Source organism: Biomphalaria glabrata, chromosome 1 (assembly GCF_947242115.1).
Source record: "Biomphalaria glabrata chromosome 1, xgBioGlab47.1, whole genome shotgun sequence".
Taxonomy (NCBI): domain Eukaryota; kingdom Metazoa; phylum Mollusca; class Gastropoda; family Planorbidae; genus Biomphalaria; species Biomphalaria glabrata.
The window spans coordinates 83,841,407-83,902,821 of NC_074711.1; the positions used below are offsets into that span (position 1 = coordinate 83,841,407).

The 61,415-nt window shown below is 37.6% G+C and overlaps 2 protein-coding genes across 2 annotated transcripts; both read right to left on the bottom strand.

Annotated features, from left to right (window-relative positions):
- Positions 1-16,793: 16,793 nt before the first annotated feature.
- On the bottom strand, positions 16,794-21,127 carry LOC106062984 (uncharacterized). Its single transcript, XM_013221295.2, has 2 exons — positions 20,801-21,127; positions 16,794-18,075 (listed from the first exon to the last, which is right to left on the bottom strand). Exons 1-2 carry the CDS (start codon positions 20,954-20,956, stop codon positions 17,563-17,565), a joined length of 669 nt encoding a protein of 222 aa, XP_013076749.1. The 5' UTR covers positions 20,957-21,127; the 3' UTR covers positions 16,794-17,562.
- A 15,702-nt stretch (positions 21,128-36,829) lies between these two features.
- On the bottom strand, positions 36,830-59,853 carry LOC106060430 (uncharacterized). Its single transcript, XM_013218308.2, has 2 exons — positions 59,469-59,853; positions 36,830-39,212 (listed from the first exon to the last, which is right to left on the bottom strand). The coding sequence occupies exons 1-2, from the start codon at positions 59,628-59,630 to the stop codon at positions 38,691-38,693; spliced, it is 684 nt and encodes a 227-aa protein (XP_013073762.2). The 5' UTR covers positions 59,631-59,853; the 3' UTR covers positions 36,830-38,690.
- Between the last annotated feature and the right edge of the window lie 1,562 nt (positions 59,854-61,415).

A 61,415-nucleotide genomic window follows, 5' to 3' on the forward strand; every position in this document is an offset into this window, starting at 1 on the left:
AAAATAATTTACTGTTGGGGGTGGGGGGGTGTCGCGGCGTAGTGAGGAATTGTAAAAAAAAGGGTCGCTGAGCAAAAAAAGGTTGAGAACCTCTGGCTTAGAGTATCGCGTTAAATTTAGCGGGTACATTTACAAGTAGTAAAACGAAACCTAATGAAATACTCAGAAAGACACAACTATACTATAGAATAATGCAATTAGAGCATGGAATGGGTTGTCTGTATCAGCCAGGAAAAACCAACGACTTAGCAGAGTTTAAGTCATTGATTCACATGCATGACTAAATTGAAACATAAAATGCGTAGGATGTAATTATCTTCTTCTTTGAAGTAAAGTCTTTAATCTATAAGATTGTATTAAACATGTAGAAAGGGCCCTTGAAAAGGGGTCACGTCTTGAGATACCAAATTCTTGGGCGAAGAACATGTAGTTGAAATGTACCCGAATGGCGGATGAAATACTGGAAAAGTTCGGGTTCAATAGCTTGTGAAAGAGATCGCATTTTTTTTTAATGTATGGAAAAACACATAACAGAATGAATGCTGAATCATTCATTTCTTTACATTGAAATACTTTTGAGTTATTCGATACAAGTTTGTTGAAATTTAATGGAGTTTATTGACACCAAGTGAAGTTTTTTTTTTAAAAAGAAACTTTGAAAAATAAGCGAAATAGATTAGATTCAATTCATTGAATGATAAACACATGCTAAAATGATTTCCGTTATATGTTTGGAGTGATTGGATTTGCGTTAACTAATTGCTTGTGTCATAATGGAATTGCCCATAAAGATTGGTTGGCACTAGATACTAGGCAGTAGGAGAGAGTCAGTGTTTGCTGGAAGTAATTTTTTTTTGAGTGCAAGTATTTTTATGTGGGGGGGGGGGGGCGGTGGTTTAGTGGGTAAGCGCTTGGCTTCCGAACCTGGGGTCCTGGTTTTGAATCTTAGTGAAGACTGGGATTTTGAATTTTTAGGGTGCCCCTGAGTCCACCCAGATCTAACGGGTACCTGACTTTAGTTCGGGAAAGTATAGGCGGTTGGTCGTTATGCTGGTCAAATGACACCCTGCTCGTTAACCGTTGTCCAAAGAAACATGATCTTTTTTTGTGGCGAGAGGATTTTCTACATTTTGTGTCAACGTTTAGGCGGGCCGGATAGGACAACATCACGGGTCTGATGTTGTCGGCGGGCTTTATTGTGGGCACCACTGGATTACAGCGATTGCGAAATTCGGTTTGAATATGCATATTTTATTTTGTGTTTGTTTAAAGTACGCGAGGGGAGGTAAGTTTTGTTTAGAGGAAGTAAAAAAACTGGTTTCCATCTTGCTCCCCTCCATCAATCTTGAAACGTCTGCTCGCACCAAACTGAATATCTCCCAGCACTTACACAACACCGGGTAAAGGGAGGGAAGCCATTATTTCGCAATTCACTGCTCATTTGATTACCGAGGAAGTTTCCTTGACACTATCTTAACTCTGACTCACAATCTGACGCAGTCGGATTTAAAAAAAAAAAACTATAAAAAAATAATATAAACTCACACACGCACGCACACGCACACAGACACACACACACATTCCTCCTCTATACTTATATTCTTTAAGCTCAACACATTGTCTTAGAGACCCACCGTGTTTCTCCCCATCCCGCTGCAACTTAAGTTTCTCAGGTTCGTGGTGACTTCTGCTTGACGAGCTCTCGCCATTATTCTCGTCAGAAGATTAAAGTACTATTTTTAGAACATCGTGTGCACATGGGTAGATAACCTTTTTAAAAAAAAAATAGTCGAAAGAAAAGTTGGAGTTACTGACTCTTCGTGACGGTAACAACAGGTGCTGGGAAGGGGTTCCTTTCACACTGGGCACTTGAAGTGAATTTTGCAATCCAAGAGAGAGAGAGAGAGAGAGAGAGAGAGAGGAGTAAAGAATATATATAGAAGCAACGCAAATGATTGAAAGATATGACAAATTTGTAGATTTATTTGTGAGAGAGAAACATATTAATAAATGCCATGATTCTATCCCGAATGTCTTTATACAGAAAATGGAAGACGAGATTAAAAATAACACTAACATTAAGAGACAAGTATTAATACCAACTAAACACCATGCTGATAAATTGTTACACCGGCGTATAAATACCAATCTTAAATTTGGCACGTTTACTAAATTCCAGAAACAGAAACTCAACACTGGAACAAAAATGAGTTTATAAAATGTGAGTTGATCTCTGTCGGAAACTATATCTGTGAAACATTTAAAATAAATAAAAAGAAGTCAAAACGCCTGTCAATTTATCAATGAGAGAATGAACAAACGGTGATTATGAACAAGCGGTGAGGATGATCAAGCGGTGAGGGTGAACACACAGTGAGAATGAACAAACGGTATTCCAAACAAACTGAAGATCCAACGATAACCACATGGGGAAGAGAGTACGGTCTTACACTTCAACCTGTCTCACAGTTGCAATGACTCATCACAATACTGAAATAATGAACGTCAATAAGTTGTTCTCTTTTAATATGAAATTTCCAGTCCCAAATTGCTAGCTAGCTAAGATATAGGTCATAACACAGAGCTTAGGCTGACACATGTCTTGCTTCTGGCCACAGTCTTCTATACCAGTTAGGATTCGAATGGTTCTAAATCTTTTATTCCTCAAAAATGACAACATATCAAATGCACAAGAACACAACATGGATAAAATGATCTAAGGAGCCTCTGGACCTTTATGAAAGTCGTTATCTCGGCTGTTACAACTATATTTAAGGACTTTAAAAAAAAATGGAATTATAACAGACTGTAGTGTTTGGGGGCTTATAATCAATGAATCATAGGGTAACTTCAACAGTGAAACTTGTAGTTGCCAAACGGTTTTTAAGATAAGACTATAAATGAGATTTGACGAAGACGCCATCATGTGGTAAAATAAATGGCTAATAGAGAATGTTCGATTCCTACCGAAGAGAAAGTCGCTAAAACTTCATAGAAATCTAAAATAAATCAAGTAGAAATTAATATAATGACGCTTTCACTGATTCACTCATCACTGATTCACTCATCACTGATTCACTCATCACTGATTCACTCATCACTGATTCACTCGTCACTGATTCACTCATAACTGATTCACTCGTCACTGATTCACTCATCACTGATTCACTCATCACTGATTCACTCATAACTGATTCACCTGCCTAACTTTAAAAAAAAGGATACTTCGTTATGTGTTCCTTCCAAGTCATAGGGAATAAATAAATATTTTTGGATACCTCATCGAAATGCAAACTCTCTCAAAGTTCAAGTTTTGCCGATTCCTTGTTCATTCACTACTTGAACAAAATCTCTTGTTCAACTTTTGAACAGTTTCTATTTTCTTCAATGATCGTAATTGCGGCCACAGGTAGGTCTGAAAGAAAGAAGAAGAAGGTAAAACAGGCCTAAACCCCTCGTGGTCTACTGAGCTACAGGGATCATCCTTCTTCATCATTGTCCTAAAAGTTGAGTCTAAGATTCTTGGAACTTTTGGCCTGTGGAAACGTGACTCCATCTGCCTGTCTGAACAAACTTCTGTCAATGGAGGATACCAGCAGATGTACATTTTTACATTATTATTACCGATGGCTCATATCCCAAAACGCTCGGATTAGAAGCGAGGCCAACGACCGAGAACACCAGGGAAACTCTCCCATATTCATTCTCTAGACCACATAGGCCATAAAGACGGCCCTTGAGGGACGGTGTGTGGATATTGCTGTATTGCTGTAGCTCTAGTTAGCCATGACAAGGGCTGAACATGGAAGTCAATGTGAAAATGTAAATGCTTGGTACGATTCAGTCATAGTTCGTTGACCCGATCACGTCTTCTATCTGCCAATGACTTAAAACAAAGGTATCTTATTCTTAAAAAGTAATTCAAGGGGGATAAACAGTTGAAAAGGGTAGGGTTGTCCTTCTTGAACTGTTCCATTCCAAGATTCAAAAGATAAAATAACTAGCACATTTTTTAAAAAATTTTAGTTCTCACTAATAAAGTCGAATTTAAAGTATTATGACTTATATATGAATTGATCGATGAAATTAGATATATCCATGAAAAACTTTGTGTCCATTACCAATGCATGAGAAAAGTTGGGGACAACATATTTACGCACATCTTCTATATAGCTTCCGAGACTTACTGTGACATGTAATGTTCAATCTGTATCTACACTGTAAATTATATGATCGACATGATCCTTAAGCTTAAGATAAGATAAGATAACTTTATTGATCCAAACAAATGGAAATTCATTTTGACTACAATTGACAACCTCAGCGTAACTACTGTACAATAATAATATAGATGCACGATATACATGCACATACGAACGACATTCACACACGAAAAAAAAAACCCAGAACCAGCGCTTTATAAATAGACTTCTATGTACTTCTCGATGATGACAGAATGTTAATTTTTAATGTTGGTAATCCAGGGTCTATTATTACTGAATGTTTTTAATTTTCTTCTTTGATATAATTATGTTTTCACAGAACTGGATGTACGAATTAACAGTTGTGGTAAGTTCATCTGTCTGGGCAGTTGTTTACAAACATGTCCCAATCTGCTCCAGACAACTTTGTAGCTGTAAAACAGCGTCATCAGACCGTGGCTGGATGGACTGTACTTCGGGTTTTGTTGTTTTTAAAACCGGTTTGTACATGGGTGTAAGATGGATCATTGTGTGGTCCGACTCTCCGAGGGGAAATGACGATCGAGATGTGTAGGCCATTTGTGTGTTGCTTTAACACATGTCCAAGGTTTTATCGTGCCTTGTGGGACAATTAAGACTATAAGTTGGCAAGTGTTGAGCTAACGAAAGATGATTTCAATCTCCCATAACTAGTCGGACAGCATCAGAACGTATAGTGTTAGTATATCTACAATTTCTAGTAAATGTTTTGCTGCTTTCTCTGTGTTGGCTGTGGGTGGTATATATATATAATTTATACACAAGTATGGCGTAAAATTGTGATCGCATGTATCTGAAGAATTTCTCTCAATTTAATTTTTGTAAAAGTTTTAACAAGAAAGAGTACTTAAAAAAAAACTTATATTAAGCGTAGTTGTATCAATGAGTTTGGATCAGTCCTATAATTAAATATGTAATAGATCTAGACTAACAATAATAAATCTGTGCGATTAGAAATATTTTTGACTGTTGTTTTAGGTTTAGCGCAGTCCCATGCTTTTAGCTTTCTCAATACGCTATGATCCTATCACTGGACCAGTAAGGAAAGGAGAGGGGGGATGGGAGGAAGTAGAAAGGTTTCTGGGTAACTGTTACCGTGATCGCTTTTTAAATGCATGTATTACAAAATATATTTAAAAAATAAAAAGTATAACGACCCGAATTCGAAACTGTTAGTTTCAAACTTTAAAACAGCATTTTATTTCTCTATAAAGGGGACTAATTCGGCTTGTACCACCACATCAGTCAGATACAATATCTTTCCCATGTTCGATACAAAACAAAATAATTAGTTACCAACAGTTAACTAATTGGTTATTTAAAAAAAAATGATTCTTGTGTTGTCAGGGTAAAGAAATAATTGTGCCAAATTTAAGTTTGATCCCAGATTGGGTGTGGGGGAAATAAAAAGTACAAACATTTTCTTGGACAGACAGAAGTACAGACAGACAGAATAATTAGATATAAGCTTGGTAGAATTATTGCACACGTTACAAATACATTGTTACAGTAATCTTTCCCAACATTCAATAGAAATAAGTTAAAAAACAACAACACATATCTACATCGTATAAAATACCCAGCCTCATTAAGAGTTCCAGACAGCATAAGATGAAAATAACTCTGTGCGTTGGCCGGGAGGAGATGTAATAGATATTAGCTCGTGAGTATTCTCGGAGAAGATTCCTATCTGCATCCTTTCGTTTTACCTTCAATTCTGTTCCATTCTGTTCCGTTCTGTTCCATTCTGTTCCCTTTCTCCCAGGTTTGGGGATTCATCAAGGTACTCTTACCTGTATCAGGGGGGAGAGAACAAAAGAGAAAATTAGTTTGAGGTATGCAACCTTTGTCTAAGGTAATTACCACACCACCTCCTAGTCTAACAAACACGACTTATGTAATTAGGTATGAGAGACTTTAGGTATTGGCAGATTAAAACGTGTGTGTGTGTAAAGGGTGGGTGGGTTGGGGGGGGGGCTATAGGCAGGGCCGGTCTTAGGCCACTGCAACCTATGCGGTCGCACTTTCATAGGCCCCGCGCTAATTCTATGTGTAAATTATTAAATTAAAACACTATAACTTTAAACATAACAGGGGTTCCGCGGCCTCTTGATTTATTAAAATTATTAAAATCTCCTGAAAACTCATAAAAATCTAATGAAAAATAGACGAAATAAATTGTCTATCCCGTATGGGTGGGGGGGGGGGGAGGGGGACTAGCGTTTGCCAAAGGCAGTCTTTTTTGTGTGTGAGCTGAATGGTGGTAGACGTATAAGAGATGTCCCACAGAAACGCTCTAAAGACCAGCCTAGGCACCAACTTGCTTTAGCTGACATAGAAGAGGTCATCTGACTGCAGGCGGCTTCAGAACGAGATAGCTGGAGAACTTTATAAAGGCCGAGAGATACACTAATGAAAATCCACTGCCAAGGACAGACAAAGACGGCGGAAAGAGAATCTAAAATCGAGCACCGGCATATAGTGGTTATGTTTGCGTTGGATGTGGCAAACTATGTGGGTCGAAGCTGGTGCTGCGTAGCCACGTAAAATACTGTACTCGTCCTTAATCATTGGACTCAAAGACAAGGCTTGAATAAGGGCATCAAGGAACCCTGCTAACAGATACCTCTACCCCCCCCCCCCTTCCCATATAGATTGGACCGTTACGCTCTGTTAATGCTTTAAGCATGCAAGTTGCACTATTAAAAAAGTTATTCAATTATTACAATGCCATTCATAAGCTGTCTCCACAAGGATCTGTCACTGGCAATGTCAGAAGCCTCATCCCACCTAATGTCCACTGCTCTGAGGTCTTCCATGAAAGTGTGGCACCAAGTGATACGAGGACTTCCCTTTGTGCGTTTTCCTCGTATTGGCCTCCATGTCATCGCAGCTCTTGGTATGCGCAATTCATTTCATAATAATTCCGCAACGAAAACCTATTTGTATCAACATAAGGAAAACCTGTTTGTTACTATAGTATTGTGTTACATTTGTGTATTAGAAAATGTATTAACTCAGCAGAAATAAAGTTTACAAAAAAAACAACAACAAAAAAAAAACTAATTTGGCTCAAAACGACAAAGTTATCTACCCCCTGCCGTTACCAGGTCGTTGAACAATATACCTGGCGTTGAGAAACAAAGGGGACACCACTGTGTAGTATTAAGATGGTTGTTTGTTACGTCTGGTGGCAGTTATTGGAAAACTGTCTGAAAAAACCCAGACCTTGGTTTGTATTCTCTTTAAAGTCCAGGTTACAGTGTATGGTTGTTATAAAGGCTTGACTTTGGACCCTCCTCATCGACAGTAAGTAAATACCAGATCAGCACGTCTTTCAGTGCTTGAGTCTTGTGTTTGAGTTACAGAAAAAATCTATTTGGAAGCATCTGAAAGAGAATCCATTTGGGCAGAAGTAAAGTCTTCCAGGCTTTGAATCTACGTTCACAAAATTATTTTCATTTTTCAGTATTTTTTAAAATAGTGTCTGCTTATATTATACAATACAGACGTTACTTTTAAAATAGTGTCTGCTTATATTATACAATACAGACGTTACTTTAAAAAGAAAGAAGAGGATTAGGTCCTACGTTTTTCCTAGGTCAATCTAGTCATGTATGCTAATTATTAACCAATGACCTAAATTCTGCCAATTCATTGGTTTTCCCGGCTGACTTTGGCAACCCATTCCATACTCTAATAGCACTAGGGAAGAAGGAGAATGTGTACAAATGTGTAGAGCATAACTATGTTTAATTTAATAAAACAGCTCAAGATCTTTATATGGCTCACTATTTTCAAGTGGCTCTCTATTTTCAAGTGGCTCACTATTTTCAAGTGGCTCACTATTTTCAAGTGGCTCACTATCTCAAGTGGCTCACTATTTTCAAGTGGCTCACTATTTTCAAGTGGCTCACTATTTTCAAGTGGCTCACTATTTTCAAGTGGCTCACTATTTTCAAGTGGCTCACTATTTTCAACTGGCTCACTATTTTCAAGTGGCTCACTATCTCAAGTGGCTCACTATTTTCAACTGGCTCACTATTTTCAAGTGGCTCACTATTTTCAAGTGGCTCGCTATTTTAATGGCAATTTTCACTTGATCCTTAATCTTCTAATTATAGCACTGATGAATACGACTGAGACTTGGTCCTGGGTTGTTCACCCCTCTCATCATTTTAAAATAAATCTTTTAGAAAAGAAAACTTCTGATTGGACGATTGGTTTATGAAACTTGCGCCTTAGTTACATCACTAATTGAATATATGTCGTAATACCGCAAATATTTTAAAATGTGTTGTCGTTAACCCTTTAAACGCGTGTGGTAAATTAGCCTCTAAACATTAGCATTGTAATTCCACATTGTAAAATAGCTCAGCACTTTAAGGGTTAACAAAGTTTAATTACAATGTATTAATATCTAATTATATCTAGTCCCTAGATTTCCCTTATTAGAAGAAGCATACCAACCATAATATGAAATATCAATGTCGATTAGAGATTGTTCTGCAGTGGATTGTCGTGTCAAGGTAACCCAATCCATTCGTACTCTTGCACCATGTTGGTAAACTTAAGTGCTATTTTGGGATAAAAGATGTTTATCAAATTAGCAAGTCAAAATCTCTCTCTCTCTCTCTCACTCTCTCTCTCTCTCTCGCTCTCTTTCTTTCACAGTCACACACACACACCAACCTCTAATGGACGATTCTTTCAGTTTGGTTCAATGTCTGAGTCTGTTGAGTCGTGTTGGCACGAAACAAGTTCTGTCGACCGTCTTTATAGATTTCTCTTCGTCTTTTGCCAGGATTAGAGCCTCTTTCACTAACCTGCCTTTTGATGCCTTGACCTGCCTTTTGATTCCTTGACATGCCTTTTGATTCATTGACATGCCTTTTGATTCATTGACATGCCTTTTGATTCCTTGACCTGCCTTTTGATTCATTGATCTGCATTTTGATTCATTGAACTGCCTTTTGGTTCATTGACCTGCATTTTGATTCATTGACCTGCCTTTTGATCCATTGACCTACCTTTTGATCCATTGACCTGCCTTTGATCCATTGACCTGCCTTTTGATTCATTGACCTGCCTTTTGATTCATTGACCTGCCTTTTGATCCATTGACCTGCTTTTTGATCCATTGACCTGCCTTTTGATCCATTGACCTGCCTTTTGATTCAATGACATCTTCCCGTCGTTTCCTTTATCTTTTCCCCCATTCTTAATACACATTAGGAAATTAACCAATTAAAACCAAGTCTGTAATATATTCGTGTTTCATTATGAATTATAGATATTTTGAGACCAAAGTACACCTACTTAATACAATAGGCATCCCAAACAGCACGTATGCATGCGAGACATGGAAGTCATCTGCCAAAATTGAGAAAAGACTAAATGTGGTTCAACAAAAAAATGGCTAAGACGGATTTTAGGAGTCGGTTATAGAGATCAGACCTCAAATAAAGAAATCCTATGTCAAACTGGGAGTCGACCACTTAATAAGGTTGGGAAACAGCGTTACATGAGGTTTTCGGGAAGTGTTCTCCGAAAAAATGAATTACGCATACCAAGAGTTGCGATGACATGGGGGCCTATACGAGGAAAACGCAAACAGTGATGTACACGTAAAATCTTGGCGCCACACCTTCATGGAGGACCTCGGAGCAGTGGACATCAGGACACCAGGTGGGAAGAGGCTTCAGACATTGTCAAAGACAGATCGCTGCCCAAATCGCCGAACGGCGCGGTAGGATCTAAGTCTAACTAAAGTATAGATATCTTATGAGTTTTACCACAGAGCTGTGCCCCTTTAAATAGTTCTTCATTCTGCAATACGATTCGAACGCTTCCATGACCGCTTTGTTAAGAAGTTTATCTAGGGTGCAAATTAAATTCAGTACAATTCACTATGTGTCATCTCGGCCAAGTGATGTCATCCATGATGTCAAAATGGATGATTCACCAAATAAAATGTCTTCAAAGGAGAATTTCCAGCTAGACCTGCACATGTTGCTGACAGTTGCTTGCCTCACGGGGTTAGACTTTGTTTCTCTCAGGGCCAATAACTTAAACCTGCGGGTGAGCTAGTTCTCTCCCCTTAAAGCAGTACTAAAAACAAACATGAAACCCAGGATCAGGCAGGGGTTACGTAAAGCATAGTGGTATGAGGAAACTAAGATGAGGCTTAAAAAATTGGTGCACGAAATCAGCGGAAAATACGATCGTATTGGTATCTTATAGGACGGGTCGGGGAATAGATGGCTTGCCAAAAATGTATCGTGTCGGCCAGGTAGTCAAGTGCGAGTTGAAAGGTTGGTGGACGAGCTCAGCTTCTACGGTAAGATATGGGGGTTGATATACTTTGGGGCTAGCCAGGAGAGATAATATCTACATTTATCTTCTTTTCAGAGGCGTAGCTAGGAATTTTCCATCGTTTAGGGTCGGGGTGGGGGGCTTAGCCTCTTTGGGGGGGCCCCTGCATTTTGCGTAATATTTAATGTAAAAAACACTAATTTGGGGGCTCCCCTCAAGTAGGGGCCCGGGGGGATTTTCAAATTCTTTCCCCAACCTAGCTACGCCCCTGCTTATCTTCTAATCTTATCTTATCTTATCTTATATAATACAGATTTAGATTTACATTAAAAAAAAACAATAACTATGAAAACGGGGGAGAAATACACGTTATGGTCGCTAGGAGTTATGGGTGAAGTTAACGACTTATAAACAAACTGAAAATGAATAAAGTAAAAGTTTGTAATCTTAAAAAAACAACATTTCATATAGTGTTCTCATTGTTATGTGTTAAGCAGAGCAAAATAAATTAGAACACGAATTATTGTCATTTAATAAGAGAGAAAACCGAACATTTGATTTTACCAGACAATTTAAAATCATTCCTGACTTTCTTTCCCCCTTTCCATTACATTGCGGTTACGTTGTGCAGAAAATGTGGATGATACGTGTGATTATTAAACAGGACAAGAATAATAAATAAATAAAAAACGAACAAATGAATCAAACTTTGAATTCACTACCATCTATGTACTATCTAACTTTCTAAAACTTTAGCGGCCACAAATTCAATCTAGAATTTCATGAGCTATTTTTAGCCGTACTAGAACGGGTTGCTAAACAGAAACAATGGGTGAAGAGTACATTCATGCTAGGACACTGGACCAGTGTTTCGGTGCCTGAGCTTCTTTACATCTAGACTAGTGGCAGAACAGCTGGCAAAGGGCGAGAGAGTGAGGTTGATGCAGCGTAAATCTCCCTCAATTAAATAGATTTTCATTGCCCAATCCACATTCTCATCTCTCCATCCCGACTAGTAGGTTATTATCATCATTTTCTTTATAATTGTTTCGAACCTATATTATAAACCTATACCAAATTTTTAATTAATTAATGAGCGAAAATGGTGAATTACATATAGCGAAATAATGGTGCAGCTCTGACCAGAGCACAAACCATGGGTACTCAGATTCAACAACTTCGCCTAGCAGCACAGTACCAGGTGACCAAGCCGTTTGAAAGTCCATTTTCCCACCAAAAAGAATCTTTTTGATCTTTAACGTTTCGTTAGTCCGCACGTACTACCAGTGGCGTAACTAAGGGGGGGGATGGGGGGGGGGAGAATTTTAAAATCCCCCCGGGCCCCCACCTAGGGGGGGCCCCCAAATGGGTGTCCGAAATTTATTTGTAAATACATAAATTAATATATTTGATTGACAAATAGTATCAACGGGTGTCTTTTTTTTATCAACAGTTATGGATTAAATTTATCACAAAGACTAAACCTAGATCTAGGTCTATCAGTACGTTGACTTTGTTGACATTTTAAAAATATTTTTGCCGCAGAGATCAATTGCAAAAAAAATTGGTCTTACATTTTAAACTTTGTTGCCACGAATAAAACTGCATGATATACAGCGAATTCCAGGTATCTTGTTACCTTTACTAATAATAGATTTAAACAGCGAGTATTATATGGCTACACTAATTAACCTTGAAGCAAAATTTACAGAATCGAGTATTATCGATCTAAAAGTTATTCTTAACAATGCTAAAATTGTCCGTTATTCGGGTTTGGCGTCTATAATTTCAGAATCAAAATTCACACTCGAGTTATTACCCCTTTATTCATCTTTCCTCAATTCAATGGAAACTCTCTTTCTCTTTTTATTTACATCTAATGATCTAATCCTTTTGCTTTCGCACAAAACATAAACAAAAAATAATGACGTAATATCATATAATATTAATACATCCTTCCTAATGAAGTTATTATCACACCCTTCCTTTTAAAGTTCTTAATACTGATATCTACTAGCAGGGCCGGCTTTAGCATTTGCGGGGCCCTATGCGAAACGGATCGTGCGGGCCCTAGTCTGGGTAGGGATAAGCATAATGTCAAAAATATTTTTTTTGAATTAGAAAATAGTCCTACTTTCGTCTTTGCAATAATTTTTTATCAAATGAAAGCTCGCAATGCCACTTTTTATTTATTGGCACCCCAAAATGTCAATTTCGTCTATTCTTCAGGAGATTTGAATAAATTCAAAAAAAGTTCATGACTTTATCGTATATTTTGCCTTTTCATGAGATTTCCTGGAGGCCCTGAAAAATCAGGAGGTCGCGAAAACCCTGTTTTTTTTATATACGTTATAATTGTTTAATTTAATAATGTACACTTGGAATTAGCGCGGGGCCTATGAAAGCGCGGCGCCCACTGCGACCGGCACTGTCTACTAGGAACTTTAACAATTTGTCCACTTCTGGTTGTCTTGACTGGAACAACAAGTTCTCTAGACGTTGGTCTATAACTGTCTGTTTCGTTTGTTCCAACAGTTTGCAGTTCATTGTCTTCATCGGTATCATAGTACCCAGAGATGTCTTCATCGAAACTCTTATTTAAAAAGCGTTGATCTCTTCTGTATGTTTTTCCATTGTTTGTTTTTATGATGTAAGATCTGGGTGCTGAATTTTTTTTTATGACAACTGCTTTCTGCCATGTTTGACCTAGATGAACTCTCCGACAGAATAATCTTTAGGTAGTCTTGCTTTTGCATCGTATTTCATTTAGCTTTTCATCTGTCGTTCGTTTTCAGCTACCGATGGTTTCAATAGTTTGTGATAAGTTGGAATGATTCCCTGAGTCTTCTACTCGTCAGTAGTTGTGATGGTGAATACGGCAGTCCTCTTATCGGAGTATTTCTATACTCGAGCATAACAAGATATGGATCTTTCCCACTTTTGTATGCTCAGAATCCTTTTGCTTTCGCACAAAACATAAACAACTAACAATGATGTAATATCATATAATATTAGAACAGAATCTTCTTCATGCAGTGGAAAATTAAGAATTTTTTGCCTATCTGGAATTCTGGTCAAAGCTCCTGTGCCCAATTAATATAGTTCGGAAGAAACTACAAAAGTCTGGACTGCATATACGGGAATCTGCTAAAGAAATTAGTACCCTTTAATGCTTTCTGCAAAATGATGAGAAACTGACAAAAACCCAATCCATCGAAAAAGCAAAAGAAGGTAGTGAATACTATGGATTCCCTGTAATCAAAACAACCATATGAAAGAAAAGACTTGATGGGAAGTTGAGTTCTAATGTAGGACTGTCAATACAACTGCAATTCAAACGTGTTGCGACAGAAGTGCTGGACAGATTTCATATGGAGATGAAGGGCAGATTGCAAAGGCTGGAAAGAAAATGGATACCTTTGGGTTTCTTTTTGAATCAAGACACCTGTTAGAAGACACGCTTATGACAAACTGTGCTACTTTTCCTGTTTTTATGATGAAATAAATGGAAAATCGCTTTTTCAATTACCGGGTATGTCATTGATGCACGAGCACTTTTCATCAACAAACAGTAATACAATCACCAATAGACATATTGAGGAAACAGGCTTCATATGGGAATTACGTGTGCTCAGACTTTGCAACCTCCTCCGAATACCGCTAACTCAGGCCACTTCCATTACGTCATGTAAGAGATCATTCTCAAAGCTCAAGCTCATCAAAAAGTATCTCAGGAGCACAATGACGCAAGAAAGGCTTATCATGGTTTTAATGCCAGTGAAGTCACAAATACTAGAAAGTATCGATGTAGTTGATGTTATAGATGTCTTTGCTGCACAGAATGCACGACGTGAAGCGATATCAATTTAGATTTGTCACTTGTGCATTATTTAACTAATAAACAACGGTATTATTCATTAGAAGAGTCTTGATGATTACTTTTTGTTAAGTTTATTGATATACTGAACCAATTTGATTTGGGGCTTATATATTTTTGCGTACATTATCTCATGTCATATGTCGAATGTCAAAATGCAAGGGGCCCCCAAAGAGGTCAATCCCCCCCGGGCCCCCAAATCCCTAGTTACGCCCCTGCGTACTACCCAGAGGTCAACAGTCACATAAGCCTAAAATAACATGAAGTCTAGACATGTACACAATTTTTTTTTAAATTAAGCTAAAAAAAAAGCTTATACAAAGTGTAATTGTATCAATTAGTTTCGATCAGTCATGTCATTTGAAAAAAGTATATCTGGTTAAATTTTATCGTAATCGCTTTTGACATTATTTTTATTTAAAAGGGGAACGACCTGAATTGAAACTCATGGCTCAAGCCTCCTCGAGCCGACATACTAACCATATTGCTAGTGAGGTGATTGAAAATAAAAGATTGTATCTATTATTTAATTCAAACTAACTGTAAAACGGGCGACATATAAAGGGGACTAATTCAGCTCATACCACGACTTCAGTTAAGTACATTTTTTTCCGTTGTTCGAGATACCAAACAAAATAATTAAAAAATAATTAACTACCAATATTTAATTAACTAACTGGCTAATTTTTCAAATTGATTCTTGTGTTGTCAGGTAATAGAAATAATTGTGCAAAATTTCAGCTTGATCCGAGATTGAGTGTCTGAGAAATAACGTGTACAAACTTTTTACCAGACAGACAGAGTGAGTTGACTTAAACTTTGTAATATGGTAACTAGAGAATAATGGCACTAAAACTAACACGTGGTGTTCAAATCCGCAATCACCCAAGAACGCAGACGTTATACAGTATGTATTTATGTGTACCTTGTACTATACCTCAGAAGATAATGGAAAATATAGGAAAATATTTGTTTTAAAACAGGTAAAAGCATTAAGACATAAATGACTGGATTTTGGATGTAGATTTGCAAACGTGAGCTACTTTTAAAAAAATAGGATTCCAGGAATGAAATAGATGGAGGCAGACAGAGTTGTGTGTGTTTCTATGTTGAAGTGTGTGTGTGGGGTGTGTGTGTGTGTGAGTAAACGAAAGAGGATCTCATACCTGTGAGTGGGGGGGCAGGTAGATGACCTGAACTAGGGAGGAAAGGCTGGGCAGGCTTACCTGCGTGAGGCATCCTTAAAATATTGATGTGACGAAGAGGAATTTCTTGGCATGTGTATGTGTGTTAAACCGTGAAGGGTTGAGATTAAGTGTGTGTGTGTGCGTGTGCGGCTGTGACTAAACATTAATTAAAGTGTTTTTTTCAGTCAGTGTGTGTGTATGTCTATAAGTAGAATATGTGGTTAAAGTGTGTGATTGATGATGTGTGGTGCTACAAACATAATGTTGTCTAGTCATTGGACCAAAAACTGTAATTACTTTTGAGTTTTCAGGTCTGTGAACAGAGAGGCTTTGAACAACTATGACAGGGGAGGTAAACAAAGAACGTGCTAACTCAAGTCATGCAACATTTGATTGTTAGAGTTCATTCCTCCTGGTTTGTGTTTATCTATCTATCTATCTATCTATCTTCCTCTTTGAATGCCCCTTCCTAACCCACCTTAGGCAGACCCTACTTCCACTACAACCCAAAATAACCAGCACCCTGTACGGCAGTGCCGAACAACTGAAGAAAACAGGAAACTATTTTTCCTTGCCACAGTCTGCAAAAGAGCTCACAGCTCAGCATCAATAAAGCTGGCTAGAAGAAGAAGAATCTATCTATCTATCTATCTACTTTAAAAAGTCATTTTAGATCTATGGGGCAGATGATATAATGGTCACCTGTTTCTGTGTCAACGGTTAACGAGGGTGTCACGTGGCCAGCACAACAACCAACCGTCTTTCCTTTAACACAACTATTCATTAGAGCTGAGTGCCCTTGGGATCCAGAAATTAAAAATCACAGTCTTCACCAGGATTCGAACCTGGGACCATCCGTTTCGGAAGCCAAGCGCTTTACCGCTCAGCCTCCATGTACTAATAAATAAATCAACATCTATCTATCTATCTATCTATCTATCGAAACATCTTATTCTTTATTTCAAGTTCATATTTATTCAAATTCTATAAACTAAATCTGTGCTTCTATTAGGCTTCTATATGAAGTAATATATCGTTCTATAAATGTAGGCACATTGTACCCTACAAAACAAAAATGAAATTGTTATCAAAAGGCACAAAGAACGAAAAAAAGAAACAAGCAAAAGAAATTATAAGAAAAATATATGTAATAAATTGAATAAGTCTATCGCAGTCCATGAGCAAAGCACATTTATTTATTTTTTTGCCTTTTTTTAAAACAAAGTAAGAAAAGTACAAAACACATTGATCAGTGTAAATAGAGAATAAAATACCAATGTATTCATACACCCGAGCAGACATTTCTTTGTAGTTGAAGAACGCACAGCGTCTCAATCAGTCTCCAGTCACTTTCAAGAAATATAGTTCTCTATCGCTGAAAATCAATTCTACTGTCATTTATCTAAATTACTTTAAAAGTCAAATTCAGTCAGCTAAGTCATTCTTTCTCTAGCTCAGCCAAACAAGCGCATTCTTACAAGATAACTGCATACAATTTAACAAAAAAAAATACAGTCTGGACATGTAAAATAATGTAGAACGAAAGAACACAAGAAGCAGATCCTCTGTTTGAACAGAAATTTAAACGGTCCAATGTAAACAAATATCGAAACTGGCCAGGTTTTTGGCTGAAATAATTTGAACAGGCCAAAACTTTCAAGTTCAAACAGATTTCAAACAGAACATGTGCAAAATGCAATAAAATAACTTTGGCTTGTAATATATTCCCTGGTGATCTTCGAAGGGAACATAGAGAGAGAGAGAAAAATAATATAAATAAATAAATAAATAAAAAATTGAGATAGAAGAGAGGTGCATAAAAGTATGTTCGCCTTTATGATCAATGCTGAACAATGCCCTGATGTGAGACAAACAGAACTATTGCAATGGTGACCTTTTTTAAATTTAAATATTTAAATTTTCTAGGTGATCGATGGGCCGCTTAAATGATGTACTCTAGAAGTGTGGCGTACTTGGATTCGTCTGCGCCGTAGTTGGCGTTTAAGGTCACTTTGACATCCTTTCCTCGGTGCTTGCTCAGGGCGGCAGTACCTTCCCAGTTGTCCCCTTTCTTGGTCAGGTGGAACCACTCCCCGGCGGCCACGACGGCCACAGCTTTAGCGTTGGGGATGAAGACTTTGAAATCCACTTTGGCCAGGCTGGTCTTGGCGTTGAGAACCAAAGGAGAGTAGAGGTAGCAGCCGTCTTTCCATTGGGCGTACTGCTTGGGGAAAGGGTAGGCCGCCTTCAATGCGTCCTTGACATTGATCAGGTAATTGTAGACGTTGGGCAGGGATTTGCTCTCGTCCGAGGCGTCCAGGGCGAAGATTTGAAACTTGAAGTAGCCTGCCTCGGGGAAAACTAACACAAAGTGGAGCTCCTTATCTTTGGTTTGTGTGAAGACGAATTCGGTGACTTCCTGGTCTGTCTTGCAGTTGATCAAGTTAGTTGTAACCTGGAAGAATAGACATCAAAGCATGTGGTTAGTTAAAAACACGGCAGGCTTCAATTAATGAGGTTAGTTTTTAACCAATAGGATGAACATCAAAGCATCTGGTTAGATGAAACATCACAAAGAACAATAAGGGAGGTAAATTTGTGAATTATTTAAAAAAAATAATACATTAATTATTTAAAAAAATAGTCTGGGCGTAACATGATAGAAAGGATATAGGTTAAGGTTAGTTAGTTGAAAGCTAAGACAATAATTAAATTTCGTTTTTTTAAGGGGAGGAAGGGGTGGTGGTGGTTGGCGGGGCCGTAATGGCTGAGTAAAGGGCTCGGCGTAAGAACCTGGGGTTCTTGGTTTAGAATCTCAACAAAAACTGGTTTTTTTTTTATTTCGACATTCTCGGGACGTCCATGAGTCCGCCAATCTCTAATGGATAACTGACATTAGATAGGAAACATAAAGACGGTTGGTCATTGAGCTAGCCACATGACACCCTTACTTACCGTTGGCCATAGAAACAGACGAGCTTTACATTAACTGCCCTATCGGTCCATTCTGAAAGGTCTACTTTATCTGTCTTTAATAGTCATTTCCAATCTTTAAATTTGAAATCATTAAATCTTATCTTTTAAATACAGGCTATATGTTAAAAAAGAAGATGATTACATCTTACACGTGTTCCTAGGTCAATCTAGTTATGCATGTTAACCAATGACGTAAATTCTGCCAAGTCACTGGTTTTCCTGGCAGACTCAGGCAACCCATTCCATGCGTTAATAGCACTAGGGGAGAAGAAGCATTTGTACAAATTTGTCCTAGCCTATGGAACGAGGAGTGTGCCTTTATCTTTGTGTCAATTTACATTTCACAGCTGTCAAGTTTTGAGTTGAAATCCTATCATCGAGACGAGGACTTTACATTAGTGAAACACAATAGATACCTGTAGTCATCGTGATGACTACACAACACCCGAGTTAACTGTTCCCAACTGGAAAGAGTATTTTTTTTATATCATCCATCCAATAGAACAAGAGACTTTTAAAGAAAGAAACTTTGCCAATTATTGACATTTTTAAATCAAACATTTGGAGACTTATTGTAAATTTCAGGCTTATAATCCTTTAATGTTTAAAATGTTTTTTTTTTTTTTTTTGTTATTTGTGTCTGGTTTAACAGTAAGTTATTTTTGTTTTAATCTTTTTTAAATTGAGGCTATCATTGCATGGGCAGGAAAATGTTTTTAGGGCATTTAATTCCCCATAGAGGGGCGCGGTGGCTGAGTGGTCAAGCGCTTGGCTTCTGTACCTGCGGTTCTGGGTTCGAATCTCGGTGAAGAATAGAATTTTGAATTTCGGGATTTTTTAGGGCTCCCTTGAGTCCAACCAACTTTAATGGGTACCTGGCTTTAATTGGGAAAAGTGAAGGCGGTTGGTCGTTGTCCTGGCCACATGACACCCTGCTCTTTAACCGCTGGCCAAAGAAACAGATGACCTCAACATCAACTCCCCCATGGATCGCAAGATCTGAAAGGGGAACTTTACTAATTCCCCATCAATATGAACATTTTATTCTATTCCTTCTTTTAACTTATACTTACTGCATGAGTAGATGAAGATAATAATAATAATGTTAATAATAATAATCTTTATTATCTATGAGAAAATTTTGTGTACAACTGTGCATTACAAAAAAAACAATACACGATTGAAGCAAACAATTTGTACACTATAGCACACCCCAGTTTCTCCTGAACAATACATGTGAAATTTACAACAGTAAGTTACAGTTTGTTGAAGATTTAATTGCCAAAGGAACTAAAGAGCTTTTGTATCTATTCGATTTTGTGATCGGTGGATTTTCTTTGAAGAGGAGGGTGATTTTTTTATGCTTAAAATCTCAATAGCTTTGTTAGCAATGTTTTTCTCAAATACGTGTTAAACTGTAGTTTGTTTCTTGCCTATGGAACTTTCTGAAACTGGCAGCCATGTTAATAGATTGTTGCGTTAACAACCCAAATGATATGGGTTCGATCCCAAAACTAGTAATTTTTTTTATTCAATTACGATCTTATCCAACCGGATCCAGTCAGATTCTAATTAATCCGATTCGATCAGATTTGATCCGACCACCATCACCTTCTTAAGCTAGAAATAAATTTAAAAAGAAAAAAAAATATACAAGGCTTTTTTTTTTTGTTGTTGTTTTTTTTTTGTTTGTTTTTTTTTTAGAAAATGCTGACATTTTTTAAAAACTCCTTGTTGGAATTAATGGTTTGCGCAAAGAGTAAATATCAAATATGCATAGTAAAAAAAAAGTTTTCTTATAACACTAAAGGTTGTAAGATTTATATGAACAGGAATCAGTTTAATTTAATAAGACTTAGCTTAGCAATAATTAGACAATTTGCCTACAAAATTAGTAACACGCTCTAATTTCCGAAAGTTCATAGTTTAAAACTGAATAGTGCTTTTAATTAAATGTGATACATAACATTGTTAAGTGACTGAATCAATCTAAACTAGTAGAAACACTTTGTCTAAATAAGGATTTTATTATATATTACAAACCTAATTTATAGTCCAGGCTCTTGAAATGAATTTATTACCCGAAAAGTTATACAAGATAAAACAATTCGAGTCTCGAAAATTATCAGCTCAGGGATGACTTATATAGATAGACACCACATAATTGAAGATCAAGAGGTAAATCTAATTTTGTGTCTGCTTACCTTAACAGGTCTTGGCGCCTTGAATTTGATCTCCAGCTCTCCATTATTGTCCACTGAGAACTCCGGGCTGTCGTGGGAGAGGGTCTGGAGACCCAGCTCACCAAACTTGGGCTGACTACCCAGGTATCCAGCGGGCAGTTCCGGCTTCTCGGACATGATGACGGACAATCACGTGGTCTGGTCAAAGTGTGAAGGGAGGGGGAGCGGGCTTGGACAGGGCAGGGCCGTAAGTCCGAGTACAAGACACACACAGAAGGGGGAGGAAGCGCCCAGACTGCGTCCCGTGCGAGAAAGATGTGAACTCACGCGAAAAGCAAAACGGGGGCTCCCTGCGAATTTATACGAGAGCGCGTGCATTTTGGCGGTGCTACAGGTAGGCAGGACGCGAGAACACAGACGCCAGCAGAGATGTGAGTGTAGAAGGGAAGGGGGGAGAAGAAGTAGTTCTTACATTCTCACCAAAGAAAGGGAAGTCCAGGTATTCAGGTGAAATACAACATTCTGTTTCGTTTTAATTTTTTAAAACTTTTTTAGAAATTTTTATTTTAAACTTTTTTTTATTTTCAGCTGCTTAGTCAGGCTACTAATTGAGAGTCTGAGAGCGGTCATATTTTTCAGTTTAATATCACATGACAAGAGGGTAGACAACTCAATTCACATCTCAAGAGGAGGAGTGGTCCACCCTTTCCTCATTTCCTCAAATTACACTTTAAATAAAGTCTTCAAAACATTCTGTAGACGTGTTCACACAGATTTCAAAGAACAATCTCTTTCATAACAAATGTTATGACCAAACTGAATGTCATTGTAAAAAGAAATACTAACATAACATTCACGTTACATTTAAGAAGAATTTGATAAGCTAGATCAAGAATAATTAGACCCCAGCGTTCATTATATCTGGTTATGTTTTGTTTATAGCGAAAGCTCTATCTCCATGGTGCCTTACATTACCCCTCATCTAGGTAGATGGTACATCAAAGAACTTTTTGATAAAATACAATATTTTACAAAAGAATGGATGCCTGGTTGCGTGGTATGTGCTCTGGACTGTCAGGTTGTGTGGTATGTGCTCTAGACTGTCAGGTTGTGTGATATGTGCTCTGAATTGTCAGGTTGTGTGGTATGTGCTTTGAACTGTCAGGTTGTGTGGTATATGCTCTGGACTGTCAGGTTGTGTGCTATGTGCTCTGGACTGTCAGGTTGTGTGGTATGTGCTCTGAACTGACAGGTTCAGGCTCGAACCCTGCCTCCACCAACCTCTGCGGGATAGGACGTAATAATTGAAAAATTCAGAATTCACAAAAAAAAAAAAAAAAAAAAAAAAAAAAACATCTAAGAAGTCGAAATTCTGTTGGAATAGAAATTACAAAATAAAGGCAAAAATAATTGATGAAATAATATAATGTTTAAACTAGAGAATTTAATGAAATAGATGTTGATTTTAGTTGTATATTATTGGTAATCCAGTTAAAGCGCTTGATACAAAAGATTTTGTAACCTGATTATATTTTTGCTATGATCTTTAAAAATATGTTAATTCAAGTATCTTTTTTCTTCTTTCTGTCAAGAGATATGCTCATCTATTAAGTTTTCCATGTATTAATTAGTTCTTCTGTTAAAATGTATATTTATCATTGTGTCCCCTCTGTCAATATTTTCGATCCTTTCTCAAACAAAATGTGTATATTTTTTTTCCTTTCCTAGGTTATTTATCTAACGCTTTGTTCTATAGTTTAAGTATCAATCTATTTGTTCCTCTGTTTAGGTACCTGCACTTAATAACTGCGTATGTTTTTGTTTTGCTTTATATCTACATTAAGTCACCCTCTAGTTGTGGTATGTGTAGACTTACATTACGGTGCATGAAGCATGCATAGTTCGTAGTATGAAAATAGGATACTAACATTACTACCACTGCACATTATTTTTTTTTAAATTTCATTATTAAATTATTCTGTTAAATGTGCATTAGTGTATACAAGTCTTCTGTAATCTACACAAACCACTTTCTTGACTGTCTATACAAACTAGCCTCCGGTCCGATCCTTTCCCACCTTTTTTTTAATTTTTATTTTTAAATTAGTTTTTTACCTGTGACCCTGAAAACCGTAAATATAAATAACAACAAGATCAGACTACTCTTTGCATTGTTTGAATTCACCAAACTGAGGTCTACTTATCGTCTCCCGTGTGTTTCTATTCTGGTACCTGGCAGTAGGTACATTCCATCAAGGTTTGTCTGTGTAACTGTTGGCACAATTTCAATACCGGAAATGACAAGCATCGGTAAAAGTCGGGATATTGGAAGCTTCAAAGTGGATTCTTCATATCATTTAGAGTATATTATTATAAGTTCGGTATAATCACTAAAATAATATCTCTTTCACTCTTTCTCTCTCTCTGAGACTGATGGAGAGTATGAGAGGGAAGGGAAACAAAAGTAACAGGAGCAAAAAAAGAATAAAGATAAAGAAAAAAAAAACAGAGTGAGAGAGAGAGTGAAAGGGAGAGAGAGAGAAAGAGGGAGAGAGAGAGAGAGGGAGAGAGAGAGAGAAAGAGAGAGTGAAAGAGAAAGAGAGTGAAAGAGAAAGAGAGAGAGATAGTGGAGGAGAGAGAGGGAGAGAGAGAATGAAAGATAGAGAGGGAGAGAGAGTGAAGGGGAAAGAGAGAGAGATAGTGAAAGAGAGAGGAGAAAGAGGGAGAGAGAGAATGAAAGAGAGAGAGGGAGAGAGAGTGAAAGAGAGAGAGATAGTGAAAGAGAGAGGAGAGAGAGGGAGAGAGAGAGTGAAAGAGATAGGGAGGGAGAGTAAGAGTAAGCACATAAAAAAGAAAGCTGAAAATAGTTATTTATTTACTAATCTGTATGTATGCATGTTTACACCTATCATATAAAAGCCACTGGAAATACTGCAGTCCTCATTAAGCTTCGGATTCAAGGGCACAAAATACCACCATTATTATTATTATGTTAGAAATGAACGAGTAGTCATTCTCTGGCGCTGCCAGGGTCGAGTTTCGCTAAAGAGAAACAAAATTCATCGTAGTCCCTTTAACAGTTTCCACTGAGGAATTTTCTGGTGATGTGGCAGGTCTGCAGCAGTACCGCCCTCTGACAGGCAACGAAGATGTTCCTAGGAATGTTAAGGGCCTTGAAGGTGTCTGTGAGGTCAGTTGTTATTATCCCCTCGGTTGATATAACAATGGGGTATATTGTTATTTTTGACAATTTCCATAGACGCTTAATCTCCAAGCCTAGGTTCCCATATTTTCTTTGTTTTTCTATCTCAGTTTTTCGTAAATTATGAGACAGTGGTACGGCGATATCGATAATGGTAGCGGTTTTTTCTTTTTTATCGATGAACAGCAGATCCGGGCGATTGAAATCTACCGTTTTGTCGGTCAGAATAGGCCTATCCCAGTACAGCAGATGTTCAGTAGACTCGAGAACCTCTTGCGGAGAGTATTTATAATAAGGGGGAGTGTCCTTACCGATCAATTTGTACGTCAAAGCCAGGTGTTGGTGTATTAACTTTGCAACTTGGTTATGGCGACCTAGGTAGGCTGATTCTGATAGGGCTGGACATCCTGCCATAATGTGTTCAATCGACTCGCCCACATTTCCACATTTTCGGCATTTGTCGACAACATTGAGTTTCAGGATATGCTTCTCGTAATTTATTATTATTATTATGTTAGAAATGAACGAGTAGTCATTCTCTGGCGCTGCCAGGGTCGAGTTTCGCTAAAGAGAAACAAAATTCATCGTAGTCCCTTTAACAGTTTCCACTGAGGAATTTTCTGGTGATGTGGCAGGTCTGCAGCAGTACCGCCCTCTGACAGGCAACGAAGATGTTCCTAGGAATGTTAAGGGCCTTGAAGGTGTCTGTGAGGTCAGTTGTTATTATCCCCTCGGTTGATATAACAATGGGGTATATTGTTATTTTGGACAATTTCCATAGACGCTTAATCTCCAAGCCTAGGTTCCCATATTTTCTTTGTTTTTCTATCTCAGTTTTTCTTAAATTATGAGACAGTGGTACAGCGATATCGATAATGGTAGCGGTTTTTTCTTTTTTATCGATGAACAGCAGATCCGGGCGATTGAAATCTACCGTTTTGTCGGTCAGAATAGGCCTATCCCAGTACAGCAGATAATCAGTAGACTCAAGAACCTCTTGCGGAGAGTATTTATAATAAGGGGGAGTGTCCTTACCGATCAATTTGTACGTCAAAGCCAAGTGTTGGTGTATTAACTTTGCAACTTGGTTATGGCGACCTAGGTAGGCTGATTCTGATAGGGCTGGACATCCTGCCATAATGTGTTCAATCGACTCGCCCACATTTCCACATTTTCGGCATTTGTCGACAACATTGAGTTTCAGGATATGCTTCTCGTAATTTTTTGTCCTGATTACTCTGTCCTGTATTGCTGTAACAAAGCCTTCTGTTTCAGGGTAGAGATGACCTGCTTTGAGCCATGTTAAGGAAGCAGCCTTGTCGATGTTGTTCCCATGTAATGAAGCCGGAAATTTTCCGTGGAGTGTTTTTTCTTCCCATTGGCGAATCTCATGCCCTACGTCGTCCAAACCTATATTGACATCAGCATTGTGTAGGTTCAGGGGGGTTGCATCGGAGTCGTATTTCCGTAGGAAGGAAACTAATTTGTTGCTGGAGGCGAGCAGTTTTGATCGTATTTTTAAAACTTGCATCTTACACAATTTGAAGATGTTCTGCAATCCACGACCCCCATCTTTCCTGGGCAGGTATAACCTTATGGTGGAGGACTTGGGGTGTAGGCATCGAAACTTGGTTAGTAATTTTCTAGTGAGTCTGTCAATGTCATGTAGGTCGGTGTCAGTCCATTTGATCACACCGAACGTGTAAAGGAGCACAGGGACGGCCCAGCTGTTTATTGCAGTGATGAGATTACTGCCAGACAGTTTGGTGTTGAGGATTTTATTAACTCTTTGCCTATATTTGCCAAGAAAGTCCTCTTTTAATTTCTTATGGTTTATCTTGGCATTCTGGTTTATTCCAAGATATTTATAAATAGAGGCGGAGTTCAATTCCTCGATGCCTTCAAATTCAATGTTGGTGTTCGTTGCCTTGCCCTTTTTAATGCTTATGATGCCACACTTATCCAGGCCAAAAGACATACAGATATCGTCACTAAAGCATTTTACCGTTTTGATTAAGGTGTGTAATTTTTGCTCGGTTTCTGCGTATAGCTTTAGATCATCCATGTATAATAAGTGGGACACACATTTTGTACATTTAGTGTCAACCCTAAAACCGTTTGTAGAGTCTTGGAGTAATGTAGATAGAGGATTAATCGCTAGGCAGAACCAGAGTGGAGATAGTGAGTCACCCTGGTATATACCTCTTCTTATGTGCACAGAACCTAGTTTATCACGATTTAGGTGCAGGTTTATCTTCCAATTATTCATACAGACTTTCAATAGTTGTTTTATTCTTGGGTTGATTCTATGGATGTCCAGGGTTTTTAATAGCCAATCATGCGGAACTGAATCGAAAGCTTTTTTGTAGTCGATGTAACACATGTGTAAATTTCTCTTTCTTCTATTAGCTTGATGCAATATAATACCATCTATAGTTAGCTGTACTTTACAGCCCATCGACTCTTCAATGCAACCTTGTTGTTCATCTGCTAGTAGCTTATGGGCAGAACAAAATTTATACATTTTACTTTTTAAAAGTGAAGTTAATAGTTTATACACCACTGACAGACAAGTGATAGGGCGGTAATTTGATGGTTGGTTCGGATCCCCTTTTTTGGGGAGGAGAGATGTTCTCCCTTCAGTGAGATCTAACAGCATTGAAGACGGTTCTGATATTAGCTCGTTAAAACTTGATGTTAGTGGTGCATGTACGGCTGTAAGTTTTTTCAGCCAAAAGTTGTGTATATTGTCCGGTCCAGGAGCAGTCCAGTTGTGGGTTTTTGAAATAGCTGCGGAGACTTCCTCAGCTGTGAAATCCTCATCAGACATTTCTGGTATTAGGTTGTTTTTAGTTTGGATTTCCTCGATCCAGTCAGCCTGCACATTGTAATGTAGCGGGTCGGACCAAAGCGCCGCCCAGTAGTCGGTAAAGGAGCCGTGTTTAGTGCTATCAATGGTTTGAATTTTGTCAGCACCATTATCAGCTAGTTTACGAAAGAACTGTTTTCTCGTGTGCTGAAATAAAGCGTTATGCTCCTTTCTTTTGGTGGTTTCGTTGTAGCGCTTTAACCTAGCTCCCTTTAGTTTAGCTTTCTGTCTCAGAGTATCTTTCAAACATAAGAGTCGTGCGTGGCTATCACAGTCCGTCAATTTGATTCCAGTTGTTCTTAGTATTGTCTTTATTTTATTAAGTATTTTCGCGGAATGATTGTTTCCCAGATATTGTCCAATTGTATCCATTTGGCTCCTCAGTTGATTTATATTGTCTTCAAGGCGCCTTTTCCATGCTGGCACATGTTGTTGTGGTCTTTGATTAATTGGGCCTAGCTCGAAGGTCTTTTGTCCAGAGAGCTCCGTGACAGCCACAGCGGCGCAGTATATAGCGAGGTGTGTCTCAAACAAGTTTCTTGGTGTTTCAAAATGGTTGGCTAAGACTTTATTTATTTCATTAATATATGTTTTTGTCTCTTTCTTGACGTTTAGCTTGGGGATACGAGGCCTAGAGTTAAGATTGGTGTTTTTATATCGGTCTATAAGATTAGAAAATTTTGAGTGTAGCTCATTGCTTATTGCCGATGTTGGGTCATTCTCTTGTTGGTTGGGTGTTCTACTAATGTCTTCGTTGGTCGGCTGTGTGGGCGTGTCGTTTATATCTGAGATGAGCTCTTGTATATGAAGCTCATGACCTACTTCCCTTCTTATCACGTCAATTTCTGCAGGGGTCAAATAACATTTTTTCATTATTACAGATCTTCTGTCTACAACATTCTGCTCTGTAAGGTTTAGATTAGGGTATAATTTGTTAAATTCCAGGGAGAGTTTTTGCCTATAACCTGGGAGAGGTTTATCATCACAAATGTTTACACGGAAGAACGATTTGATTATGTCTATATTCATTTCTCTCGTCCATTTGATCCTTTTGGCTCCTCTTGTTCTACCACCAACAGCACCTCTCAATTGTGTGGGGTGCGAGTCAGGGAGTAGACCGACCTCTTGTGTTTGGTCATGAGGTTGTGAATTGCCCTCACTAAACACTCGACTCATTGGTGAATAATAGTTACCGCCTAATTTATTTCATATTCATCGCTGTCCTGGAAGAAGCAATGGGTCCGTTCTATTTCCTCAAAATTCAAAAATGAAGATAAAAAAATTAACGTGCGTTGACTAGTTTATTTTGATCTACTGTCTCAGTAAAGAAGCTTTTTAGATCTAGGTCTAGTAATCATGGAAGTGACGTAGCGAAAATGGCGTCCCTAGCCTAGGATAAGAAGTGATCTTAAAACTAAGAAAGTTTTCAAACCCAATGCATAAAAACATCCTAAATACATGCAGACCTACAACCATGTAGCAGTACTTCAGTATTTGTAAAGTCTAGAGTACAAATACTTCCTTGATCTCGCTAAAAAGTGCACTGAGTCGGAGAGAAGGAAAACACGCCATAGCTTTCGGCGGCCATTATTATTCTTATTATTATTATTATTATTCTAAAAGTTTGTGGTGGAACTAAAGACAAGACTCCTTGTGTATTGATGGCAGACATCATTGTTCGCGTGTTTTGTAAATGATCCTAAACACATCCTCTTGTACAGTTCCTCCTCGTTGAGTTTCCTCCCTTACATTCCTAACCTTACTGAGACTCAAAGCCAATTGCAGTGAAATCTAATTTTTTTTAACAAACAAAGAAGAACATCACAAAAAATTCGCTCCCTCTATCTGCTTTAAGTTAGTCCATTAAGAAAAATGACTTCTCGTTAGAATTCATTCACACTTCAAAGTCGAAGACATGATGTACATTGAAAAAGAAAATGATCTACATTGTCAAATCCATTGTCCTCACCTTTTGTTGACTCATAATCACTAACTGTCCCGTTTGCCGTAGACTATAATATACGAAAAATTAACATATTCTTGATCATCAACTTAAGCCTTGGAAAACTAAGCCATTTTCAACATCTAAACAGCAGTGATACAAATGTAGTAAAAATGTATTTTTGATTCACTAATTCTACCCAATATGTCTTTCAAAGCCGACTTTAAGCACTTATTAAAACTTTCGTTCAAGATTTTTTTTTCTTTCTGTTTTTTTTTTTTTGTTCACAGGTCTGACCTTGGATAAGAGCTCAAACATAGTGGAGCACTATGACTCTATGTTTACTAGTCTAACTCTTAATTCTACTACGAAAAATGTTTTCTATGAATTTCAGTTATTTGTCGATTTATATAAAGACACAGTCAGGTTTTTAATAAATTGCGCTTTTTTTTTCGCTGTTTCTTATTAATTTTAAAAATTTCATTTAGGGCCTGGAATTACCATGGTTTGTCTCTTTAAGTCCTGGTATTACCATGGTTTGTCTCTTTCAGTCCTGGAATTACCATGGTTTGTCTCTTTCAGTCCTAGAATTACCATGGTTTGTCTCCTTCAGTCCTGGTATTACCATGGTTTGTCTCTTTCAGTCCTGGAATTACCATGGTTTGTCTCTTTCAGTCCTAGAATTACCATGGTTTGTCTCTTTCAGTCCTGGAATTACCATGGTTTGTCTCTTTAAGTCCTGGTATTACCATGGTTTGTCTCTTTAAGTCCTGGTATTACCATGGTTTGTCTCTTTCAGTCCTGGAATTACCATGGTTTGTCTCTTTCAGTCCTAGAATTACCATGGTTTGTCTCTTTCAGTTCTGGAATTACCATGGTTTGTCTCCTTCAGTCCTGGAATTACTATGGTTTGTCTCCTTCAGTCCTAGAATTACCATGGTTTGTCTCCTTCAGTCCTAGAATTACCATGGTTTGTCTCCTTCAGTCCTAGAATTACCATGGTTTGTCTCCTTCAGTCCTAGAATTACCATGGTTTGTCTCTTTCAGTCCTGGAATTACTATGGTTTGTCTCCTTCACTCCTGGAATTACCATGGTTTGTCTCTTTCAGTCCTGGAATTACCATGGTTTGTCTCTTTCAGTCCTGGAATTACCATGGTTTGTCTCTTTCAGTCCTGGAATTACCATGGTTTGCCTCCTTCACTCCTGGAATTACCAGAAATAATATGCAAGCTTGACATTTAAAACTAAGGCCGGAACGATGTGGCCCATTCACTATTTCCTCTCTCTCCGCGAAACTGTCCAAAGGAACGGGATACACATGATACAGTTTGGGATTAACAGCGTCGCAGGCAGTGGAGTATCTAGGAGTTTGCCATCATCTGGGATCCCGGGAGTGGGGGGGGCTTAACCTTCTTGGGAGCCCCTGCATTTTGCATTAATGTAAAAAAAAAATTCGAACACTCTTTTGGGCCCCTCTCCCCCCACCCTAGCTACGCCACTGGTCGCAGGTTCTGTCAGAATGTAGCTCTGTATGCTGCACAGTATGCTGCAAGTTGCCTAAGGGTAGCTGACTCCTGTTTTTCTTTCTCAGGGTTGACTCCTGAAGCTTTTCTCATGTTTGGGTATAGCCGCAAGGCAGCGGTAGTTTGGATTTAGAGTAGGCCTATTCCTTCACCTAGGTGGGTGGCCAGCCAAAGCTTATGAGTCCCTCCAGTCTATAGCTTACTGGTTTAGGCGCCAGGTTAAGGCCAAGTAAAACAAGAACTTTACCAGTTATCATAGGCTATTAGAGACGCATGACATTTGCAGATTATCATAGGTAATGGGGTACTAGTTATGGAAATACCACTCGGAGATAACCCGATTTCTAAATAATTACATGTAGGCTATTCTATTGTCCATGAAATAAATATAGTTTTCAATATATTTTTAGAACACTGTGAACACACACACACAAATATTCACTTTTTATTTTAATTTCCTAAATTTTTTAACAAATCCAGTAAGCAGAATCTGCTATAGTTCTGGCAAAGTTATGGCATTAAATTCGATTTCTATTTTAATCTAAGGGAGTTAAATGTAATATTACCTATCATCGTTTGAAGTTATCATTTATCTCCCATGGCCAAATGACAAAAAATTAACTAATATAGAAAGTGAGAGAACTGCGAATAAGCTTAGCAGTATTTTAAATTATCAGTTGTCTCCCGTGACGTTTCTTTTTTTTTTTTTTAGAATAAAGGCTCCATACTAAATGTATCAATTTGTTTGGATCAGTCATGTAGTTAAATTTGTAATAGATTTAGACTCTTGAATATCAATAATAAATCTGTCCGATTACAAATATTTTTACCAATGGTTTTTGATTAGCGCAATTTCATGCTTTTAGCTTTCTCTATACGCTATGATCCTATCATCCTATCATTTGTCTGGACCAGTTGGAAAGGAAGGGGAGGGGTGGAGAAAGAATGTGTCATCTGGACATTCTGGGTTATCTCTTTCTAAATGAATTTATGAAAAACAAAATGGGAGCGTCATGAATTCGAAACCGGGGGTGATGTCTCCTCAAGCCAACACGCTAACCACTGTGCCAGGGAGCTGCTTGTGAACATAGTTCTTATAGTTCTTTACAAACTTGTCTTTCTACAAACATAAAAGTGACTAATTCAACTTATACCACCTTATCAGTCAAGTAAAACGCCTTTCCCTTGTTCGAGATACCAAACAAAATAATTAATTATCAATACTTAATTAATTAACTAGTTAATTATTTTTTATTTTATTGATTCTTGTGTTGGCTTGTAAAAGAAATGATGGTGCGAAATTTCAGCTTGGTCCATGATTGGGTGTGCGAGAAGTAACGTGTACAAACTTTTCCCAGATAGACAGACAAAGTAAGTTCATATCAACTTTGTTACGGTTCCAGGTCAAATGTTGAGAAAAAAAGTTACTTTACAAATATGATATATATATTGAGAATTTATATCAAAATTAGATAAGTAATCAAACGAAAACAGATTTAAAGATAATTAATATTGTAATCTAATATTTCATGGTCAATACCGGGAAACAAAGTGACTGTATCATATAAGATAAGATAAGAAGATAAGACAGGCTGAGAGAGAGCACCACTATTATTCTTATTCACAAGTGTTCATGATAGGAAAACGTATTATGGCCCCTCATGCTGGCAGCTGGAGTTTTAACAACATATTCTAAGGCCTCGAGCTCTAAGGCATTGCTTCTTAAAAATCCTTCCAATCATGTTTCGTGTTGCTTGTTCCCATGTATTAAGTCAGGGCCGGACTTAAGAAAGGTGGGGCTAAAAAAGAATGGGGCCTCAACAAAAAAAATCTAAATTTCGACGGCTCAGAAACTTTACGTTTTATCCTACACATTGTTGTTCACATTGTTACCAACAATACTTTAAATCTTACAGTAGTCTGCTCGTAGTCTCGTGATATACTTTAGACTTACAACATTTCGTAAACCCTAAAATATTATTTTTTGTATAATTCAAACATGCATAGTAAATAATTTTATTTTTTTAAACGAATGAAAATTTAATTTAATGAACAAGTACATTCTTTTATAATGTGGCATGTTTTTAGAGATATTAAAATTTTTAAAAATTAATAATTTTTTTTTCGAAAAAATGTAGGGCCTTAACATACCTAAATCCGGTCTGTATTAAGTTATAGATCTAGATATTTTATAACCAATACAGAGACTCTACATCTCACATGACAAATCATGACAATTATCTCCGCTACATTTGTAGACAATTGTTTTTTTAAACAATGAACCTCCCAGGTGGGAGGCCTATTTAAACAAAAAACAATGTTACAAAGACAGTTTGAGTGGAGTCACAAACTCAAAATCGGCCTTAAAATGGTCCACCCAGGCAGGTAAAAAGGCAGGTTTCAATATTTTCAGAAAGAACATCAGAATTCTATCAAAGACAAATGACAGAGAAGAATGGAGAAAGAAGGTTGACAGATCTGGTGTGGTGCCCCAGTGGTCTACAGACCAAAGAATAGGTGAAAGTGAATGTAAAGTTATATGTGAACCTGGCCTAACTAATGTCATATAATTAATGTATAATTGCTCTAATTGTTTTGTAAAGGGACAATCTCTTATTCCTCAAGAAAAAAAAACAGTTCCGTAAAAAATAAAAATCCTTTAGTTTATTGTTCTATAGGTGTTATTCAACATTGCAGTTCACGCGATAAAATGAAAACCTACTTATTAATTGTTGTTTTAAATTATGTCCAACATATGCATACTAAAGAGATTTTTTTCTCTTAAAAAAAGTAAACATTTTTTGTGTATAAATGTAGTAGCTAGTATAAAAGAACTTACTTAACTTAGCAATACAAATGTAAAAAAAAATAATAATTTTTTTTGAAAAAAAATCTAAAACCGTTTGCATGAATGTGTTAAAATATGGTACTGTGTTATCATCCCTACACAGGAGTCTACCGTGTTTGTTACTATTAATAGTGAATAGTTGTAACAGTGGTGAATTTTTATGAAAAAACTGATTGCATAAGTGATTTTAAAAATTAAATTTTTCGCTAGCAGAAAGGAAAAAAGTAGCCGTTGCCTCAGAACTTTGAATGGTCTAAAATATTATGATGTCGGATTTTCACTATCTTTTTTTAGTTTACGAGATCTAAACGGGACGGACGGACAGACACAAAACTAATAGCGTCTTTCCCCTTTCGGGGGTCGCTAAAAAAGCTAATTTGAATCAAGGTTGGTTTAACGGTGTGATTTCTATAATATAAAAAACATGCACAATACACTTCTCCTTAAATGTAGGCCTAATAAATAGATCTTTGCTTTAACGGAAAACTTTCTTATAGCTAAGAGTCATTTTCTTTTATTGTTTATAATGGAAAGTTGTTGTTGTATCGATTACAAGAGTTGTGTTCATCTTTATTTGATTAGTGAGTATCGATTACAGATATTCTCTAAGCGTAATATGTATTGATATGTTGAGTATCGATTCAGGTCATAAGAAATGTTCTAGCTATCACACAATTTTCACTTATGCATGGTTTTACTGACTTGTTTCTTTTTTTAAATCTATAGTTAGTCTACTATTATCGTTAACTGACTGTGACGACGTTATAAGAATGTCAAGGCTTGATTTGTTCATTTCTTATGACATGAGGTTTAAGGCCTTCAAAAGACACATGCACACACAGACACACACACACACACACTCTCTCTCTCTCTCTGACAATTTACAACGTCTGCCAAGTGGTATTAAGTTTCAAGACTTTCCAGTTTTGATCTGTACATCAGATATCAACATCAAAAGTCTTTTGGATCTTTAATAAGTATCCTTTTTTTTTTCAAATGATATTAAACAATCATACTTTTTATCTTGCTTTATACTGTCACGGCTACAATATTGAATCACTGATCAGCAGACAGCGTCAACAACGGCCAGATTTTGTTTTTATCAAGCCAAATAATAATGGGCTTTTCTTAAGTCAGCACTGTGCCTTCTAAGACCAAAATTTTAGATTAAGTAGATAACTATTTACTGTGACCCAGTCCTGGGCAGAGCCAGCCCTAGCAGTCCGCGGGGCTCTGGGCGAGTGTCATATGAGGGCCACTAATACTTGTACTATGGGCTTGGCGGTGACAAAAGATTCTCTTTATCGCGGAGCTTACCTAAAGCGTAGGGCCTGGGTTGCCTCTGTCCTGGGTATCCCAAGAATCTCATGTATAGGCCTACAGCTTGCCTACCAAAATCTTATTTCTGTGTATGTAGGCCTAAAGTTTTGTTTACAATCCTAAATGCTGCTGGTAAAGTCAATGGTAAAAAATCAAACCCCATTTGGGGCAGCTGCTTGAGACACACATTCTTTAAAAAAAAAGCAAAAAAAGGATTCTAGAAATAAAAAAAAAATCATCCTTTGGGTCAGAATTTTGTGATTTTACCATCACAAAAGAGATACAAGACACCGATGGCAAAGACAAACAGACACAAAACTCGTAGGTTGCCCTGGCTATCAAATCATTAAATGTAAACAATCTGATATAAACTTTTCACATGTAAATTATGAGTGAGTCTGGTGTGAATGTAAATTTTGGTTTCTTATAGTTATAATGTTTTGCTTGGTGTAATGCACAAAGTGTAAGACAAATTTCCATACGTACAATAAAGATTATTATTATTATTATTTTAAAGTTTTTATAGAGATATTTTGCTCTTTATCTCGTATACGCCCCCCCCCCCTTATCTTTTTATCCCGTTCGAAACTATTGATAATTTTATTCAAATACTCCTGTAATTGCTTGGGTCATGATGTTACACATTCCGGTACCTATAACAATTTTCATTCAACTTGGTCCGAGAGATTTGGTGTACATACCACTAACGGTATTCATCCTGCCGAGTTTTACATACAAACTTCCTGCCATGGACCCGGACCTCACGCATCATCAACTCTCAATAGAGATCTACAGGCCAAGTGACAGGGTTGTGACAAGTATAGAAAAGGGCCGTGAAATGATCCCAATAGTGAAGTATGTAGAAGAACACTACAAGCTCTGGATACGTTTAAGTTCTGTGTATTTAAAACTTGAGGCATACAGTAAAGTCATTACTTGAGGGAGACAAACAACTTGACCACAGGGCCACTGATCACTAATGTGTGATCAGGGCCGGATTTAAGGCAGTGCAGACAGTGAATCCGCACTGAGCTTGACCCACCAAGAATGCTGTCCACAAAAAAAAAAGGTTTTACAATAGTGAAATGTATGCGTTATATAGAACATTAAGAATGAAAATGGGTATTAACTTACAGGTGCTATAATGTGTCATTTTATTTGAGGTTTTCAAAGCGGGAATATCCACAAGAAATATACCCCAGGCGTCCAATTATGTAAGTCCGGCCCTCATGCCCAGTATGTCTAATTTCGTAAATAACATCATGGTTCACAAACGACTTGATCTCTTGCAGTACTTTAGATTCCTTCACATCTAACTTGATGTCTTACATTACTTTAGATTCCTTCACATCAAACTTGATGTCTTACATTACTTTAGATTCCTTCACATCTAACTTGATGTCTTACATTACTTTAGATTCCTTCACATCTAACTTGATGTCTTACATTACTTTAGATTCCTTCACATCTAACTTGATGTCTTACATTACTTTAGATTCCTTCACATCTAACTTGATGTCTTACATTACTTTAGATTCCTTCACATCTAACTTGATGTCTTACATTACTTTAGATTCCTTCACATCTAACTTGATGTCTTACATTACTTTAGATTCCTTCGCTTCTTAATTTATATCTTCATCTATATAATTCTCGTATGTCCCACTTTTGAATTGATATGTTTTTTAATCTACTTAGGTTTTGTCTTTGTTAGATTCATTCTTGGTACTTGAAATCTCCATTAGGTCAGTGTACGTGTTAATGAAGGCTTTACGCTCTTTTTAAAAAAAATAGTATTAGATGACGGATGTAAAATATAGTTAGTTCATTGACATCCAGCCCTTGCATTCAACTGGTGACCTTCCATGTAGAACAGAATGTAATAATCCTGAAGTGAAGACAGAAAAAAAAGTGATATGCTTTCACTTTACATTAGATTAGGGAAAAAACAATAGAGCTCTAGGTTTAGCTCAGGCTCGAACTGAACGTCAATTGTTATAAATCAATCGTTATTTTAAAAGTACTGAGTTTCTGAAGTATTTTTTTTTTTGTATTTCTACAGAAAATTTTTCTGGCGATTTGTTCACTTCAACACCACACTCTCCCCCTCCCCCTTTATTTTCTCTCTTTGTTTTTATCCTTCCTCTTTCTCAACCCGGGGGAAGTTTTTTTTTTTTTTGGGGGGGGGGGGGGTCAAAGAAAAAACGTGACATTTAATTTACAACCAGTGGTAACACATTGCTCTGTTGGTAATCAGCAAGATTCAGATATATGTTAACACACTAAATACTGTAAACATTAAAAAAAAACAAAATACTTGAAAATCAAATAATAACAAAGACAAATTGGACGATAATCAATTTAATTGTGTACAACTTTTGGACATGTACATAAATCAAATAGAAAACTGACTTCGTGTACAAAGTTGTCTGGAAGTGTACCTGAAAACTAACCTACAAAAAAATGAAAGATTTGGAACTAGAAAATATATGCAACCAAACTGTCAGTTGGAATGTATCAGCAGAGAGAGAGAGAGAGAGAAAGAGGGAGGGAGAGAGAGAGAGAGAGGGAGAGAGAGAGGGAGGGAGGTAGGGAGAGAGGGGGAAAGAGAGAGAGAGAGAGAGGGAGAGAGAGGGAGAGAGAGAGAGAAAGGGTAAGAGTATTATGTTTTAAAAAAAGCAAGGCTCAAGGTAAAATTTAACCATAATATGTGATTGGGTGAACGAGTGAATGAAAGAGTGACAGAATGAACGCAATAAGTAGGTCGAGCAAGAACTCTAAAAAAAAAGAAATATAAAAAACAACTGCATAGTGTTTGACAAACTTCGGTGAATGCCAAGAAGAGAAAAGGGCCGCCACAGGGCTATAACCCTGTCAAGGCAGTTTGGAAAGTTATGAATAACAAAAAAATTCCCTGGTGTGTCAGTTTGCACCCAGTGTCAAGACGGCTAAAGATAGCATGCTATTCAGAACTGTAGAAACTATCCGTGGCAGAAGTATGCCATTCAGGTTTAACACAGACCACAAGACTAGTGCAAGAAGATTAAAAAAAAAATTTTTGTCATTTTTGGCATTAATTTTAATTACTAAATAACAAAAAAAAAATTTTAATATCACATGAAGATTAGATGCATTTTTATATTGTTTCTATATCTTACTAATAAAGCTTAGGAGTTTCAACCGAGGTGTCCTACGTCATTTGGGGCACATATGACATACTTTCACAGAGGACCAAATGTCCCCCCCCGCCCCAAGAATGCCGAATCCGAAAAAAAAAAAAAAAGAATCAAATCTTGATTAGAACCCCTGACTCTTTTTAGACGTTGATTTAAAGCCTTTTCATTGGTTCATTAGCTAAATGATTAAAAACCCTTTTCATTGGTCAATTAGTCATATGAAACCGCAGACTAAAATGTAAGCTGACTACACTTCGCAAACCTCCCCGTTTTAACACACCAGCAGATCGTTTAAAAAAAAAGAGTATGAAGATTTTTGACTACATAAGCTGTGTAAGCAAAAATGTATGTAAGCATAGTCTATGCAAGTGTAAGCAGAACACTACAATAAAGACTATTGTAAAACGACATTGCGATTTGAGAAGCGAAATTCGTTAATGTCACAGAGGATTACAATGCCTGACAAGAATGATACATCTGTTCTGTTTTTACCTTTATGATTGTTGAAAACTATAAAAAAAAATGGAGTATAAAAATACATAGAGATCTATACGATTCTATGTGAAAATACGGAGTATAGCGTCTATTGTCAATAATAACATATATGATATAAAAGTTAATTATTCAATTATTGAAGTATTAATGGATAAATGATAAAAATAATAACGATATTAATAATAATATTTTGAGAAACAAATCTAAGGCTGTTATAGCTTTTAATATTAATTTAATGTACACATTTTCATCTAATCAAAATAGAATTCAAGAATTTTTTTATTTATGATGGATTTCCTTGGTAACCTTAACGTCGTCAAATGAAACAATGTTTAAAAAAAAAATTACTTCCCTTGGCAAGACCTACAACATTAAGGATAAGAATGTCTCCTGTATCTATTGATACGCATATGCTTCATTATGGCAAGAAGATGATTTCAATGGTCTAATCAATGATAATTATTGAACCATGATTTTGATGAAGACTAATTTAATGACTTGATAGTTGGGTTCTATTTTCACAAGGTTCATAACATTAGATTGTATATTCCAGTAAGACGCTATAACTATTTCCATCTTTTTCATAGTTTCCGTTGACTGTGACCTTGCTATTTTTACCAGAGTATTTGAGCAAGTCGGCTTTACCTTCCCAGAATTCCCCCTTCTTTTCCAAGTGGAACCACTCCTCCCCACAGTGGACGGCCACCTTGTACGCCCCGGGCACGATCATTTTGAACTGGACTTTGTCCAGGTTCCGCTTGCTGGCGTTGAGGTAGAGAGGCTCCTCCAGGAGGCAGTAGTCCTGGTAGAACTTGGTGTAGGCCTTGACGTACGGCTGGCCCGGCTTAAAGCTGTGCTCCGCCTGGATCAGGTAGTTGTAGACGTTAGGCAGGGACTCCGTGGCAGAGTTCTCCTCCAAGGCGAAGATCTGAAACTTGTACCAGCCATTTTCGGGGAAGGCGACGTGGAAACGGACGCTGCCTTTATCTTTGCGTTGAATGAGTACGTAGTTGTTCAATTCTTTGTCGTTGGGGCATTGAACAAGCTTGGTCACAACCTACGGAAGACAAAAAAATACAACATTCAGCATTGCAGTTTTCTACAAACTACAACCTCCGCTATGATACGGTTTACTCATAGACATAAATAAATATAGACTGGAAAAAGGAAGTAACTTCATGTAACTTGAAAACATGTATATCTATTGTATTCGGATTTCCGAATTATGAAAAGTTGCATGATCTTCATTCTTAGAGATTAAACAAAACTACACTGCCTCCTTATTTACAATATATATAGGTGTGTATAGATATGAATACTTAACTTTTATACTGCTCATAAATGCTTTATAATAAAGTACCCAAAATTGCAAGTCACACATTTTCGTTTCATAAAACTCCCTAATTGGCCAGTCTATATTTATTTATGTCTATGGGTTTAGTGTAATTTAGTGTACATGTGAAAATATGGATAGTAAAGTACTTTGCCAAACGAAATCCGAAATTATGGATTGTATTTTGTCTATTCTTCTATTGCTGTGTGTGTGTGGGGGGGTCGCGGCAGAGTTGGGGATTGTAAAAAGGGGTCGCCGAGCTTAAAAGGTTGAGAACCGCTGAATTAGTAGGATGCAAAAGAGAAAACTAGACAAAAGCCCATGACCCAAAACATCACAAAGCGAAAGTAGAGCTGGATAGGGCACCCCCTGCGAAAACCAGCTACCAATGTTGCAAGGCAGGCACTTGATTGGAATCTACAGGGAAAGAGGAAAGTGGGCAGAGCCAAGAAAACCTGGAAGATGTCAGTCATCAGTGAAGCTTAGGGTACTGGAATGACATGGGAGCAGATGAAGAAAGCTGCTCAGAACCGAGTTCTGTGGAGAGGTGTGGTTGCAGCACTATGCTCCCCTTGGAGTGCATAGGGTTAAGTCAAGTCAAAGAATCTTAACTAAAACTAAAAAGTACCAAAGAACCTTTTTACTGTTCAAATCAGAATTAAAAACCACTAAAACTGATGGAAGATTGTTTATCGTTAGTTTAAGAAAATAAAACACAAACTCGTCGGAGGTCCCAGTGGGTCAATCGTCTTCAGTCACTACGTTAGCGCACACGTACATTTAAAGGCAGGTGGTAGGCTACTTGTGAATTAGACATTTTCTTGAATGGCTCAAAAACTATAAATAGCAAGCTTTTTGGTGTATGCGGTGTACAGAATGAGGGACGGTGTACAGAATGAGGGACGGTGTACAGAATGAGGGACGGTGTACAGAATGAGGGACGTGTTGATAAGCTAGGTTTTTTAATTATATGCTAATTTTTATTCATTTTTAGCACTGAAGAATCAAACTGGCTAAGTTTTTCTTTTAATGGGTCATTTTTTTAATATTATTATTTGGCAACAAGGAAGTTCAATTTAAAGTCCTTGACATTGCCTCGGTCATGTTACCATCGACACACTGCAATAAACACAAAGTGCCTTTAAGCCTATTTTTTGTTGTTGTTTTGTTCTGTTTGCAAACCCGCCATCCCCTCCCTGATATTTCTTTTATTTAGAAAAATCTACAACTTTTCTTAAAATTTTAATTTACAACAAATTTTACTAAATAGTTCGTTTTTAGAAATCAGAAAACCAAAAGTAGCTTTTTTGTGGATGGTTTGGCATAAATAGGATTTTTGCTTTTTAAGATCTAAACGCGACAGACAGACAGACAGACAGACAGCTTTATAAAAATGACGAGAGATTTTTCCCATGTGAGCTGTACAAAAAAAAGCGTAGACCATGTCCCAATTATTCGACCTAGATAGTCGGTGTCCGTTAAGTTACGTGGGTGGAGCCAACAGGACCAAAGTTTTTTTCACAGATAAACAAAAGATGACGAATAGTGGAAGTCCCAGCTTTATAAAGGGAGGGGGGGGGAGGTAACTTCTGATCATTAAAAGAAAAAGTGGAACAAGCATTTTTGTGGACAAAATATATTTGTCAATTTGTTCAAAATTTCTACGTTTTTAATCGCGACAATAGGCCTCATTAACCAATCGTAAACAAACACCATCTAGCCACGTGATTCTCTATATCTTCTATACAAATTATGTAATCCATAAAGGATGTCACGTGATACGTATTTTAAATTGTTTTAAAAATATAATGATGTGGCTAAATGTGTTTATTTACGATTGGTGAATGAGGTCCATTCGTTATAGACGACTGGTCTCGTTTAAACTCCAAAACACACCACTTTAAGATTTATTTCCCTTAATCAATATCAACAAAATTTAAAAATTACGACTAATTAAATAATTAACTGCCCCTTATTTTTTTAAAATATATATTTTGTTTGGACAAATTAATAATGGTGCAAAGTTTCAACTTGATCCGAGACTGGGAAGTGGAAGAAATAACGTGTACAAAATAACTGTCCCTGAAAGACAAACAGATTGATTTGATATTAACCATAGACGTATATATATATATATATATATATATATATATATATATATATATATATATATATATATATATACTATATCTAGACTGGACATGGAGACTTTTTAACACTACAAAAAATGTCGTCAAAATATTTTAGAAAGTTGGATCAAGGCGTTGTTTTGTAAAGTAGTTAAAAGAAGTAAAGCTATTGTTTTTTCAACCCTAACCTATGTAACATGTAATTTAATTTTTAGATCTAGATCTAGTAATTGAACATCAAAAATAAGAGTACTCTCGTCTCATAATTATTATTTTGTAATTTTTAGATACATAATCTAGAAAGATCTAGGTAATCAATCTATTTAAATGTACATAAGATGATTTAAATCAACATGAATTTTTTCCATCTAGGATTTTCGAAACATTATCTCAATGGAAACAAACAGGAAATTGCTTTGTTTCATATATTTGCGTGAATATCCGAGAAATGATTTTGCATTATTTGGAAAACTAAAGATCATTACTTTTCTAAGACAAAATAGATTGACTGGGGCGACTTCCCCTAGAGCAGCGGTTCTCAACCTTTTAAGCTCGGCGACCCCTTTTTACAATTCCTCACTTTGCCGCGACCCCTCCCCCCCTTACACACACACACAGCAATAGAAGAGTAGACAATAACAATCCATATTTTCGATGGTAAAATCATCAATCGACCCCCAAAGGGGTCGCGATCCACAGGTTGAGAACCCCTACCCTAGAGTATGAAAAAAAAGTTTACGTACATTAAAATCTATATATAGATATGCCTGTGAATCGATCAGTTGCGGTCTTGCGGATAAGAATTTATTTCCGGTTTCCAGTCTAGATATAATATATAAGTCTAGGATATTAACTTAGTAAAAAAAATGAGTCAAGCAAGGAGTGTGAACCAGTGTTGTCAGGTAGAAGAAATAATTTGCGAAATTTCTGCTTAATACGAGATTGCGTGTCAGAGAAAAAAAAATGTACACACTTTTTACCTGACAGACAGAGTGACTTAATGTAAGCTTTGTAACAATGAACACTGCGTTAACCATATGTAGCCTAACCCTATTCTATTGGAGACTTTATAATCAAAGAGGAAGCTACTCCTAACAAAAGATTGACAACATTAAGCCTTTTTTGAAGAATCATAACTCTTTCAAAACTATCAAGATTCGCCATTTGTGTGATATTAAAACACAAGAAGCGTTGTTGCTCTCGGGAAGTTTAAATACACAATAAATTACGATTAGCGTGTTTTTTTCTGACACCTTTATAGAATATGTCTCATGACCCCTACTGGAATGAAGAAAAGTTAGGTCACCTTAACTTATTGGGATTATGTCCCTTTCGACCTCTTATCCAATAAACGACATCATTGAAATATGTGTTCATATTGTAAGTCTCTAATACACACATATGTAACATATGTGCCAGTATAGTTCTTTAAAGGCCTGTGTATTTGAGGAGTGGGGGGTCTACTAGAATTCTGCTTAATGTGTCAATCTCTCGGACCGGGACGTTTGGTACAGTTAGTGAACTCTTGAGACGTCACGGCGGGCCTGAGTCACCAAGACGGGGCAAACACAGACCACCAAGTTTATCAAACACCCACTTTATCTATTCAACGCCACTTCCATTCCTCCTTCTTCGACCCTCCTCACTCCAATACACATCTGCTATTCCATCGTTGGTCACGTAGCGAAGATATGCTTTCATGGGCGTTTCTTGATTACCCCCCCCCCACCCACACATACAAAGTTTACTACAGGCAAGGTTTTTTTGTTTGATAATGAAGTTTTAAGTAAGACTTTCTTGCTGGCTTTTTTTTTTTTTACTTAGAGTAAAATAGGCAAGGGTTGTTAAGGAAGCTTGGCTTCTGAAAAAGCTCGATTAAATAATAAAACTAGCAAAATATAAGCAAGGTTACAAGGTTGTGGAAACACAAACTCAAAATGGGCCCCCGAAGTGGTCCACCCAGGCAAGTAAAAAGGCAGGTTTTATGGTTTTCAGAAAGAACATGAGAATGAAATTTTATCAAATACAAATGACAGAGAAGAATGGAGAAAGAAGGTTGACGGATCTTGTGTGGTGCCCCAGCGGTCCATAGTCCAAAGGATAGGAGAAAGTTAAATTAGATGTGAACCTGGCCTAACTAATTTCTTATAATGAATGTATAATTGCTCTAATTGTTTTGTAAAGGAACAATCTCTTATTCCTCAAGAAAAAAACACATTTCCATAAAAAAAAATTCCTTTAGTTAAGTGTTCTATCGTCATTGAGACTAACGCTGCAGTTCATGCAATAATATAAAAAAAACTACTTATTAATTGTTGTTTTAAATTATGTCCTACTTATATGCATACTTCATAGATTTTTTCTCTTACAAAAAGTAAACATTTTTTGTGTGTAAATATAGTAGTTAGTATAACAGAACTTACTGGACAGTAGAAATGTAGAAACATGTAAAAGTATAACAGAACTTACATAACTTAGCAATACAAATGTAAAACAAATCTAAAACCGTTTGCATAAATGTGTTAAAAATATGGTAAATAGTCATATCCCCTACTAAGGAGCCTCCCGTGTTTGTTACTATTAATAGTGAATATGCTAGCATAAGTGATTTAAAAAATTAGATTCTACGGTTTCAGAAAAGAAAAAAGTAGTCGTTGCATCAGAACTTTGAATGGTCTAAAATATTATGATGTTGGAGGTTACGAGATCTAAACGGGACGGACGGACAGACGGACAAATTAATTCATTATTTTTAGGGTTAATGAATAATTATGTAAATTTTCAACTTGATCGAGAATGGGACGTGGGAGAAATTACGTGAACAAAATTTGTATCGGACAGACAGACAGACAGACGAAGTGAGCTTTGTAAGAACGAGCTTGAACTTTGCTTCATAATGAAAATCGAAAATACAGATATTAAAAAAAAATCCAAACAACAAAAATATGACGTTTTGGCGGGCGTCTAATCCACATCGTTTTTGACTGCCCTAGACTTGTTGAATTCCGTTTCGTCACCACATACTGTTGATCTGTATAGAGTGTCTGATGTGCATTGTTCAAAATTGCAGTGTTTTCTATCAGAGCTTATGGAAAAGAGAGTTTGAGCCTCTCGTGCACCCCTGGCTCACATGGAGTTTGATACAAGACTTGGACACATTATGTTTTTTTCACCGATTTCGCTTTAGGTGAAGAAGGGGCTGGGGCTGGGGTTTAGGGAAGAAAAAAAAACAAACTTCTATATAAACAGTAAAGCTGCAAGTGGTTTTTTATCTCAGCTATTTATCAAACAGCTGGAGTTGTCTTCCGTGCACGAGCTTAAAACGGGACGACCACAACTATGGGAACAGGGGAGGACAGAGGTGGGGGGAAGTGTGGACGAGAAGATTGAGAGGTGTAAGAGGCGCCTCGCTCTAAGTGCCGAGGCGGGCACTTCCAACAAACGGTCAGTGCACTCACGGCCATGAGCCAGCGATGATGTCATACAGAGGAAGGGAGGGGTCCGCTTGAAAGGTTGAGTGGGGAGCGCTGAACATTATCGATCGGTCTGGTTAACGGGATACTGCAGTTATATATCAATTTAGAATCTGCTGATCAGGGAAGCCAAACGTAGATCGCGATTCGCCATTTCTATAATTAGGCCTATAACCAACAAACAAAGTGCCCTTAAAACTGGAAACTTCCTACCAAAGAGAAAGTTATTATAAGTTCGTATCCTGAAAGATACATTTTCATTTAGAGCAACAAGCCTTTATTTTATAGGGAACAAAAAATTCCTATTTCAGGCCTTGCGATCTATAGGGCAGATGATGTAAAAGTAATCTGTTTCTGTGGCTCATGGTTAACGAAAGTATCACGTGCCCATCACAACGACAAACCACCTTTAGTTTTCACTAATTAATGTTAGGTACTCTCTAGAGCTGGGTGGACACAGAGGCGCCCTAAAGATCCCGAAATTTACAATCCCAGTCTTCACCGGGACTCGAATCCGGGACCCCCGGTTCGGAACGCACGCGTTTTACCACTCAGACTTCTCAGTATTCTTTATTCTATCCAGGTTTGATTTACAGCAGTGCAGACGCCCGTGGCCCAACTAATTAAAAAACAACAACAACAACAAACTCAAACTTTGGGTATCATTCTAAACATGAAAAACTAAAAGGAACACTCTATTACATGTAAATGTACTGTTATGTTTAAGTACCCAAGCATTAACTAAGATATTTTAATTAAGATCTTTAAAACAAAGGTAGTGGCCTCCACCAAAATCCTGCCAAGAGCCTCTTATCTTATCTTATATAATACAGTTACTTTAATTCAGGCCCTGATTCTATCGGCAACTCAAATGAGGTCCTAAACTCCTCTGAAAGCTACAAGTAAAAAATTGTTCTTATAGAAGGTTGTATTGTACAAATACATGTGTACACATATTGTTTCGACATGCTTTTGTTATTTCTGCTTAAAAGTTATTCAACTTCAATATAATAGAGTTGTCAAGCGTGCGAGTGATGACGACAACTAATACTAATCATCCTACAGTTTTGTAAGCCCTAAATTAAAACTTTACACTGCTGTGCATCTCATCTCAAAGTGTAGAACAGTGAACGAAATTTGAGAAGTGGATCTACAGCCAGATCAAGTGACAAGAGCTTCAAACACTTTGGGATTTGGCTTTTTAAGTTTACGTCGAAATAAAGCAGTTCGATTTCTAGATAGAGCAAGTGGGTTGAGAGCGAAAGTGTTGTACGTCATAGAGCTTTGAAAAGAAACTTAGAATCCTTGTGCTCTTTAAAGACGGATTGTTGCATGAAAAAAAGTTTTTTTTTCTAAGTGTCATTTTCTTTGGTGTACAGCCATTGTATTCAATTGTGTGGGTGTATGTGTGTGTATTTGTGTGTGTGCAGTGTGAGGTTTTAGAAAATAAGAGAAATGGGGGGAGAGATCTAGCATGTCGGAAAACACATAAACCTTCAGAAATAATGTTAGTATGTTAAATGTATGCTTTAATGCAGCGGTGAATGATTGGATGCCTAAGTCTGTGTAGCCTAACCCATGATTAAGTCGCCAAACTGAAATGTGTGTGCTTAAATGAAGAATATGTGCCTAGCTGAAAGATGTGTTGCCTAGTTGAAAAGTGTTTGGCCCAGGTTAAAATACGTGTTGCATGGCTCTTGTATGTGTTGCCTAGCCCAATTATGCGTTGCCTAGTTAAAGTTTGTGTTGCCTAGCCCAATTATGCGTTGCCTAGTTGAAGTTTGTATTGTCTAGCCCAAGTATGTAATGCCTAGCTTTAGCATGTGTTGCCTTCTCAATCTTGTGTTGCCTTGTTTAAGTTTTTGTTGATAGCTGAACTATATGTTCCCTAGTTCAAGCATGCATTACCTAGCTGAAGCATATGTTGCCTAATTTCTGTAGCATGTGTAGTCCAAGGAATATGGAGTAGACCTCACAATCAAGTGGTCACCAAGGTAGCTAAATAAAGAAAAGGGTCTGGGACTAGGTAAACAAATAGCCAATTCTGCCAATTGATGCGCCAGTGGCGACAGCGTTTGGAGACTGACTTTTGCTAATGGTAATGTCACTCCCGCATGCGCACAATGTATACAACAAACTTTAAAAAGATCCTGTTTATTTTGGAAATGAGGTCATGCCCCCAGGAGAGACCACTCTATCAAAGCACGCATGACCTGACTGTTTACGTTTTTTATTTCTTCATATGACAGACAAAGCAACGAACAGCTAACACAGTATTGTCATAGTCTGTATAAATAATGAAAATATCGTCACATTAGAATATAAAAATATAAATAAAAAAATTAAATAAATAAAAAAAAAGACTAGAAATAATAATTATTCTTCGTCACTATATTTTTATGTGCTTGATTTTTTTTTTTATATATTTAACTGTTCTCAAAATTTCCGAAATTGCGATGCACATAATACATTTTTCTATTCCATATTCTAGGACTAATTCTATAAAGTTCTCCTTCTAACTTAATGCCTTTATTAGAGTACGGAATGGGTTGCCTGAATCATCCAAGTAAACCAACGACTTTGCAGAGCTTGTCTCTAATTAACAAGTATGCCTTAATTAGCACATGAAGACGCGTGGATTTAATTATGATCTGTTGAGAAGCAACGGCTGTAATTTACAGGGACGGATTTAGGGGAGGATAGAGAGAGCCCCCACAATAGAGATAAAAAAAATATCGGGTCATTAACTTTTACGACAGTACTTTAAATCACACGGTTAGCGAAACGAAAAAAAAAAGACAAATTTAAGGGTCTGTTTTACTATCACATATTTTGTTTACACAATTTCACAGCGACCTCCCCGATCATTGAAATTACATTAAGAATGTACTTGGTTTTAATAGTTACCACTGGGGAGCATTCATTGTCAAAAATAAAAATGATCATGAATGGGCTCCGAAAGACAATTCTGAAAGTGGAGATACGATAGGCACTATAAGATTTAAAAAAAAAAATGGAGCTGTGAGCTTAATGAGAGTAAGTGTGAGGTGCCAATAAAAATGGAAACACACACGTACAACCACCCGCCCACATACGCACACACATACACCGTGATTCATCACGCAGGTAGTTTTATCTCCCTTGGTTTAGACAAACAAAACAACGCCGTGACTGAGACTTGTCACAAGCGTTAGTCACGCTCTAAGCACCAAATGTAAACTTCCTCAAACGCACAACTTTCTTAAAAAAAAATGTTTCTTTTGTTAAAGTTACAAAAGAAATGTCCCTCATTCCCGGCTTGAAATCCTTTTCTCAACTTTCTCAAATATGTTGCCCCCCCCCCCCCGCCCATTCTGAAGCACAGTAACATGTAGGAATATATATAGATATAATTCGACCATCCTGGTTCGATGATGATCACTTTGTCATCCAGGGGGGCTGAGGGCTTTCCACGATGGTCTTATGCCTCCTCATGTGGCTGGTGAGACCTATGTGAGCCCGGAATGTTCGACCGCACACTAGACTGGTTATTCCAGCTGGAGCTAGTGTCGTTTGCTTTGCTTTGCTCTGGCGTTATTCTTCTTTTCCTCAGCAACCTGTGCGCCAGTTTTCACAGCGCGACGCCATGAAGCTCTGTCACGTGCCTCTGTCGCCCAGGTGCCTGGGTCTATGCTGAACGCCTTTCAGAGAAGCTTAGAGGGTGTCCCTGAAGCGCTTTCTTTGACTACCTTGTGAGCGCTTTCCTTCGCTTAGTTGGCCATAAGAGAGTCGTTTAGGGATGCGGTGTAGGATACAAAGATGCTGAAAAGTAATTTCCTAATACAATAACAGTACATCGTCTGTTTCTGGGGCCCTTCTGCCCAACTTAAGTGTACATCCAACTGTATTGGGTAAATGAGGTGCGATGCAAAAGTAAAGGCGGATGGTCAGTGTGCTGTCAACATGACACCCTCGTTAACCGTCGGTCATTGAAACAGATAAGCTTGACGTCATATGCCCCCATAGATGGCTAGGTGTATTTATCTATTAACCTATTAAGTCACCTGCTAATATCTAGTGATAATAATTGGCTTATCCAAGCCCACAAGTAATTACCTTTAACTGGAACACTGGAGTATATATTATACTATTTTAAACTACCAGCTCACGTTCCTTGCTCGCCCTATTTTTTACAAAGATAATATCAAATCATCCTGTCTGAATGTCTTTCTAGTACATGCTAATTCTTCCATTTCCCAATCTTGGGTTAAGTTGAGACTTTGAACAATTAATTTGTCCTAACAAAAAATGAATTTTTAAAAATTAAGCCAGTTAATTATTTAATGTCTTAATTTTGATTAAGGGAAAAAAATCTTAAAGTATTGATATATAATATATATAATTATACATTTCTTCCCATTTAATAAGCTTTTCCCAAAAGTATTTTTCTTGTTTTTCTCTTTCAACAACAGAATGAGTGCCGTTCTATTTTAAACTTATTTTTGGACACGGTCACACGCTATACGGTTCCGCTTCATGTAACACAAGCAAGTGTCAGACAGATGGCTAGAGATTGAGTTTCTCCAACCGCCTGTTTCTAGACTACACTAGACTAAGAGACATGCCTTTCTACATGAGATGTGACACAGTGTACTAGATATACCCCCATCAAGATCTCTAGTCAAGATTGTGCCTTTCAATAGCTAGCATAGAAGTGTATGTTTATGTGACACTTGAAACGATATAGCTCGAAGTCTTCTCCTGTCCATCTCTCATCCCTCTAAGAATTAAATAATTCTTTCTTTAAACATTCAATTCCCTTTACTGGTTCATTGTATTTTGTATTCACGTACAATTTCAATAGCAATAGGTCTGCACTACTTTATGGTTTACGAATGATATTTGTCTCTCTAGTATCTTATCTTATCTTATATAATACAGACATTACTTCAAAAAAGATGATTACGTCCTACGCGTCATGCATTTAGTCATGCATATTAACCAATGACTTGAATTCTGCCAAGTCACTGATTTTCCTGGCTAGCTCAGGCAACCCATTCCATGCTCTAATAGCACTAGGGAAGAAGGAGTATTTGTACAAATTTGTCCTAGCATTACTACCTAGTAATCATCGTCAGGTCTGCACGAAATTCGGAAAAATATGCAGGTCACAACAGGGTTTCCATAGTCATGTGAAGCACTGCACTCATCTTTAATATTCGGAATCGAAGACATTGCCATTATTATTAATCTTCATCGGTGTAAAAGTAAAGTATAAGTCTACTTTCGATCTATAGGGCAGAGGATGTAAATGTCATCTGTTTCTGTGGACCACGGTTAAAGAGGGTGTCATGTGGTCAGCACAACGATCAATCGCCTTTACTTTTTTCTAACTAATGTCAGATACCCATTAGAGCTGGTTGGACTCAGAGGCGCGATAAAAATCCCGTAAGTAAAATTCCCAGTCTTCAGGATTTGATCCACGGTTCAGGAAGCCAAGCGATTTACCACTCAGCCAATCGCCTGCCTTTGTCAGTGTATTAACTCAATATTTGTTGATAGAAAGAAGTTTTCGGTTACCAAGGTAACAGACCTACGTTTTGTATTCGTTTCCCCCAAGGAAGTTGGTCACACAATACCCAAGTCCTTTGGAAACAATATGACTGTATTCGCCCAGCAGACGAACTGTGTCACCGGAACTTGTGAAGTTTTGTCATTTAAGCCCCAAAAAAACCCAACAACATATTAAAATTTCACCAAATGACTAAAATGGGAAACAATCCAAGGTCTATAACTCTGTACTAGGCCTATATAACAAATGTATAACCTACACAACGACACGACTGGAGGTCACTCACGAAGGCCGCGGGATACACATTTGAGACCAAAAGAAAATCCGCTGCCGAGGACAGACGCAGACGGCGAAAAGAAAACCTATCACCTGCGGACAATGGTTATGCTTGCCCTGGATGTGGCGAAATATGTAGGTCACAGTTGGGGCTGCGCAGCTACGAAAATACTGCATTCCTCACTACTCTTCGTACTCGAAGACACGCCTTATTATCATTATTATTATTATTATAACCTACACACGTCTACGCGGGGAGGGAAATAAACATTACTACTACACATAGTGGCTTATGTTGCTAGCAAAACAATGTAAATACAAAAAAAAAAAAAATGGATGGCTCCCAGGTAAACATTAAAACTCAGTTTTTTTTACCAAGCATTAATAAAATAATACATTTCAGAGCCATTCTTAGGGTTTTAGAGGTCCAGACATTGTGCTTACGCTGGCAAATGTTGAATGCTTCATGCATGTATGAAATGCAAGTCAGAAATGGGAGGAATGGTTCCTCCCTGTGTACCGAAGATCCACAACTATAGACCTGATGTCATCAATGTAGTTACTACGCACACAATTACTGGATTGGCCAATACAGTTAGCTGCCATTTTGGTCATTTCCGCTTTTACAAACTTCTTTAAAAAATTGACCCGCGAGTTGCATTAAAAGATACTCCAGCGGCCCCCACTGGCAGTTGGGGATAAGCGAGGTCATTGGTTAACTTCTTTTTTTGAAGTAACGTCTGTATCATATAAGATAAGATAAGATAAGCCTAGTTTGCCCTACTCTTAGTCATCTAATTATTTTTCGTGAAGGCCAAACATCTGTTAGGGGTAACATATAGCGAGGCCGTCGCGTTATAATACAAACTAATTATATGAATCACTCCTCCACCCCCCCTTTCTCTCTGGCTAGTCATGCGTGTCGAAATCTCTTTTCCGTATCTCCTGCTATCTATGTCACGTGGTCACACATCGAACGTAACATTGATACTAGTCTCTCAGTGAAAGGATGGCAGGTGTCAAAACCAATCAATCTTGCAGATAATACCGACGGAATTAAAATCAATCCATCTGTGGCAATTGACACCTGGCATTCGTTTACAACGACACCTAAGTATCCTGATAGATATCTGTGATCTTATTGTAATTGGGTTAACCGACTATCCATCCCCTTATATGCATAAGGTCGTAAACCTTTTACAGAACAATTAATAACTTAAAGAGATGTCGCTATTCGCGGGTCTATTTGCTGTCTGCGTTCCCCGGCAGCGTCTTAAGATGCCCATAGGATAAAGGTCCCGTCATTGATTTTAATGTAAATTTAATTATGACACCTAATGCATATTATTGTTGATTTAGTAAAGTGTCATCAAAACAAAAATGATTGGTGTCAGAAGTGGTACAAACTGATTACGTCAATTTTCCTGGACGACAATGTGATGACAATTAATTAATTTTGAATGACACTAGGCATTCATTGACTGAAATTGTCATCGTAGATCGAAATCATTTTTTTAAAGCGTAGTTTGTAAATATAGTTTTGTATTTCAAATGAATCGGGGCAGAAAGGAATAATTTATACAAACACTAAGGTGACAGATGTCTATAAAAACATCCCTAGCCGTCCCCATGCATCAGTCACAATTTGTCCACCCCTTTGCGCCCACCCACCCACCCCTTTTCTATAAAAATAAGGGGGAATTGTTTGATAATGGGACATGTATTTGCCACATCGATAAATTCGGAAATCAACTGATCTAGATCTAATTCTAGTCTTTAGTAATATGACTAGGGGTGTAAAGGGAGAGCAAATTTCAATTACTAAACTGGATTACGGTTCTTTAAGAGCTTCCAAGATTTTTTTAGGGGACGTAAACCAATTAATTATTAATGTCACTTAACACCTGTGTAAACGAAGATATTAATCTATTTTTTTTTCCACAATAGCTGTGGAATTCAAATAAACAAAACATGATATTATCTCCCATTTTTTTTTTGCACATTCACTCTCCGATCTAAAATGATTTCAGATAATTGAGTTAATTTATGCTACCTATATTGTAAGTGACCCCTGGCCAAATTGATTTCTCTGGTCGTACCCTATAATCTATGTGAATGTATTTTAGATGTGCAGGCATCCAATCGTACGCACTCCAAACTGTCTATACAGTCTATACGATGACACAGGGTTCAAATCCTGCCTTCTGTCATCCCAGACATCCTTTCTGAAGGTTCGAGCTAGTATGAAATTGTCCTTAATTCTAAAGGAGTAACCAAAGCATCTATAAAACTAAGACAAGAGTTTGGTTTTGGTATATTATTCACATTTTCACGAAATAAATAGCAGTTTAAAAAAATATAGAAAAAAAATTTTGTGTAATATGTGTGTCTATGCTATTGTCTATGTATGTATGTGTACGTGTAAATTGCTCTAGATGTGAGTGTTTTTGGTGATGGTGTGTGTGTGGAAGGGGGCATAGTTCACACATTAAATCATTTCTCGCAAGGGATTAAATTACATATTTTCACAGAAGTATTATTTATGCAGCGTCGGAGACAACGGATTAAATTACATAATTTCACAGAGGCATTATTTATGCAGTGTCGGAGACAACGGATTAAACTATATAATCTCACAGAGGCATTATTTATGCAGTGTCGGAGACAACGGATTAAACTATATAATCTCACAGAGGCATTATTTATGCAGTGTCGGAGACAACAACGTTTAGCTTTGACTTTTCACACACACTTCATTTCCAAACATCTTATCAGTCCCACTTTAAAATAACTTTCACTCTGACCTCAAACTGTGGACTATAACTTCTCTCCATCCAAAATCTGCCGAAACTTCCATGTAGATAAACTCTGCATTTCTCCAGCAATACTGAGCTCACACATGGAGAGTGTGTGTGTGTGTGCGCGAGTTTCTGTGGTGACAGTGCGAATAAATTAGTGGGTAATTTATTGATGGCTTTGCACGTGTGAATGATGCAAGATGATCGGCGTTGTCATAAACTGTCTTGGGTACGTCAGACGACCCAGAATTCCAGAGTGTAAAGACGTGTTTTTATTGCGAGTTAGATTTGTTTAAAATATACATTTACTTCATTTATTCTCGATTTAAATTAGTGTCTATTGTAACCGCCTACAGCGGTTTAATTGTCTACCAGCAGCTTGGGGGCTACAAGAGAACGATCGTCAACAACAAACATATTGATGGGTAATTAGGGTGATAACTTGCGACCATTTAGTTATCTATACAGGCGCTATAAACACCCCCCTTAAGAGCTCCTTCAATGACTGTGATATTGACATTCATGGCTGGGAAGCTCTAGCTCTCGATCGCTCCTCATGGTGTGAAGATGTGGGTGTCGGAGTCACGAGATGCCTACCCATGCCACGTATGCTGCCGGCTTTTTAAAGCAAGGATTGGACTTAACAGTCATCTTCGAGTTCATAGCAAATGAGAAATGTGCTCATCTTCGACCACGAAGGAGGATATATATTGTTGTAAACCTGGTGGTGACACAGATGGGGGTAGTGCTGTGTGTTTTTAGCCTTCCCAAATCGCCCCAGTCCCGCGCAGGACGAGCGGTCAACTGTAACCAGTGACAGTACACGCCAGTTCGGCAACGACCTGTGTGTAAATATTACGCACGCAAGTTACGGCGATTGTGATCATTCTGAGTGGTCAAGAACGTTCCATCCCATTCTAGAAGGCCAGTAGAGACACTATATAAGAGCGAGTGTGTCAGAAAGACTGGACTTCACGTGACCTCGCAATGTTACCAGACGAGGCGAAGTTAGAGACAGACGGTGTGTGAAGTAAGGCGGAGCAAGGCTTGGTTTTGGACAGTTAAGTGTAATATTGTTGCCAACTGTACAGTGTTCTAATGTATTTGAAATTAAACTGACTGATACTTTGGAGCCCTGAGTTGTGAGGTTCTTTAAGTTCGTTGTGTCGTGTGGTGCAGTTTGAAGGGAGCCTGGATAGTAGGAGAGATACGTAACAATATATATAGAGAAAGAATGAACTGACATAACTATCATGAATGTGTTGGCGACAGACTTGATCATATTATTTCCTTGTTTTGACTTTAAAAAAAGATCTTTCAGCTTCACAGCGCCCTAAATAATGCAGTGTAAATAATATATCCCTTCAGCTTTATAGAATGCTTCCGTGTAAAGGCCAGAAAAGAGACGTCTCCAATGCCGGGTTGTTTATTATTAATGTTGTATGTCTCTGATGAGATGTGTACACGGTGTTGACTTGAAAAAAAACGAAACTATATCATTTACTCCGGTGTTCAGTTGAAAATGTGTTCGCTTTTGTTTTGTTCTTTTTTAGCTCGAGCGTTATCTTATCCTTTTAAAAAAGGCAAAACATTGACATTGCTAGGTACCCGTAACTTGACTCAGAGCTGGTGTCACTATGACATTTCTTTACAGTGCTGCCATTGTCAGACACGTTGATATAGTTAGTCACACAGTAATGTCATATAATATTGTTATAGGAGTGTTAGCAATACAAGAGATTGACCTTTATAGGGGCCTAATTTAATTAATCGGAGGCGCGGTGGCTGAGTGGTGAAGCACTTGGCTTCCGGACCTGAGGGTACGAGATTCGAATCCTAGTAATCTTCTGAATCTACCCAACTTTAATGGATACCTGACATTAATTGGGGGGAAAATTATATATTTTTGAAAAGTAAGGTATTTTTTAAAGGGTAAGGTCCTGGACGGTAGCACAGTAATACACTGCTGTAAATCCGACCCCGCGACAGTGACATAATTAGCCTTAAACAAAATAGACAGAAATATGTCAAGCGACACTTGATATAGATTTAGTAGCAGTACAGCTTGTCAAAATACTTAGCATGGAGTCATAGTAAGAACATGCAGATGTACGTTTAAACTTCCCATTGCGTTAGAGAGAGAGAGAGAGAGAGAGAAAGAGAGAGAGAGAGAGAAAGAGAGAGAGAAAGAGAGAGAGAGAGAGAGAGAGACTCCAAAAAAAAAAAAAGAGAGCACACTACTACACTATGACGAATATGTCAACACAGCATTATTTGCGCGTGTTTCAGTGCTTGCATCTATCGCCGGCGAGATTAATTTTTTTCTTGAACGGAAATTAACTAAGTGGGCAGATGTCGCGAGCTGTGTACTGTTAGGGACGGGAGCGTGGGTTACATATTTACAACCGCATATATATATACACACACACAAAACGGCATGAACTATGAACTTTAATGTTAAAACAACAAAACTTGAAAAGTCCAAAACAAAAAACAAATCAAAATAGTCGGTAAAAAAAAAAACAAAAAAAAAAAACAATTTGACTGTCACTGGACACGCCCAGGTCAAGGCCACGCTATGATTCAACATGCTTAAGATTGACGGGGATACTGTTTACAAATATTTTAGCTCCCCCCCCCCTCTCTCTCTCTCTCCCTGCACACACTTTCTCGTGATGGAATATTAAATAAAACGTAACGTGTGCATAGGCGTAGCCGAAATTCTTTTCACAATGTGTTTGTTTTATTTGTGGCCTATTGTATGAGAGTTTTTGTTTAAATCATAAAAATTCTTGGGTTACAGTGAGGTTAAGGCTATTCGGTTGAAATAGGAGGATAGAGATGCTGAAGCGATCTAATGGATGTTGAGTGGGGTAGCCAACCCAAGCCCCGCGCCTTAGGGGGGGCCCTCGATGAAAAGATCATTTTGTCCGTTCGTTATTCGTTGTCCTGATATGGCATTCGCCCAGGGTGCCGCGTCCCTGTAAAGTAAAGTAGAGTTCCCCTTTCAGACCTTGGGCAGATGATGTAAAGGTCATCTGAGTCTACGGTTAACGAGGGTGTCATGTGGCCAGCACAACGTCCAACCGCCTTTACTTTTCCCCAACTAATATTAGGTGGACTCAGAGGCGCCCAAAGATCCCGAAATTAAAAATCCCAGTCTTCACCAGGATTCGAACCCCAGACCCCGGTTCGGCAGCCAAGCGCTTTACCGCTCAGCCACCGCGCCTCCCTGTGGGTTGTCCAAACTCTTAAAACTCTTTCAAATTCGTTAAGTTTTTGTTGTGTATAAACATTTACCTTAAAGATCTAGGGCAGGGGGGAGGTATTAAAGAGCATCGAGATTCACTCCAGCACCTAAACAGATCTTCATTTAGTAAGTAGTTTTCTCAGAGTGCTGGCCTTTATTTCATTAGCTCCACCACCACTGGCTGACCCACTTTCACCAAAGATGCTTGCACTCTATCATGTTGTCAAGACCGCACTTCAAACAGCAATGTCCTTGCAAATGCTGGTATGGAGGGACTTTATGCTATAGCAGCTACGCCGGGCAGGCACGTATCCCGTATGGTGGACGAACGTACGACAAGAGTTGAAAGGTGGTCGACATAGCAGAGGTGCTATAAAGACCAGCTTAGGCGCCAACTTGCTTTAACTAGCATAGAAAAGAGCACCTGGCAGCAGGCAGCCGACTTCGGAACGAGACAGATGGAGATTGCTTAGAAAGGCCGCGGAATTCACATTTGAGACCAAAAGAAATCCACTGCCGAGGACAGACGTAGACGGCGAAATAAAATCTAAATCGAACACCGGCTGACAATGGTTATGCCTGCGCTGGATGTGGCAAAGATGTAGGTCACAGCTGGAGCTTCTTAGCCACGGGAAATACTGCCTTTCTCATTAATCTTCGGACTTGAATATTATGTGTAATGTATTCTTATGCTTTATGCATCTGACTCTGTTTTCATTTCCAAAAAAAAAATTAAAAAATTAGTCAGTGGAGCAAGTCCGTAAAAGATGGTAATCACATCATTGTTGGTAAATATTTACTATGGAGAGGCCGATGCCGGTTAATTAGTGATTCCATTCCATCGATACCCATTCAAAAGAATAAAATGATTCGGATTTTAGCAATCTGTAATAAAGTGTTAGGAAAACAAGAAAAGTGGTGAGGTATCGTATCTATTAAATGCAAATAAAAAGTTATATTTACACCTTTGTACGCTTCAGCGAATCCACCCACCGCATATTTTGTTTTGTCTTGTGATTCTGAAGTTTAATCAGACCGAGAACGATTAAAGAGGAACTTAGACCTAGCGTATGGAACATTGTTATATTTAGACTAGCACTTGTTCTACTAGCCTATATATTTGTAACTGACGTTGACTTTGAAGTTCTCTTCCCTATTGATGCTTTAGTTTTGACCATTTAGTTGACCATCATCAAAATAACAATTACACAAGTTTATTCACTAGCCATGCTTGAGCTCAATGGAAAGATGAGTAAACACACGAGCATGAAATAACTTAAATCCAGCACTCTTTTTTTTATCAGTGTAGGGACACTTTGTAAGTTGGAGGCAAAAAGGCTTTAAGGATTGAAATGTACAAACAAAGTAGTTCCTTTTATTGGTACTTTTTACATTATTTCAGCTCCTTTTCAGCATTTGGATTCATACTAGTCTACGACATCAACTCCCAAGACCAACTAATGCTGTTGTTGTTGTTGTTTTTTTTTTTAAATTTAATTTTGGTAAGTAAATGTAATAAAACAAATCTTCCAATTTACAGCATTCAATAAAAAAAACAAAATAAAAAAAAAACAGGCTGATGAAAAAAGATTTTAAAGAAAACAAAGCTTATGTAAGGGAAAGAACCGCTAAAATACTGTCATCTATCTGAAAATGGGAGGGCTTAACTCCTTTTCTGCCACATAAAACACAATTAATTAGTTACTACTAATTCATTAACTTATTTGTTAATTCTGTTATTGATATATGCGCACACATAAATTATGAATAATTATGCAAAATTTCAAATCGATCCGAGAATGGGAAGTGGGAAAGAAAAAGTGTTAAAAAGGTAATAAGGGGATTAAATCCATATATACATCCACATCTCTCATTAAGAAGCAGTTATTCCCTTTATTTCGATATCAAACAAAATAATTAATCACCAACAATTAATTAACTAATTGATTAATTTCTGTTTCATACATACTTTCATACAGGGCTTTTTTTGTTACGGTACGCACCGGTACGGCGTACCGGCACCGTTTTGAAAAAAAATATTACTTTTCTTGTATCGTAACGTATAGAATTCATTTTTAGTAGTTAAAAGTTAGGCAAATCAACTACTGAGTTCCGGCACCTAATCACTGACTACCGGCACCTATTTTTTTTTTTGTACAAAAAAAAAAGCACTGCATACATACATACATATATATTCCTTACATTGTGATTTATATATTAGTTAAATATTTTTTAATAAGTCACGTTAAATACAAATCTCGGGCTTTAGTTTATGGAACAGGCTTAAATCATTTTTATTTCTTAAAACTCGAAGCAGCATTAACGAAACACGTCAGACAAATAATTAAAATACTTAAAAAATAATAAAAATAAAACTGCTACATTGACAAGGACAAAATATTGTTAAAGATTTATATTGGAAAATTCTTTTATTTAAATGGAAGATTGATGGTATACATGGACTGACCGTAAAGGTTACGAAGCTAAAGTCATGAAAACTTACCTTGATCGGTACGCCGGTCTTAATTTTAATCACCACGTTATTCTCGGCAATGACCTTGAACTCCGCGTTCGGATGGCTGTCTGTCTTCAGCTTGATCTCACTGAACTTGGGCTGAGCACCCAGGAATCCGTTGGGGAGGTTAGGGCGAGCAGATGAAGCCATTTCGTCCACACACAAGTGATACTGTTAAGTCTGGTATCCGCTGACAGCAGGGAGAGAAAACACTGCACTTAACCGGCAGAAGTAGATCTACTTTGAAAACACCAGTGCTTTAAACGGACAAATAAATAGTGGGACCCTCGTCACGCTTCGACAGCTTGATAGGTCAGAAACTTTTACTTGTGCCTTCTTTCAAGCCAGAGCATTGAGAGGAAAAAATACGCTAACTAGGCGAGAGCGGCGTCCGCCAATCGTATCACAGTTATGGGTCACGTGACAGGGAAAGATTAGGGCAGGGAGGGGGTGAGATGGCGGGGAGTCGTGCCGCGCACTTTTGTCAGTTTGCCCGGGACAAACTTCCAGCAACTTCATAAATGGTAAAACGTAACGAGCAGGCCTAAAGTGCGGCGGTGAACGGGGAGTGAGTTTGCATAATGTAAGCGTATTGTCACTGCTTGCCAACTTTAGTTTCGACAGCTGTGCCGATCGAGTCGAGGGAGTGAAAAGGAAGAGCCCAAAGCAAGAATGTTCGAACAGATGAGAAGTCAATAATTCTCGACCAAGTGAATAAATGACAAAAGTGAAGCTCTGACCATCACAATACATTTAGTTTAATAAGTAGGTCAAGTAGCCAACATTGGCAGGCCCGAGATATAAATCTCCATCAATTTTTTTTTACTGTTAATAAGCGATGTTGTAAGTTAATGTAGCGATGTAGTCCGTGAATGTAGTCATGTTGTAGAATGAATGTACATGTAACGATGTAATTGTAACAATGTTGTAAGTGAATGTAGCTATTGTTATAAGTACTTGTAGCAATGCTGTAAGAGCAGGGCCGGCCTTAGGTAATCGGAGGGCCAAGGCCCCAAATGAAATAGAAAAATAAAATAAAAAATAGTGAAACAATAAAATAGCGCGATGTATTTAAGACCTAGTTACCCCCCAAACCACAATGGGCGCAATTTTCCCTGTTTCTTCTCGAAAATATTGTTTTGAGTTCTTTGTGAGGCCCCCACCACTCGAAGGCTCTAGGTGGCTGCCTGGATTGGCTATGCCTAAGGCCGGACCTGTTGTATGGGAATGTATCAATATTGTAAGTGAATGTCGCAATATTTTAGTGAATGTTGCAATTTAGTAAGTTGTAGAAATTTTGAGTTTCTTTGGAAAAAATATAAAAAGTAATTTTTCTTCTATTTCTGTGTAAGGAATCGAGTAGAAGTCTACACTTAAAAAAAAAAAATAAAATTAAAAAAAAAAGAAAAAAAAAAGGATTGTCTAAGGGGAATAACTCACATTTACTGCAATACATCTCAATACTGTAATAATTATTTCCCTTTTCGATAGAAAAATAATTAATGACCTCTATTTAATTCACTATATGATTAATTTTTGGACTGATTCATCTGTTGTCTTCGACAATAAATAATTATGCAAAGTTTCAACTTAATCCGAGAGTGGGAAGTGGGAGATACAACATGTAGAAAATTTGTATCTGATAGACACACAGAGTGAGTTGATACAGGCTTTGTAAAAACACAAAACATATTAATTGCTGGTCGTGTCATATGCACCAAAACTTTCGCCTCGATGGTCTCGGGTTCGGGCCTAACCAGACTCCATTCCCCACTTTCCACCAGTTGGTCTGGCTATGACTTAATAATCTACATTCCTAAGGATTCTCAGAAGCTTTGTAAAGTCAGGCCAGTCAAAGCGAATCTACAAAATTTGGCTTTATATATGCGTGTGTGTTGGAAACGTGGATATTTATTTTCATGTAAAAGAATTGAC

Bases quoted from the DNA above. Each gene is read 5' to 3' on its own strand.
- LOC106060430 (XM_013218308.2), bottom strand. From the start codon at position 59,630: ATGGCTTCATCTGCTCGCCCTAACCTCCCCAACGGATTCCTGGGTGCT. The intron at 39,213-59,468 runs GTAAGTTTTCAT...TGTCTTCCGTAG, and splicing joins AGACCGGCGTACCGATCAAG to GTTGTGACCAAGCTTGTTCA.
- LOC106062984 (XM_013221295.2), bottom strand. From the start codon at position 20,956: ATGTCCGAGAAGCCGGAACTGCCCGCTGGATACCTGGGTAGTCAGCCC. The intron at 18,076-20,800 runs GTAAGCAGACAC...CTATTCTTCCAG, and splicing joins AGGCGCCAAGACCTGTTAAG to GTTACAACTAACTTGATCAA.